Genomic DNA, 71,343 nt, shown 5'->3' on the forward strand with positions numbered 1-71,343 from the left:
GCCCATTGCTGGGTTGTCGGCTGTGTGTCCTCCCGGGTAGTCCCTCTAAAGAAGTCAGTAATCTCTCTGTGTGGACTCCCTGCCAGTCGGGCGTCTGCTCCTGATAATGGACTCTCTGAGCCTGCGGATCTCGAGGAGATAAAAACCCAAGCATCGCTGATCACAATAGTCCATGACTCGAGCCATTGGCCAAATCCCTCTCTGAAAAGGCAATGGTAGTGCCCTCGAATCTCATAATATGCTGTGCAGCGACAGATGTAGTGCTCCTCCGTCTCTGGCTCTATCCAACAAATCTGACAAATCCTGTCCCCTGGAGGTATGCCTGTAAATCTGCCTGTCTATCTCTAACTGATGTGAAGAGGTGCGGATCTGCCCAATGGCGCACCTCAATCCATGAGACAGATGGGTATCCATGTAGCTCGGTCTAAGTATAGAGCCATCCTCAGTGGTGCGGTTTCGTCTACTTGCTTTTGCGTCTTCGTGAGCACCTCCACCCACGAGGAGGTCTCCCGGGCCTTCTTTTCTTCTCCCTCTTGAAGTGTTCTCACTTGGGCCTTGATGGTGTTCAGCTCCTCCATCACGACGGGCTGAATTTCACCTTCCTCGAGCTTATGTTGAGCACGTGCTTCTTCTATCTCCTTCTTGAGATTTGCGATCTCTGCATCTTGGGCTGCTATCCGCGCTTCAAGCTTCTTGACTTTGTCAAGAAGGCTCCGGTTGACCATATTAATTGCATTGCCCGTCTCTTTCTTGTGTTGTTGGATGGCTGCCTTGATCAGGTCTTCAATGTCGATCCTCTCCATCTTGTCTTGGGCTGAAAAAGGCTGGTTTCTGGTTAAAAATTAATTAACCCTTGGCCATAGGAAGAGCTCCGTGCGTGTCTGCAGCGCTTCCCACAGAGAGAGAGGCCAGAGGGGGCTGTTGCGAAGAGAGAGAAAGATAGGCAGCAGGCGGGAGAGGGAAGCAGGCGGGGGGGAGAGAGAGAGTGGCGGGAGGGGGCTACGAGGAGAGAGAGAGATGGCCGAGTCCTTTTGGGGCGAGCAGAGAGAAGGGAAGAGCTTGTGGGGGCGTAGTGAGAGAGAGAGAGAGACAGAGAGCGTCAGCATGCGGGAGAGGGAGGCGACACAGGGTCAGCAGGCGGGGCAGGGAGGCGACATAGGTTTGAAGAGAGAGAGGGAGGCGACACAGGTTCGAAGAGAGAGAGAGAGAGAGAGAGAGAGAGAGAGAGAATTTTATGCAGACTGCTTAACAGTCACTCTGGATGCAGGGCTCTATCTCCGTGAGTATGATGCTGCATCAGACCAGCTTTTGTTTTGTTTGCAGCCACCTTACGTCCGGAGACAATGAAGGAGACGAGAATCGCAGAAAGTCAGATGTTGAAACGTACCCGCTTTTTGCCCACCAGGGCTGCTCATATGGATGTTCCGAAGGACAAATGGGGGCACGAGTAAGCCATGATTCTTTTCAAAGATTGCAAAGCATTCTCACTATGTATGAAAAGTATGTATTAAGAATCATTTCATTTGGCAGCCGGATCATATGGCTTGGAGACTTGAATTATCGCCTTAATCTTAGGGACAATGAGATACGGTTTCTGGTGGCCAGAGAGGACTGGACAGCTCTTTTCAGGAAGGATCAGGCAAGTCAATCAAAGTAGAGGGTAGCCGCTCATTCCAATTGGCACATTAAAGCTGTGCAATGTTAGTTATCTTCATTTTTTTGTGTGCTGTAGCTGAGAAAACAATCACTGAAAGGTCACATCTTTGAAGGATGGCATGAAGGCACTATATTGTTTGCTCCGACTCACAAATATGAATTTGGTTCTGATCGCTATATTGGAGAGAACACAAAATCTGGAGAAAAGTGGCGCTCTTCTGCCTGGTTAACCACCATACCACAGAAGAGTAACTATGTTTGAGTGCCAAGATTGTGTGTATGTGTTTGGTTTATTGCTATGCTAAAGACGAGTAGCTATGTTTAAATACCAAGATTGTGTGTGCATGCATTGTGTGCCCTCCAACTCACAGGGAAAACTGATTAATTTCAATAATATGCAAACCTTTAGGTGTGATCACATCTTGTGGCATGGAGAGGGATTGAGACTGCTGTCATACAAGCGTGGGGAGTCAATGCTTTCAGATCACCGGCCAGTAATTGCGGTTTTTTTGGCTGAAGTAGAATTGTTTACAGAACACACAACCAAGAAAATGATGACTTTCCAAGCATGCAAAGATGGGTGCTGAGGCCAGCCTGGACCAATTTGAGATTCCTGAAAGTGCATGTTCAAGAGGTAGCCATGCCAAGTCTATTTACTCGCTAGTTTGAACAAATAAAATTTTCATGTCTTTCTGTTATGGCAGGTCATCTCTAGACAGGAGAGCAAAGCAACATCAATGCTAATACCAAGACAAGGTGCTCTCAAAGGTATGTACTATTCACAAATCTAGTGCCCTAGTGACCATCAACCCTTGGTGTATGTTGCTTCACAAAAGGGAGCTGTGTCTGGGCCGCCAAGGTGGCCTCAACTTCTACATGTGTGTGTGTGTGTGTGTGTGTGTGTGTGTGTGTGTGTGAGAGAGAGAGAGAGAGAGAGAGAAAGAAAGTTATATTAACGTCTGCGGAAGACCCCAAGGGCCTATGAGACCAAAAGTAGTACAATGGATATACTGAGCCATGGAAAACTGAAAGAAAAAAGTAAAATGAAAACATCTGACAATACATGTGATCAATAGATGATCCTGTGTAGAGTGAGATATGTTGTGATCAGCTAATGACGATACCCACCTCGGCCAGAACCGATCTGATGGTGGAGTGAATGTTAGGCCTCTGTGATGGGAGCATGTCATGTCGGCGGAGAACCTCACGAATCTATCTCTGTGTGGTGGAGGGTCCTGATGCTCTGGGTCGGGGACGTCTGGCTCGCAGAATGGATCGAGCTCTCTCGCTAAGAACTCCTCTGGGGCGTGGAGCTGGAGTGGGTACGGGTGGTGGGCTTTGATGTCGTAGTAGAGGAACTGTTGTTGGCAGTGGATTCTGATGTGGATGTGTGTACCACAAAGAAATTTGTGATGGCTCTCTGTGAGGTGTCCTGTCAGAGCCGGGACTCTCTCAGCATGTTGCCTCAACACTACATCCCTGGGTCGTCTGAGCTCCATCAAGTACATGCCCAAGCACCTCTGATCCTCAAATTGTATCACCCGTGTGAGTGGTCCGAATCCCTCTCAGAAGAGGCAGTGGAATCGCCCCGCTGGAAAGACCCAACACTTAGTGCGAGGTTCTTGGAAATGTGCGTGGAAACACTGTCTCTCCGTATGGGCTAGGGAGGCATGCCCGCTCGCAAGTCGGTCAGTGGCAGTTGTGGCCATGCAGAACAAAGGGCTGTAAAAGTGACTCCTAGATACGCATACTTCTGCACAATCTCCACTGGGGCACCTCTGTATATGAAAGAAAATCGTGAGGTGACTGCAGAAGTTAGCCATAACCTTGGTTTTGCCCAAATTGACCGTAAGGTCTCTCCCTCTGCAAAATCTGTCCAATGCATTTAAGTGTTTCTGTAAACCCTCAGCTGAATCTGAGATCAAGACAATGTCGTCAGCATATAGCAATATGGGCACTACTGTCTGAGCCAATGGTGAACGTCTACCTCCAAAACTGCTGTCCACAAATACTGCGATCTCATCAACGTATAGGCCAAAGAGTGTAGGTGAGAGTGGGCAGCCCTGCTTAACCCCAGTAGTGCTACATATATCTCCCGAGGTCCCACTGGGTGCACGTACTCGGCCGAGTACTGCCTCATATAGTGCCATCACACCCCATACCATCTCATGTGAGAATTGGAGCTCCTGCAAGCGTCCTATGAGACAGGATCGAGGAACGGAGTCAAAGGCTTTGCGGAAATCCACAAAGCAGCAATACACGTCTCTTTGAGGACCTCGCCTCCTCTATGATAGCCCATAAAGTAAAGATATGGTCCAACGTGGATAAGTTTTTGCTGAAGCTTGCGTGGCCTGATGTTCTGTTTCTCATCCTCTCTGCCATAGAGCTCATTATGTCCTCTAGTACTGCCCCATAGATTTTGGCCATTGTGTGACCAATCATGATAGTCCTGTAGTTACTTGGGTCGGTGGGGTCTCCTGCTTTGTGGATGGGGACAATGGTGTTGGTAGTCCAGGAGGGTGGGAAGCCTTCACAGAGTGCTCTGTTAAAAAGACTGGCAAGAATGGGAGCCAATACAATGTGCCCGTGGGCAAAATGTTCTGCGCGTAGATCCTCATGATCTCTCCCATTATGCAGCTTTTTAAGAGCCCTTGTGACATCGGGGGAATCAGAGAGAGAGAGAGAGAGAGAGAGAGAGAGAGAGAGAGAGAGAGTTTCAAAAACATATAAAATAGACCATTTTATATCACCCACTGCATTGACATAATACAGGGGTTTTATTAAAAGTGAGCTCCCCTAGGGATTAAGAATCCTGTCTGTTTACAGGTGGGCATGTATGCTGAGTGGACTTTACAACCCTCCAGAATCTTAAATCCTGTTGCCCTCGATTTGTTTCAATGTTACCTTTGGATCGCTTGCCATGTGCCTTCATTACGAAGTGTCTTCATTTCCTGTCACACACTTTTGCTGAGCTGAATTCCGCAATCAGGTACATTTCTTCACAATTTTAAAACACAACTGTTTTGTTGTGCCTTTTGTTATCCCTTTACTATAAGGGGTTCTTTTTCTTCTATAATTGACATATTCAGATGACAGGAAGAGGCAAGAGAAAAGCTACAAGGATATGCAACAATCGGTTGTTGGGCATAGCTCAGAGATATTTGCTTGCTTCAGGGTATTCCCCAGTTCCAATACACACCACCTTCGCTGAGTATTGACACCACCACCACCTGGGAGATTATTGCTAGTATCCTGGCGTGGCATATTTGGAAGACTAGATGCTCACAGGCCTTCGTCGAGGGGAGTGTATTTGCAGTATCTGGAGTGACATCATTACACTCTTTTGGCCACCTGGCTCACATACAGGGATCTTCTAGAGCTGCGCAGACAAAACAGAGCAGATTTATGAGAGTGGAACCATGGTATTTGCTTCTCCTCCACTCCACTATGGGGCTTGTATGGAAGCATAGTGCCCCCAATTGGTTGAGATCTCCCTCTGTATACTTAATAGAAGGCTTTTATCTATAAAATTAAAAGCAAATACATTATTGTTGAAAAGCAAGCTTAAATCACAAGCTGTTGTCAACCATTCTTTTTAGCACAGCTGTGTGCTTTTCTAGAAATTGATATTTGTAGAATAATTTTTTGTGAGCTCTCTAGCTTATAAAACAATGTTTTTTTTTGTACCCATTGAGACTCTGAACAGATTTTTGGGTTGTTTGCCCATATCGTCAATGAATCTATGTTTGGCTATATTCAAGCTAACTGCAACTGACATAGGAGCTTTACTATAATGCCAAAAAAGGAAAGTATGTTTGTCAATTATTATATCTTGAAAATCAAAGGTTTGGTTGATCAACTTGGCTCTACTGATGAAATTGTGTAAGATGATGATTTTGTCCTTGTCTCAAAGGTCTTCATCCCAAATATAAGTCTTTCATAAATGTATTTCTATTCTCAAAGAATTTCTTGACTTCATAAAGCCTGTATCATTTCTTTTAAAGTTAGGTGTGGGCAATGCTTCAAAGCATCAAGAGAAAGCCTGTGGTAGAGGTCGATGAGGAAGAAGTACAAAAGACAGAGGCCATGGAAGGATCAACTCGCAACAAGAATGATAAAATATCAACATGGAGACCAAGGACAAAACTAATCTCAAGGTCAATCTCAAGCACCCTCTAGAGATAGGGAGAGTTATAATAGAGGAAGAGACTAATATGACTTGTTATTATTGTGGAAAATTCGGACTTGTTAAGAGTGCTATAAATGACAACAAACAAATATGTTGCACAACGACAATAAAATGATCAAAATGAGTAGTTATTTACTATGTTACGCTGAATTCTGAGTGGTAGTAATGTGAATGGTTTATTGATAGTGGTGCCTTTAATTATATGATACATCATGGGGTGAAAGCATGGTAAGGTGGAATACTTTTTAGGCTAACAAGGGGTAAAAGCATTGATTTCAAGCCTTTGAAATTGCAAAATTTTAATTTGAATTAATAAAAACTTCAAGCATGGCAAGCGTGGCAAGCATGGGCTCCCTTACTTTTGTCCTCCCTCCATTTCTGCTTCCACCCACACGTGTTTTGATTGATGTTTCACTCTCTCTCTCTCTCTCTCTCTCTCTCTCTCTCTCTCTCTCTCTCTCATGTACACGTCTGTTGTTGTGTACCAAAAGATGTGTTATGCCATGCTCTCTGTGTCCTTATTCTCAAGCTTGTAGAATTGTATGAGAAGGTTAATCTTTGAGCTCTTTGAGTCGGTGTTAAAAATCTTGTTAGGCTCTTGCTATGCTAATTTCACATCCTTAATGCCGGCAATATGACTAATCACATTATCATCGAGGTTTTGAGCAATAAGGTCCAATGCTTTGTTATTTTCAATTGGCTTAACTTCCACTTGTTCATCCTCAATTATGTGTCAAAGTACATGGTCTTTGCCATCTAAAAAAAACCATCACCTTTGAACTTTGAGATAATTTCTACATGCTCCATGGTGATGAGAAGGGGGTTTTACCTTGAGCCTTGATTTTGGTGCTCATGTAATATTTTTCTCTTTTATAAATTTTTAATAATTATATTGAGATTATGTCTAATGCAAGAGAGGACTAGACATGCAATGCAAATGATAAGCTTGATCTTCAAAAGAACTTGAAAATACTGATGAAAAATCAAAGATTAGAGTTGGATTGAAGGTGGTGATGATTAATCCATTATGTTAGCTTAATTATAAGCTTAACCTTCAAAAGAACTTTGAAATACTGATGAAAAATCAAAGATTAGAGTTGGATTGAAGGTGGTGATTAATCTATTATGTTAGCTTAATTATAAGCTCGATGATATGTAGAAATTTAGAGATGTATACCTATATATACATGTGCATTTATAAAATAAATAAACACATATTTTTAATTAATATTAAATTTTAATACGTGGGGATGCATGATGAGGTGTGTTCACTCTTAAATAAGCGTATCTTATATACAATGTCTTTTGTCTTCTCTTTTACATACATATGTGTGTGATTGTGGGTACACATACACACATATGTGTGATTATGTAATGTCTTCACATGTGCATGTGTCGTGTAAGTGTCTTGATTGTGTATGTGTTAGTGTGTATTTGTTGTGTATGTGTGTGTGTGTGTGTACATGGTGTGTATGTTTTTATTTGTGTATCCATAGCGAGTGTCTACATGTGCATGTGTGTGAGCATGTGAATATACTCATGTGTACATCTATGTGTGTGCACGTGCAGGTGCATGTGTGTGTGAGTGTGTGTATGTCCATATCTGTGCACATGTACTTATGTATGTGAGTGTATTTATGTACTTGTGTGCATGTATACACGTGTGTATGTGCAAGCTTGAGTATGTGTGCAAGTGTGCATATCTCTATGTGTTGCATGCATGTCCATGTGTGCGAGTGTATGTATATATGTTTGTATGCGTGTGTGCACGTATCATGTGCTTGTGTCTGTGTGTTGTGTGTGTGTGTGTGCATGAACATACATGTGTGTGGGTCGACATACATATAAATCTATTTATATATACATGCTTACATACCTATAGATACACATACATACATAATATATATACGTGTGTGTATATATATTCTCTCTTACACATGCACATAATATATATGTGTGTGTGTATGTATATTCTCTCTCTTATACATACACATAATATAATATTAAAAGATATGTATGTGTGCGTGTGTGAGGAGGAGGGAGGAGAGGTGGGCAATTTGCTTTCTAATGTATTATGTATGTATATATATATATATATATAAGAAACTCATTCAATGAGTATGGTTTGATAGTGACAACTAATTGTGATCCCCAAGGCATCTAGGTGTGTGGAAAAGAAACCCCCAAACACTTGTTTTCTCTTCTCCTTTCTCCTTTTCAAAAAATCTCCCTCTCCACGTGAAGGGTAGGCACTCTTCCTTTATGTTGTATAGATATGCACTGTAGTGTCAATTGCCTTAGGCTTTAGCCCAAAAAGAATTTTGTAATCCTTTGCCTTTGAGCATACTCCATGCCATCTCCATAATTTGCTATTCTTGCGCTCTGTAACGCCACAACAATCAAATCTCTCTCGACCTCGTGCTCCTTGCAATAGGCATTAGACTCACTTGATGTGAATTCTCCTCCTTGATTTGTTCAAAACTTCTCATTCTCTACTAACTATGCCATATTTTGAATTTTTCAAAAGCTGTATCCCAAAGAAAATATTTTCCTACTAAAGTCATCGATTAGTGCATCTCAAAGAAAATACTTTCCTAACAAGTAGAAAGAACCACCCAATGCAATGGTGGCATTTTAACATGGAGATTTGCACGTACAAGGTCTAGAGGAGCCTTTGCACAATTCTTACTTTCCTCTAGAAATGCATGCCGATGTCGCTTACCCATCATACAAGCTTCACACACATTTGACATCTATGAAAACGCTAGTAGATGTGCCACAATCCTAGACCTTTGCATTTATTTTAAGATTACAAAGCTCAAGTACCTAAATCTCTCATCCCATAGCTTGCTTGTCCTGACTTCGGCTCAAGCTGTAAAAGCCAACAACTCATACAAGTTACGTCAAATTCCTTTCCCAAAACAACATTGCCACTAGCATCTGTGATGATTACACCAGACTTATCAAAGAGAACCTTCAAGTTAGCTATGGCCATAAAGAGATAGCAGATTCCTCTTGATGTCTGGCATATAAAGGACATCATAAAACTTCTTAGTATCACCATTGCTAGAAACAAAAGAAATGGTCTGGGCATTTGGCGTCGTTCTTGACCACTACCAAGATGGACTCCCCCATCTGCTTTTTAGTAAAGCAGTTTTTGTCTACCCATTGGATGGTGCAATTGGTTCCACTAACCCAAATCATTCCTAGAATCTTCCACTATTCCTCTACGCATCACATAAACCTTTTCAAACAAGGGATGAGGGTGAACCAAGGAGCTCTCAACACCCTCATTTGGAGAAGAGGGTCGTGCAGTCATGTTTGCCTTGAAATTGGTATCAGAGCTCCAACATTCATCTGTGGATTAGAAGGCTAACACACTTGCGCGTAAGAGGAGTAACTGGACAGGTATAACTTGCAGTCGCGGCATAGATCCGCCCAGCAGCGCCACGCGCAGTGCCCACGTCGGCCAAGTACGCCAACAACTGCATCATGCATGGGTCCAGTAGAAGATGCCCACGCACAAGACATCCACTCTCTCTTTCTGTTCATTCACTCAGTGTTGTTGGCCGGCCAGTAGTACTACATAGCAAACGCAGCAAACATCGCACGCCACCGCCTACGCCCTTGTTCATCCAACGAAGAACTGCACAACAAACTGTTGCCGCCGTCACAGCCGGGTTGTAGGGCGACGCTACAGCTTGAAGTTCAGAGATTTTTTTTTTAAAAAAAAAAGAAAGAAATCAAATTCTTTATTACCCTTTCAAAGGTTAAAAACCTTTGAACCTTGGTTGGAGGCTGTTCCTACGATGGGTTATTCAACTCGAATTTCGAGCTTTCTTACGCAGGTGCTTGGCAACTACGCGTGCTTGAAGCGAGTTTAACTCTAGGAGGTAAAGCATACAAGTGGTGGATGAGCTTGGAGTCCAGAAATCGGCCTACTATGTGGGCTGCGTGTTTTGAAAGTGCATTCATGAAAGAATTTCTTCCTGAGAATGAGATGGATCGTAATTGGAAAGCATGGGATAGTTGTGAGATAAGAAATGTCACATTGACTCAATATATCTCCAATTATAGAGAGATCATTCTTAAGTTGAAAGGAATGAACCTTTCAAAAAAATTCGTGGATTAGAATTGGACTATAAGAATCAAGTTAAACAAAATGAGCTGAAAACTTTGGAAGAAGCAATTAAGTTTGCTCAGGTTTTCGATGACATTGTCGGGGAAAAAAAAAGTGTACACAGAATGCACATCTAGTGTGTCAGAGGGTTCCAAGCAACAAGGTCAAAATAAAAGAAAGGGACCTAACCAAAAGAATGACCAATCTAAGAAGTCTAAAGGACCACACAAATTTCTGAAGCATGAAGATTTTGAAAGAGCTAAAAAAGAAAATTTATGTTTTCATTGCTGCATGGGAAAGGGTCATAGTAAACTACAGTGTCCTAAACTTAAAGAAAATGAGAAGAATCAGGGTGATCAAAGTAAATATAAGCAAGTGCACACTATTCAAGTGCTCCCTCTAGAGACTTCTCGTAATTTTAATGAGATTCAAGTGTATCATGCTGATTTTACTCATGCGTGTTGTGTCACGTTATCGATGTGGGTGCCAACATTTGGACCACATGAGTTGGTTCGAATGTATGGTCACGTTAAAAGGGTCACAACGTACGAGTTATGATTGATGATAGTGCCACGCACAATTTCTTGAACTATACTTTAGTCAAGAAATTAAAGTTGCTGGAAAGTTCAAGTGATCATAAGTATGTGGTTTCTTTGATTAATGGCTATGATAAAGATGTATGGGATACAGTAGTTCGTGATGCCCCATTAGTCATTTAAGGTCATGAGATGCATTTGGATTTTCAAGTTATGCATATCACACGAGTAGATGTTATTCTAGGTCGTGAGTGGTTATATAACATTGGTCCATCTTTGTCTAGAAGTTATTTGTATAATTCTTTTGAGTTTGAAGTAGATGGTAAGTTGCAAGGTGAACATGGTGTACCCTCCTCACCTCTCATATGCTCTATGGAACTCAATCGCCTCGGACAAGCTAATGAACTAGAAAACATCTTTTTGTACTACACGATTCTTGACGATGTCATTTCTTTTTCCGCTTGTGAAAACATAAGTGGTTTAAAGGAGCATATTGTTTGCATGAATTCTTTTCAATAAAAGCATGTTAACAACAAAAAAGTTAATGAATCCTTAAAGCAATTGTTACAACAATTTAAAGATGTCAAATGAATTACCGAAAGGATTACCTCTTGTCCGCGATGTTGAGCATCCAATCAAAGTAATACTTGGCTCAAAGCTAGTAAGTAAGCCCCCTTAACATCTCAGTTTTAAAGAAGCACAAGAAGTAGAACAACATCTAAAGGAATACCTTAAAAGTGGATTCATTCGACCAAGCACTTCCCCTTGGGCTTCACCAATTCTATTGGTGAAGAAAAAAGATGGGTCTATGCGACTATATGTAGACTATCGTGGTTTGAACACAATCACACGATTAAGAATAAGTATCCTTTGCCACGAATAGATAAGTTGTTTGATCAACTCCAAAGGGAAAATTATTTTATGAAAATCGATTTACGATCTAGATATCATCAAGTGAGAATTAGGGAAGCAGATGTTCAAAAGACTGCTTTTCGAACTAAGTTTGGTCATTATGGGTTTTTAGTCATATCCTTAGGTTTGACTAATGCTTCTGCCACTTTCATAACACTCATTGGATAGTGTCCTGAAACCTTATTTAGGAAAATTTATCATGGTTTTCCTAGACAATATCCTGATCTATAGTTAAAGTAAAAAACATCTCGAATACTTACGGCAAGTATTTAAGTTACTCAAGAAGCATTCATTTTATGCCAAAGAAAGTAAATGTGAATTCTTGGTAAAAGAAATTTAATACTTAGGCCACATAATCTTGGAAGATGGCATCCGTATGGATCCAACAAAAGTTGAAGCCATATTGAAATGACCACATCCCACAAACTTAGAAGAATTGCAATTTTTCCTTGGTTTGTCTAGATTCTATAGAAAGTATGTTCGAGATTATGCTAAGATAGCTGTTTTGATGACGAATCAGCTCAAAGGAAAGGGAAAGACCTTCGTTTGGGGGAATTCTTATTAGCAAAGAAGTTTTGAAAAACCTAAGGTAGCTATAGCTACAGCTCCCGTTCTCCAAGTTGTCGATCTGAATCAACCCTTTGTGGGGTAGAGATGGATGCTAGTAAGATGCTGTAGGCGTAGTCCTTTTACAAGGGGGGGAACCTATTGCATTTGAAAGTAGAAAGTTGGACAGAGCTCAATAAAATTAATGAGCTTATGAAAGGGAGTTATATGCTATAATTCATGCCTTAAAGAAGTGGAGGCAATATTTATATGGTGACAAATTTGAGATAGTCTTTGATCAAGAGAGTATCAAATGGCTATCTAGTCAAAGAGAGTTGAAAGGAAGTAAAGCTCGATGGGCAGAGTTGCTCTAGGAATTTGACTTTCAACTGAGATATAGAAATCGACGTTACAATGTGGTAGCTGATTCATTGAGCCACATGCCCATGATTAACGAGTTGAGTTTTACTCAAATTAACGAGTTGAGTTTTACTCAAATTAAGAGTTATTTTTTGGAATCACTCTTAAGGGGAAGTGCGTTGATGATCCGCATTATGCCCACATGTGGAGTGTTATAGAGAAGAGGGATCCCTTGACTATAAATAAAGATAGCCCGGTTAATGAGATGTCTCAAGAGATGTCTCAAGGAGACATCTCTTGAGACACTTCCCCTAGTGATAAGTCTCGAGAGATGTCTCGAGGAGACATGTCACTTATTAAAAGTGATGAAATAACTCATTAGAAGAACTTTTCCATCGATACGGTTACTTACTTTACAAAGGTAGAGTATGTATACCTTCAAACTTAGACATTAGGCGCTGTATTTTATATGAATGTCATGATAGTCCAAGTGTTGGTCACCCTGGAATACGGAAGACATATGCACTAGTTAAGAGACAATTTTATTGGTCTAGCTTAAGTAAGGACATCCAGGACTATGTCTTAAAATGCCAAAAGTGTCAGGTTAATAAAGTAGAATGCCTAAAGGTGGGTGGTTTACTAAGTCCATTAGAGATCCCAAATGGCAAGTGGGAGAGTATCTCAATGGACTTTATAGTTGGATTACCTAAAACGAACAGAGGCCACGATTTGGTTTGGGTGGTCGTAGATAGGTTGACAAAAATGTGTTGGTTTATTCCAAAAAAAACGATAGTGACAATGCGGGAGTTAGCAAGGCTATTCATTGAAAATATCTATCGACTATATGGCTTACCTGCCGATATAGTTAGTGATAGAGATACAAAGTTTAATAGTCATTTCTAGCGTGCTCTGTTCAAGAGATTGGACACCATGCTAAGTATGAGTATGGCAGATCATCCTCAAACCGAGAGAGTCAACCAACTCTTAGAAGATATGCTATGAGCATATGTAAGCAAAAAGCAAACCAATTGGAAAGAATATTCACCCATATTTGGAATTCGCTTATAATAGTGGCAAACATTCAACAACGGGATTTAGTCCATTTATGTTGCTGTATGGTTTTCAACCACGAGCTCCAGTGGCCGTTGGACTTGAGAAAGAAAAGATACAAAAGGTTAAAGATTTTCTTCAAGATCGCCACAAGATGACGAAAATCGTGAAAGATAATGTTAAGAGAGCACAGGACCGTGCTAAACATTGTGCAGACAAAGATCATAGACAAATCATCTTTGAATAAGGTGACCAAGTGTTTTTAAAGGTTCCCGAACACTCCGAATCTTTGAAAACGGGGAGAAGTCCAAAGCTATCTCCAAGGTATTGTGGTCCATTCACAATACTTAAAAAAGTAGGTATTGTTGCTTATAAGTAAGCTCTAAAGGTCATACAGTTTTTCACGTTAAAGGACTAAAAAAGAAATTGGTGATGACTATAATCTCGTCAGTCAAGAGATCCTAGTAGAACTTAATAAATCCCCATCCTTACCACAAGAACCGTCTTGGATTTCCAAGAGAAAAGAACTCGACACTCTATACGACAAGAGTGTTTAGTCAAGTGGAAGGTAGACCAGAAGAAGGTTCTTTTGCACACTCAGAAAGAGGTTCCCAAATTTCATTTTCAAGGACAAAAACTTCTCTTAAGAGGGGAGTAATGTCATGACAATGGTAGTACTGGGAGCCTAGAAAGCTCAACCGTCCGAACAAGGCATGGGTGGGGTTTAGGGGAATATGACCGGTTACAGACTCAAGAGTGGTCGAGAACTAATAAGAGTGGCCGGGCACATGTGAAGAGCATATTGCTATTCAAAGAGTGTGAGTTCAAATATAGGAACCGTGTAGTTTTTGGCTGTGGTTGGGAGGTGAACCAAGGAGCTCTCAGCACCCTCATTTGGAGAAGAAGGTCGTGCAGTCATGCATATGTCCAAGTCTTCAACTTCCTGCTGAGAAGTGGGTGTATGCATGTTTTGTTTTGTTACCTCTTTTTGGCTTTGTCCTCATAGAATTTAGCTTCGTCTCTCGAGCTTGCTTTTTTTTTTTGGGTATAAATTTTCTCCTTTTCTTGTGTATTTAGGCTAGCATGTCTTGGGTTAGGGGTCCATCATACCTTTTTAGCTTACTCCCATGATGTATGATTCCATCTCGACACCATCAAGTGTCTTAATTTTTACTAAGCCATGTGGAGTAGATCTCTATAACTTTGAATGGTCCCATCCCTCAATATTTGAGCCTTTTTTTTGTTGGAATCAATCCCAAACATAAGGGCTAAATCTCCTTTCTTTTAAGCTCCTTTTCTTAACATTTTGGTCAAACCATATTTTTTAAAATTATGGAGCTTCTCTCTACCATATCAACCAATGTGAGGCAACTAATGTGGTTTCGTTTAATTTTTAAGGTCTGTCAATATTTTAGTCATTTCTTTCTCAGTCAATGTTTACTAATCGCAATTCTCAGGCTTGTGGCACTAAGTATTCTATAGGAAACATCACCACTAACTGTAATTCTCAAGCTTGTGGTGGCACTAAGTATTCCATAGGAAACATCACTACATCTACTCCATATGTCAAGCGGAATAGTGTGAGCTTAGAGTTAAAAACTTTGGCCCACAAACTAATCCTCCAACAATGTAATGTTGATGGCACTTGTTTGGCTTTCTTGAAGAAATGATCCATTACTCACAATCAAACGTGGTCCTCCTCTTATTAATGCACTACATGTAAAAGTGTCGTCCATGACACCATAATGTGCTCTTTTGGCAATAACACCTCTAATATCTTATGTTGTTTATTACAACTCAAAGTATAAATTGTAGTCATTTACAAGGATAAGTGAAAGAGTCATGTCAACTTGGAAGGCATGAATTTAAACTCTAATTTGTGCTCACCTTACTAGTCCACTAATTTTATAAATAACATCTCTAATATCTTATGCTATTTATTACAACTCAAAATATAAATTGCAGTAATTACAAGGATGCATTAGCATACAATTAAGGTTTTGGATTTGAGTTAAAGGTTTAGGTTTAAGGGTTTTGGATTTTGGTTTAAAGGTTGAGGGTTTATAGTTTAAGGTTTATGGTTTTGGTTTTGGTTTAAGGAATTAGGGTTTTGGGTTTTGGGTTTAGGGTTTTTGGGTTTTGAGTTTGGATTTTGGGTTAAGGGCTTAAGGATTTATGGTTTTGGGTTTTGGGTTTTGGTTTAAGGGTTTTGGGCTTTTTATGCAATCATTATTTGGGCTTACATAAATAAAGTTGTAATTCAATGCCTATAGTAGTCTTTGCTTCATCTAGTGACTCAGGCCTCGTATTACATTTGGGTAACAAAAACCATAGTAATCTATTAAAGCAAGAAAAATATATATTGATTTCATATTTATGAAAAATGAAAAATAATTCCAATATGATTCACTGAAAAGTGCACAGACACTCGACCATCCATACATTGATGTAAGTTGAGAATTGAGAGGCAAGCTCTTAACTTCAATGTTTTTTCTCCATCATGTGAGGAACTACTATCCTCCTCCATCTTTAATAGATTAGATTCAAAGATTAGTAAGGGGCTTACACCATATTTAAGGCCAACTGTATAATCATGACATAAGGCTAAATGACAGGAAAAAACGGACCTCGTATAGACCTTAGTATTAGCCTGGTTTTTTTTGAGGCTAATATTGAGGTCTATAACTTTTCTGGACTTCTTTAGAAAATTTGGCTAAGTCGTCCAAAAATAGCCTCGGTCCTCTTGTGAGAGCAATGATCTTACAACATGAAAGAGAACAAGCATTCCATACATGGCATTTTGGCATGTTTAAGAGTCAAGCACTAAAGTCAGGCTTTGGATTATTCTAACATGTTTCTTTTTGTGGTTCCATCAAATGGATCCTTCTCCTATGGATCTATGAAATATAAAAAACACTTTCTCTTGCAAGAGGGATACTTATGCCCTTCCCCCCTCCCCCTTTGCCTTTCCTCTCTCTCTCTCTCTCTCTCCTCCACTTCTTCGTGTGTGTCAACATTTTTTGGGGTTTTTAAATTTGAGAGTTAGCACCAAATGAATTACTAGAGCGAGACACATAGTGATTGTCTGGTAGTTTTTTAGAAAGAGTTAGTACTGCTAATGATTGTGAGTAGTTTCACAAGACTAGGTGTTTTTTTTTTAAATTGGACTTGAAATTGTAGGAAACTGCATATTTACATCCGGCTTGTGTATAACACACACACACACGACCACCACCTGCTCAAGGGTCAAGGGGTACACATCCACCTACAGCTAGTGAGGAGGCTCGAACCCAGTACCTTTGGGATATCGCTCGGTCTCGTTAACCGCTAGACTATAGACTATAGCCGTGGGTAAGAGTAGGTGTTTCTCTTGTACTGCTAGTGGAGTGGTCTTTTTTTAAACTATCTGTGTGCTGTTTTAGTTAACTAAACCTCAGTTTTTGTCTTTAAAAAAACCTGTACCCAAGCACACTAATTATTAAGAGAGGGTTTCCTTGCACAAAGGCAGGCCTAGCTTGAAAGCTGGGGCATAAGAGGCAATGGCTTCATTGTCATTAACGTCTGCATGGAGCTCTTTAGCCTTTCCGACCACCACCATGACAACCAAGAGGCCTTTCCTCTCTGTTGTGGCCATGACCAGCCATGGCGTCCAGACTGTACTTGTCACTGGAGCTGGCGGAAGAACAGGTAAGAAAATTTATATCCACCCAAATCAAGTTTCTTTCAACCCATGATTAGCGTAGGGCTTACAGAACAGGCGTCACTTCATATCTACTGCTACAGTTTCTCTCAACCCATGTTGGAAATATCATTAGCTGCTAAAGTCCCGTCCTTGATAGTGATAGGGCTAACAGCTATCTGATTGTAGCCAGGACATATGTCATCATGTAAGAGGGGAAGTAGGGAGAAGGGGCGGCGGGGAGGAAGGGTAAGGGGGCGTGGGGGGAAGGGGAAGGGGGCAGGGTGAGGGTGAGGGGGAGGGAGGGGGAGGGGGAGGGGGAGGGGGAGGGGGAAAGCTAATTTCTCCTTCAACTTCCCCCACACATGTGATTTAGCATAGCATCAGCTCCTCATCCCCCCTTGCACGGCCGTCACAACGCAACTTTATGCACCTGCTCTAGGGGCCCTACACCAGCAACAACAGCTGGATTGTGTGACTATTCATCGCTGCACAGCATGTAGCTGTGCTGTGCATTGGATGGACATCTAGTGGGCCTTGCAAGTGGTGGGGGTGCGGCATCATATATCAAGAGACCGTAGGAGATGCAGACGGGAGAAAGCCTGGTAAGTGTTGCTAGCTAAATTGTCAACAGGGAGTGAGCTTTGGCATAATCCATGTCTAGATTGCACAAGCATTGCAAAGAAAATCAGTGTATATTCATAGCAATATAGGTCCATCCATACACATGTGAGTCAATTTGTGCATGTGCCAACACTGATGTATTTCTTGTGAATTGTGATATTTATATACTTGTGTGTAAGTGGATTATTTGATCTCTAGTGGGCCAAGTGACTTACATCAGACCTACAATACATGTGCCGTGACTCTTGAGTCCAAGTATAGATAAGGTGAGAAAGAAACGAATGTGAGCTTGTCCTTGGCTGTCCTAGCCCTTTGTTCAGCTTCAGCACTTGGTGAATTATGAGATGAATGACCTGGTTTATGCAATCTTTTATGCTGGTCGGCTGGTTTTGCTCCAGTCGGCTGACTGAAAAATCCTCACGACTGCATCCAATAGCATTAAATGCTAGAAATATCATGCGTGTTCATACTGGGGCTGTCTGGCCCCGCTGGAGGGCTGCTGTCCAGGCCTGCGCAGGCTGCTGGGCAGCGCTTGGGTACTGGCCGACTGGCTGCTGGGCAGCCCTTTGGCCTGGCTGCCTGGCTGCCTGGCTGGGCTGGCTCAAAGGCCTTGTCGGCTGCCTGGCCAGGCCCCTTAGGCTGGCCGACAGCCTGCCCAGCCCTTCCTTGGGCTGGTGGGCAAGTCCTGGGGCCTGCATGGCCCCTTGGGGTGGCCCATAGCGTTCCCCGTGCCCATAAAACTGTTCATAGGGCTGGCCCCATTCCTACCTACAAATCGTACTTCTACACAGTCGCCTGACATCTGGTCACAGACCAAACATATAGAGCAACTAACATCATTCGAGGGAGACTCACAGTGCGGACTGGCACTGTTTCATGTGTAGGACAATGCACACCTGACCTCGGACAACTGGAATGGAATCCTGGCTGACTCATCCCGGACTGGGCTCACATGGGACCAATTTTCCATCCGAGGTCCTGCACCTTCTGTACAAATATGTCTACGTGGCATCCAAGTGCGGGATGCACGTGATATCCCCTTCTGCTTAACTTGACGGAAGCTACATAGCCTCTAAATAATCCGTCAATAATGCCGGATAGTCCTCGAAAAACTCTTTGTCAAGCCATACCGCTTCGTGGGTCCCTTGGCCCTGAAACTTCGTGAGGAACTGTCTTTGCCTTCGGCCTGAGCCATGCTTGAAACGGTGCAAAAGGATCTGTTCTGGAACCATAACTTCAGCTTCATCATCAATAATATGTGGTTCCGCCTCGTCTTTAACTTTGGAAGGGATCGGACCTGCATATCGCTTTAACCAACTGACGTGAAACACATCGTGCATAGTCCAACTCGGAGGTAGTTTCAACTTCATTGAAACCTCATTAATCTTTCTGTGGATGGGAAAAGGTCTGAAGCTCCTGAAAGACAACTTTGGGCATCGCTTGCCCACTTGCTTCAACCTTTGCTTCATAATCCGAAGATAAATCCAATCCCTTTCCGAAAACTTCATATCCCTTCGGTCTTTATTGGCCTGTCAAGTGTAGGCCTCTTGCGCTTTAGCCAACCTGTCTTTTACTGACTCTAAAATATCTTGGTAAGACTCCATTACTCTGTTCGCTTCTGGTACTGAAGACGAGGTCCTGGTCAATAGCGATTGGAATGGTCTTCCAAATGTTGCCTCATATGGAGTCCTGCCAATAGTAGTTGAAGAAAAAGAATCATTCAAAATAACTTGAACTAAAGACAAATATGATTCCCACTTACCTTGCTGATCGTGGATATAACACTTCAGCACATCAAAGGCCAACTGGTTGTAAATCTCTGTCTGGCCGTCCGTCTGTGGGTGAAATGCACTGGAAAAATTCAATTTAGTACCAAAGTTATCAAACAATGCCCTCAAAAAATGACGGGTAAACTTGGCATCTCGGTCTGACACTATGGTCCTAGGAATCCCGCCAATCGGGTACCAATATCGAATGAACAACTGGGCAACATCCTCGGCGGTCACGTTGGCCCTGCATGAAATAAGCATAACAAATTTGCTAAATCTATCAACTATAGTTAATCACTGAGTATTATGCTTACTCGGACTGGGAGGCAGATTCGTGACAAAGTCCATTGAAATATCTTGGAAAGGTCCCTCAAGAATTGGCAAGGGCTGTAACAACCCTATCTTCTTCCCACGAGGAGCTTTCACCTTTTGACAAATATCACAGTGTTGTACATATGAAAACACATCTCGCCTCATCTTTGGCCAATAATATTGCCGTTCCAATTTCTTCAAAGTCGAATTCATGCTCCTATGACCACCAGTAATGGCGTCATGGGCGTCATGGAGAAGAGCTGCCCTGAACGACTTCATGACACATAGTTGGCCTCTATAGAAAAGCCAACCATCGTGTATCAAAAAGTGGCATCGTCCTGTGGCATCCAATGCTTGTTCCCACTATGTATCGAATTCCTCGAAATCCGCGTATGTGTTCTTCATGTTGTCTAGTCCCGTACCAACAATGTCGAGTCTAGTGGTCTAAATTGAAGTCACTTGTCCCTTCCTGCTCAAAGCATCAGTCACTGGATTGGCCTTTCCTGGAAAGTACTCAATCATATCACCAAATTGCTGGAATATCTGGCTCTAGCAGTGTCGTCGATCACTCCACTGTGCACTTAGGCATTGTCTGAATCCAACGTAATGTCTGATGGTCAGTGCGAACCGGTCATAAAGAAAATGTTTCCAATGTTTCAAGGCCTGTATAACTACAAAAGGAGTTCACGATCGTAGACTGAGTAATTCTTCTCTGCGGGCAGTAACTTACGAGACATGTAAGCTACTAGATGACCATTCTGTTGTAATACACCGCCAATTGCGATGTTACTTGCATCGGTGATCACCTGAAATGGCTTGTCCCATGAGGCAAGTACTAAACAAGGTACTTTTGATAAAGCCACCTTGAGGTTCTTGAATGCCTCCAACGCTCGTGGAGTCATTTGAATCCGTTGCCTTCTTGTCTTGACACCCTTAAGCAGATCGGTGAGATCCGTCGAGAGGTCAGAAAACTTGTCAATGTGGGTGGAGTATGCCTGGTATATACCCACAAAGGATCTAATGTCATAAGCTGTCTGAGGTACTTCCCAATTGACAATCTCGGTCACCTTAGCCGGATCAAGTCGAATGCCTTCTGCACTAATTATACATCCAAGGTAATGAACCTGGAACAAATAAAATTCGGACTTCTTCTCATTGACGTAGAGCTCGTTGCTTTCTAGCAACTTAAGGACTTTTTCCACATCAATGTCATGCTGCTCAGCCGTAGCTGAAAATACCAATATGTCGTCTAGAAATATGAACACACACTTTCCAATTAATTCTCGAAAAACATGCATCATCATGCGGTTGAATGTAGGTGGGGCGTTTGTCAAGCCAAAAGGCATGACCACAAATTCATAGTGGGCCTGTTCTGTACGGAAGGCTATCTTGGAGATGCCCCCCTCCACAATCCGCACCTAGTGGTATCCACTCTTTAAATCGAGTTTCAAGAACACCTTAGCCGTGTTTAGCCTCTCGAGAATATAATCTATTCGAGGCATCGGGAATCTACTCTTGATAGTCAGCTTATTGAGTGCACGATAATCGACACACAAACGAGAAGACCCATCTTTTTTCTTGACAAACGGATCGGTGCTGCAAATGGCGATACGCTGGGGCGGATGAAGCCAGATTGCAACAATTCTTTGAGTTGGTAGTCCAACTCCGATTCCATTGCCTTGGAAAGGCGATATCGAAACTTGCTCTGGGGTTCCGAGCCTGGGAGGAGATCAATCTTGTGGTCCTCCGGTCTGGACAGGAGGGAGCTGGGGAGGGAGATTGTCCCGAAGAAAAGTCTTCTGGAACTTTTCATGGAGGGCCAAATACTTCTTGGAAGCACTGGCCACCATCTGGGCAGTCTGGATGTATATCATCGCACAATGTGCGCCTTTCCTGATTGCTCGCTTAGCCTGCAAGTGGCTTATGAGTGGAAAGTTTGGAATTCCTGGCTCACACTTAATGGTCACTGGGGCGTTTGACACATTCTGATTAATCTGGAAAGTGTGCTTGTCTCACTTGACGTCAGGAAGAAACTTGTGAAACCACTGAATGCCCAATATTATGTCTGCTCCTACAAGAGGAGCAACCATAAAATCACGCACAAACTCTATGCCTTAAATAACCAATTTAGCACCTAGAGCTTCATACTTGACGCTCGTTGTCATGCTTGTGCTAAAACCCTCAACTTCTTTGTCCACTGAAGTCAGGACGAAACGGGCACGCCGAGCGGTCTGTTGCATGACCGCGTCCTCTGTGTTGCCGCTGTCAAACAAGACAACGACTCTCTGTTTCATTTTGTTGGGATGACAGAGGATACCCCATACAGGTACTCCGATTTGTCTCATAGGCCGAGTTCGGTCTTTTGGAAGACGTTAATAAAATCTTTCTTTCTTTCTTTCTTTTTGGCCACCTATGTAGCCAAAGGTCTTGAGCAATTCGTTGCGCTCATAGTCCTGGTCATGGGTGCCCTTCTGCTTATCTTCGAGCTCCCGGCTAATGATTGCTCCAACTGAAGCATTGGGATTTGAAGAACTAGGGGCAGCCATTGGGGTCTGTGTGGGAGCTAGGCTCACCACGGAAGCTGTGGAGGCTGAGGTGGCGGTCTTTGGAGCGGTAGTCTTCTTAGGACAGTCCCGACAAGTGTGTCCTTTTGTATGACAAAAGAAACACCTACCCTTCTTCTTGTACTGAGCAATCTCCTCAGCACTCAACTTGCCACTTGTCTTGCCTGCCTCCGCTTTCTGGTTTGGAGTAAGCTTGGACGCATTGTTCGAGTTCTTGGAGCTAGAGGCTACAATGCTTTGTCCTAGGGAAGACCCCATCTGGTTCTGGCCTTCCCCACCCCCCCCCCCCCCCCCCCCCCGCCCCCCCGGGCGGTAGCCTTGGGAGTAGTCCGCTGGGAAGTCTTGGGCTTGCCGCCATTGTGCTTCATTTCAACACTCTGCGCAAGCGAGATAGCATCTTTGAAGGTGGCTGGCCTAAACATACGCACCTTCCACTGGATTTGCATGTCAAGGCCATACAAAAATTGCCCTTTCTTGTCCGTATCAGATAAGCCTAATTGCAAACATAAAGTCGAAATTCTATTGGCAAATTGAAGGACTGGTTACACGTTTTGACGCGCTTCCCTGAACTCGTCTTCGAGTCGCTCAAGGTAATGGGCCGGTAGAAACTGTTGCTTAAGGTCGCGGACAAACTCGTCCCACACATAAGCTGCCATACCTAATTTGGAGTGGGCATGAGTCCACTGGGTCCACCAAGGAATGGCCTCACCTTCCAAGTACCAATTGGCTAAGATCACTCTGTCAATATTGTTCTTTCTAACTGCGGCAAAGTAAGCTTCAAACTGATGCAACCATGAATAAAGAGTTGTGGGGTCGAGTTTACCATTATACTTACTGAAGTTCATTTTCCGGAATGATTTGAGGAAGCCGCTGGTGTCAATCTGGCATCCAAAGCTGCAAGGTAACGCTCATGTTCCACGCGTCGCATGCGTTGTTGGATCTCCAATGTACGCATCTACAACTCAAGCATCGAACTCGGTTGCAGTCATGACCCTGCGAAAGGGTCCTTGCGGAGAGGATCTGGAATCTGGGATACGGAAGGAGAGGGAGGAGGAGATGGAAAACGTGGCGCTGGAGAACGGGTGTGCTCTTCCTGAGCCAGGATCTGTGCCTTCTGCTCTTCCAACTTGGTAGTCTGGTCTACAATTGCTCGCATCATTTGTTGGAACATCTTTGTAACATTCATGCCTGATGCCCTAGCTGGGCTGCTTGGTGCACTTTGGTCCCAAGGTTCTTGGTCTCTCTCGTCGTCGAAGCTTGCCATAGCAGGAAAACGCACTTCCTTTACGGAGCGCAATATGACCATACACTGTGTGTGTGGGAGACCTCCGGAGGCTGAAAACTAACCGTCCTTCGAGGGACAGGAGTTAGTCTGAAAGGGTTAGTCCACCGGAGTCTGAAAACCAACCACACGAGCGAGAAAAAATTTCTGGTTTCTTGTTGAATCTTTACACTTGAAGTAGGCTTTGATACCACTGTAACATGCAGAAGCTTTGGGGGAGATCGGTAACTTCAATGCTCAGAAAAAACAGCACACTTGTCGCGACGATATTAACGCACAGAACCGAATGTAAATGTGCAGAAAAAGAGAGAGAGAGAGAGAGAGAGAGAGAGAGAGAGAGAGAGAGAGAGAGAGAGAGAGAGATATTAACGTCTCCTAAAGGCCGAAATGGCCCATGAGACCAAAACAAGGTACAACTGATGATGATGATGTCTCATCATAACAAATCTGAAAGAAAGAATGAAAATAGTAACATCCTAAGAGTGCTAAGAGCTGAAAGCTGAATCGGTGGCGGGCAATGATGGCTTGAATCTGCCGATGGTGAGAGAGTCGTGGACGCAATCCTTGTGGTCGTGGGCGTCTCGCTCTACAGATGGCAATGGCTCTGTCCAGGGTGAGTGCTCTGGAGAGAGAGAGAGAGGAGGACACAGTATTGGGCCCCGAATACCCTGTGTAGGGCCCCCACCACGAATGGTGTATTTGCTTTTATTAGAATGATGCAAAACTGAAATCAAAGACTGAACCTGAACCTTCTTGGCTGAGATAGATCTCTGCCTTTGACCTTCAATCCTTCACCCCTTCTACATTAGCTTGTCCTTGGTTGTCCTAGCCCTTTGTTCAGCTTCAGCACTTGGTGAATTATGAGATGAATGACCTGATTTATGCAATGGATATTTATACCCGTCTTTTATGCTGGTCGGCTGGTTTTACTCCAGTTGGCTGACTGAAAAAGCCTCACGACTGCATCCAATAGCATTAAATGCTAGAGATATCATGCCTGTTCATATTGGGGCTGTCTGGCCACTGGAGGGCTGCTGCCCAGGCCTGCGCAGGCTGCTGGGCAGCCCCTGGGCACTATCCGACTGGCTGCTGGGCAGCCCTTTGGCCTGGCCGCCTGGCTGGGCTGGCCCAAAGGCCTTGTCGGCTGGCCGACAGCCTGCCCAGCCCTTCCTTGGGCTGGTGGGCAAGTCGTGGGGCCTGCCTGGCCCCTTGGGGTGGCCCATAGCCTTCCTCGTGCCCATAAAACTGTTGTTGGGGCAGCCCTATGGGCTGGCCCCATTCCTACTGCAAATCCTACTTCTACATAGTTCCTTGACATGTGGTCATAGACCAAACATAAACAGAGCAACTGACATCATTCCAAAGGGAGACTCACAGTGCGGATTGGCACTGTTTCATGTGCAGGACAATGCACACCTGACCTCGGACGACTGGAATGGAACGCTGGTTGACTCGTCCCGAACTGTTGGGCTCACATGGGACCAGTTTTCCATCCCAGGTCCTGCACCTTGTTTACAGATATGTCTATGTGGCATCCAAGTGCGGGATGCACGTGATATGTACCGAAAAGCTGTTTTGTTCCTGCCATGAGTTGCTCAAACAGTAAGATGAGGTATTGTTTGCAGTTTTCAGCCAGCCTTGTTGCTGTGTCTAATTCTCATATTAATAAAGCAAATATTCTACAAGGGAAAGTTGGGGGTGGGGGAAGTGGTCTTTGCCATTGTGACCAACTGAGGATTATGAATGATGGGGGTCAAGAGTGGGATGCTTTTTTAATGTTCGCCTGGCAGCCGAGCCAAGGCACGGTGAGATATTTTTTATCACATGCTCGATGGGCTGCCAAATCAGGCAAGCCTCTATTGAACCTCGCATGCCTTGCCTGGGGATGTTTTGGAGGCCTAAAACTGTCCACAAACTGCTGTAATCTGATTGCCTATCTGCATGCTCTGATTTTCACTTTTTTGGGCTGTTTGTATTACTCCATTTGTGTCACATGCACCCATGCACTGAGGTGCTATGTGACACCTTGGCTTATCATCAGTGCTACATTTGTACATCATTAGAACCTTTTTAGGGATTTATTTGTTGTTCGTTGTGATCCCATTGTGAGCCCTTGCCCAGGGACATGTCAGGCATGAGCTATGTAGGTCTTTTCCAAGCCTTAGGTGTCAGCGTCTATCCCTTAACCCACTTGGAGAACAATTCATCTGAGTCATCCTAGGTCAGTTACATGTAGCAAACATGTAGAAGCATTAGGTAACATAGGGGGGCACCCGTGAGAAGGGAATGGAAGAAGTCCATGGCAATGTCTTGCACCTGAGGGGGATCCGTGACATTGGATCCATCTTGGCCGCACAATCTATGGATACCATCCCCCCGCCTATGTAGGCCTGTGATCTCAAAGAAATCTCTGGTGACCCTATGGCCCCGCCTGTGTCCGAAAGGAGGCTCTAGCATGGTATTTGTATTCCACCCTCCACTCCTCGATGGAACTAAGCTTTGTATGGGCTGCAGCCAACTGGGCCTCAATCCACGAGGTATCCGGGGTACTCTCTTGAAGCGGCTGCAAGGAGGCAAGGCTGTGGCGGATTCTCCTCTCTTGCTCTCTAGAGCCAGCCAATTTTCTCTATGCGGCCTCCTATAATAAATTGATGATCTCTCCAAGGCCCACGTCCAAAGCTCCTGCCGGCTGAATCAGTGTGGAAATCCAGACTCTCCCAATCTTCTCTATCCCACTGCAAATCTCGGAATCCTGAATGAGGTTGTTTAGGATCTGGGTACTCAAATGTCTGTCCTACCTCCAAGGGTCCATGGAGAGAATCGTTGTGCATGATGGGAGAAAGTAGTGCCTTTGAGAATGCCAATCATGCTACCTCGTCCACAAGCCCACTCATCCACGTAAAACCGGTCCAATCTGTACTACTCCTGTCGGATCACGAGAAGGACAGACTGGCGGGGCTGCGTCCAAACTCCAGTAAATGCCAAGTGTCCTACCCCCTCAAAGCCATAATCAACTCTTTCGAGGCCGAGTACTCCATCCTTGAAACTGTAACCATGCCACTTCCGAGTATGTCCTCTTCTATCGACTCTAGCATGTTGAAATCACTGCCCATGCACCAAAAGTCGTTGTGTGGGAGGGACTGACGAACCGTATTCCCGAAAGTGGCTTTGCCTGATGCGGTGTTCGGTGCGTATATGTTTAGAAAGCCCACTTTGTCCTCTCCAATCGTGATGATCACCCACTGAGTTCTCCTAGTGACAATGGTGCCTGAATCGACCACTACAGGTAAGAGTTGCTTGTTGATGGAATTGTAGGAGCCAAAAGCATGGGACCAAAAGGTGTGACTCCTATGACCCTTGGAAAGATGATGCTCCTTGAGGAATAGAATGTCAATGGGTCCGCGAACTACGGCTTTGTGAAGCTCCACTCTGAGGATCCTGCGCCTTTGCAAACATAGCAGTAGTCCCAAACCATGAGACAATCCGCATAACTAAGAGTGGTGGTGTCATGTGCACAGTGGGTATCTACCGTGTGCTATACGCATGCAAGACTAGTTTCGAGGCTTGGGGAAGCTTGGAACTAGGCAGGCTGATTGACGAGCTGAGTTAGGGATATACTAACGGGCGGGCACCCAAGTATGGACGGGCGGGCGGCCAAGTGTGGACGCCCGATGACCGGCCAAGAGCCTATAAAAGGGTGGCCAAGGTTAGTTATTGATGATAGAGAGTCTCGCGAGTTTGTGAGAGCTCTATGGTCTTGGAGCCTGGATCTAGTGCAGACGTGCACCTGCTTTATGCAGCCGAGGCCGGCAGCAATCTCGAGGCCCGCGAGGGCAGCTTCATGGCGGTATGGGACGTCGCGAGGAGGAGATTGGTTGGTACGTCAACCTAGTTAGCTCAGCTCGTGGCTCGGTGGGGACAGCCAAGACTGTGGGCTCGCCCACAGCTGTCATGGTTGGAGGTGAGTCAGGCCTGCACCCCCTTGCTTGTTTGTTTGTTCGTTTGTTTGCAGGATTCGAGTTTCGAACCAAGATCGATCATGAGGGGATCCGTGGGTATTTGACAGTGGTATCAGAGCATACCTCGTGAACGAGCAAGTCGGTAGGTAGAGAAGAAGAGGTCGAAGAACGGTATGTGTTAAAAAACTTGCTGTTTTTTCTGTGCATACGGCAGTTTTCAGTTTGGTATGTGCTTTTTCTTCATCAAAGAAACCCATGTTGTTGATGGGAGATGGTAGGTTGAATAGGGTTGAATGCTTTTGCAAGGAAGAGAGAAAGTTTGTTGTGCAGTCGCATGACTTGCAGGGAGAGAAAATAGAAAAAAGGAACGAAAAGCACGATGCTTTTTTGGCGCAAGAGAGAGAGAGCGTTGAGTAAACGATGCGCTGGCGGGTTGTTGCTGGCGAGGGGCTACTGTCGGCTGAGGGTGGCCAAGGCTTGCCAAGCCAGGCGGCTAGGCAGCCAAGCCACGTAGGCGCCTAGGCTAGGCTAGGCGGGCTGGTGCCCAGCCTAGGCCGGCGCCCAGGCCAGGCTTGCGTAGCCAGCCCAGGCTAGCCCAGGCCTACGCAGGCGCCCAGCCAGGCCCTGTAGGCGGCCCAGCGTAGGTAACACATCTGACAGGCGCAAACTCACACGCAGGCGCTCGAGCGAAGGTGTAGCCGACTACGTCAGCAGTCCACGATGGCAACCGGTAGCTAATCCAGGCGCCAGCAGATTAGGAGGGAAGCGAAAAAAAAAAACACGTTAAGGAAAGCATGTTTTTAGTGCTTTCGTTTTTGTTTTTTTTTTGGGAGTTTAATTTTTTTTAAAAAAAGGTTTAAAAGTCCTCCCCTCTCCAAGGTTTCCAAAGGTGTTTATTTTTTTTAAGAACAGCGAATATATATATCCATATATATATATATTAAAAATATATATATATATATATATAGTCATGAAAAAAAAAAAACAGAAAAGCTAAAGCAAAAGCTAAGCCTAGCTTTTCGAGTTTTTTTTGGCTTTTGGGAAACCTTTATAAACCCCTCTAGTGGGCTTCTTGCCACACATCTCTCGAGTTCTCAAGTTCTCAAGTTTTCAAGCTCTCAAGCTCTCAAGTTCCCGTGCACTTTTGTTGTGCAAAGACCAAATTTTCTCTCCACGTACCCTCTTCACGATGTCGACCCAAGAATCAGAGTTGGAGCCCCTCGTGGAACGCGAAGGCTTGCCGCTACGGAAGGCACTGATGCCGATCTTTTTGACGAGTTTGTGTCAAAATCAGATTTCCAAGAGTTCAAAGTAGCTCTCGAAGCTTCTTCGACGGAACGTCAGGCACAAATTGCAGCCCAGATGCAGGCTTTGCAGAACTCCATCACTCTATTGACCACTACCCTCTCTACTTTCTCGGGAATGGATACCTTGGCTTCAGCTTTAGGCCCCAACATTACTCCGGAACCGTTCGGGGGCGAGCAAAAGCAGCGAACCAAGGAGATCGTGGACACCTAGTGGCAAGTTCACTTTCAGTTTCATCCATATGATGATGGAAAGAAGATACAGTTAGCAGCAGGTTTCCTGTCTGGCAAAGCTTTGCTTTGGTGGAAGGAACTGAATCCAAAGCCTGTTGGGGTAAAGGCATAATGCCCACCCTTATAGTGTGTACAAGCCCATAAGTTATAGTACATAGTACACTTAGTACTTTTAATGTACTAAGTGCACTATGTGTACTAGTGCAATATACATGTGTGATAGGGGAGTCACACACTCATATCATGAGTTGACTTATCCCCACAACTCTCTCTCCCTCTCTCCCTTGTTCTCTCTGTGTATGTCTCCCACATGAATTACTCTAACCCTAATTCTCCCACAGACTAGTACTCCTTTGCCTCCATATGTGAAACTCAGTGCTATGGACAGCCCACAGTCAGATAGAGACAGGGCTAATATGGCCAAGATTCCGTATGCTTCAGCTTGTGGCAGTCTCATGTATGCCATGGTTGCTACTAGGCCGGACATTGCATTTGCAGTGGGAGTGGTTTCTAGATACATGGCCAACCCTGGCAAGAAGCATTGGGAAGCAGTGAAAGGTGTCATGAGATACCTGAAGGGCACACAGGATATGTGCATTTGCTTTGGCAAACAGGATGCATTAGTGCATGGTTACACGGATTCGGATTATGCCGGTCATCCAGATAACCGGAAGTCCACTACCGGTTATGTATTTACATTCACAGGAGTTGCTGTGTCATGGATATCCAGGATGCAGAAGTGCACTGCCTTATCTACTACAGAGGCCGAGTATATTGCAGCCACAGAGGCTTGCAAGGAGGCATTATGGCTATCTCGGTTAGTGGTTGATTTGGGTTATACAGGGGATATTCCATTGTTGCATTGTGACAGTCAGAGTGCCATCCAGTTGGCAAAGAACCCTGTCTTTCATGCAAAGATGAAGCATGTGCATGTGAAGTATCACTTCATCAGAGAGGTGATAGAGAACAAGCAAATTCAGCTTGTTAAGATTCATACGGATGACAACCCGGCTGATCTGTTAACGAAGAGTTTGCCTCCGGAGCGGTTTGCTCATTGCAGACACTTGATGGGCATTGGATGAGGCCAGTTTCAGCCTTGATATGGCCTTGTATATTATCATGTACATGTTGATTTTTTCTTTTCCTTCATTTAAGGGCACTTTGCCTTTAAGTGGGAGGTTGGTGGGGTAAAGGCATAATGCCCACCCTTATAGTGTGTACAAGCCCATAAGTTATAGTACATAGTACACTTAGTACTTTTAATGTACTAAGTGCACTATGTGTACTAGTGCAATATACATGTGTGATAGGGGAGTCAAACACTCATATCATGAGTTGACTTATCCCCACAACTCTCTCTCTCTCTCTCCCTTGTTCTCTCTGTGTATGTCTCCCACATGAATCTCTAACCCTAATTCTTCCTTCTCCCATTCAAAGCCAACGACTTGGGCACAATTCGAAGACATTTTCAAGAAAGAATTCCTCAAGAAAGAGGATGATTACGATGTTGTTGCCCGGTTTTCAGCTTTGACCATGACCTCGCAGCACCTCACTTATGAGGTCTACCTCCAGAAGTTTCGTGACTTGCAGATGAAGGCTACAAAGATGGATCCCACTACTCTATTGGGGTTTTTCGTAGCTGGTTTACCAGACTCGTACCGATTACAGGTTAAAAATAACAAATGTAAAACTTTGGACGAGGCCATTCATTCAGCTCGTATCTACGATGATACGATGGTCTCTTCCAAGTCGAAACCCGTTACTGAGCAGGGGAACAAGCATAAAAGAAAGTTCTCCGCACCTATGGCTAACACGACTGAAGGCAAGTCTTCGGACCAACCTTCGAAGAATACAAGTTCGACACCAGCGAAGAAGAAACGACTCCTTAGGGCTTTGAAGCTTAAGAAGGAAGGACGTTGTTTTATCTGCGAAGAAAAAGGACACATGCGTAATGAGTGCCCGAAGAAAAAGGGTACCAAGATAAATGCAAGACCCAAGCCAAAGGCAGCTAACCAGTTGTCCCTAAGGAACTGCCATCGGGTTTACCACCTGAACGGGCAGTAGATCATCGTATTGACTTGATCCCTGGTGCTCATCCTGTGAGTATTCCACCTTATAGGATGAGCCAAGCTGAGGAAGATGAGTTGGCTAAACAACTCGAAGATTATTTGAGGATGGGACAGATCCGTCCAAGTAAATCACCTTGGGGTGCACCTGTGTTGCTTAGGAGAAAGAAGGACAATACTTGGAGAATGTGTATAGATTACAAAAGATTGAACAAGTTGACAATTAAGAACCGTTATCCTCTCCCTAGATCAGATGACCTAATTGATCGGTTAGCAGGAGCGAAATATTTCACGAAGATAGATTTACGTACTGACTATCACCAGATACGTATTCATGAAAGGCATGTCGAAAGAACCGCCTTTCGGACTAGGTATGGCCATTACGAGTTTCTCGTATTACCTTTTGGGTTAACCAATGCTCCAGCCACTTTCCAGCAAATGATGAACGATTTTTTTCGTGAACATTTGGGAAAATTTGTGGTGGTGTTCCTGGATGATATTTTGATATATAGCCGTACTCTTGAGGATCATGTCAGACACCTCACGATTGTCTTATCTATTTTAAGACAGAATCGACTATATGCTAAATTCAGTAAATGTGAGTTCTTTATGACCGACATCATTTACTTGGGACACAAGATCACTAGAGATGGATTGAGCATTGACTATGACCGAGTTCAGAAGGTTTTGGACTGGCCTATACCACGAACAGTGAAACAACTTCGTTCTTTTCTCGGTTTTGTTGTTTTTCTTCGAAAATCTGTACGGGAGTACTCTCAGCTCACACTACCGATGACCGACTTATTGAAAGGTCGTGGACGTAAGTCCAATCAGCCTATCACTTGGAATAACGATTTGGATATGGCCTTCAGACTTTTGAAAGATAAAGTCAAGGAAGCACCTATCTTAGCATTGCCTGATCCTAGTCGGCCTTATGTTCTTGAAACTGATGCGAGTGACTATGCTATCGGGGCTGCTTTATTTCAAGATGGTAGACCGGTTGCTTTTGAAAGTAAAAAGCTAGACGACACTCAATCTCGTTGGCCAACCCTTGAGAAGGAGCTTTATGCTGTGATTCATGCTCTCAAGGTTTGGAGACATTATTTATATGGCTCCAAGTTTGTGGTATTGACTGATCATCAGTCAATCAAGTATGTGTGTGATGCGGATGATTTGAGAGGCAGGAAAGCTCGTTGGGCAGAGTTAATGCAAGATTTTGATTTTGAGATCCGTTATCGGAAAGGGTCCATGAATAATATTGCAGATGCGCTTAGTCGGATTAGAGAGGTGAATACTTTGTCGTTCACCGAGATTTCTACTGACTTATTTCAGTCATTGAGAGGGCTTTGCAGGACTGATAGTTATTTTGGTCCATTTTGGCAGAAGATCCAGGACGGGAGCTCATTGATTGACCAAGACTCGGTGACTGAGCAGTCTACCATTCAGGCTGCAGGAGATCAGTGGATGATTCGGAATGGTTTACTATTCCGTAATGACAAAATTTGTGTACCACAGATCCCGGACATTAGGTCCAAGATTCTGAGGGAGTGTCACGACGCCCCTTCTGCTGGACACCCTGGGGTACACAGGACACTATCATTGGTGAAACACACTTTTTATTGGCCGAAGATGAAAGGGTATGTAGAAAATTATGTTCTCAAGTGTCAGATTTGTCATTCAAATAAAGCTGAACGCTTTAGACAGGCTGGGTTGTTGCATCCTTTGCAAATCCCAGGTAAGAAGTGGGAAAGTATTTCCATGGATTTTATTACCGGATTGCCAAGAACACATCAAGGCCACGATTCTATTTGGGTTGTGGTAGATCGCTTGACAAGAATGGCTAGATTTTTACCGACCCGGAAGAATATTACAGCTACGCAATTAGCTCGGCAGTTTATCGAACAATTGTTTAGACTGTACGGGTTACCGCAGGACATAGTCAGTGATAGGGACTCTAAGTTTAGGAGTGATTTTTGGAAACTTGTTTTCGAGAAGTTGGAAACAACTTTGAATTTGAGTTCCTCAGATCATCCTCAATCCGATGGCCAGACTGAAAGAGTGAATCAGATTTTGGAGGATATGCTTCGAGCATATGTATCCAAAAGACAAAGTTCATGGGAGGATTATCTTCCTATGTTAGAATTTGCATATAACAGTACTAAGCATACGAGTACAGGGTTTAGTCCTTTCATGCTTATGTATGGTTTTCAACGAAGATCACCTGTTACAGTAGGATTCTCAGGAACGATGGTGTATTTGCGAGTTCCGAAAGATTCCGAGACTTTACGAACAGGTAGATCTCCGAAATTACCCCCTAGATACTGTGGACCATTTCGTGTTACACGACGGATTGGTTCAGTTGCATATGAATTGGATTTGCCTTCTCATGTGAAAGTTCATCCTGTATTTCATGTCAGTAGACTTAAGGAAGTACTGGGTGGAGCAGATCAGTTAGTTACTCCTCAAGAAATTATAGATGTCCAGGACATGACATTTGTTCCGCACGAACCTGAAAAGATTCTTGGATTTCGTGAACGAAGATTGCGTCATACGCTTATCACGGAATACAAGATCAAGTGGAAGGATCGTGTTGAGGAGGATATCCATCTCTTATGGCATAAGATGGGACAGCAATACCCTCTTGCAAATCAGCCCATACATGTGCAAAATCCTCATCCAAATGATAAGTATTACGCATATCCGATGAGTCCTCATGGTATGCAACTGTAATAGCATGAACCTGTGGTCGTCTAGATAAGGCATCTGCCACCACATTCTTTTTCCCTGGAGTGTGTAAAATCTGAAAATGAAACATTGAGAGAAAATTTGCCCATCTCATATGCTTCTCTGAGAGCTTACTTTGAGTCAAAAAATATCTCAAACTTTGATGATCAGTTTTGACCATAAAATCAGCCCCTAAAAGATAGTGTTTCCAAATAGTAAGGGCATGAATTACAGCCAACAACTCCTTCTCATAAACCTGTAAGTGAAGCTCTGCATGTTGCAAGCGTCTGCTCTCATAGGCAATGGCATGTCCTTCTTGGTTCAAAACAGCCCCTATGCAGTCCCCACTTGCATCACATTCCACGACAAAAGGTTTGTGCAAATCCGGAATAATGAGTACCGGTCCCGAGATGATTGCACTCTTCAACTTTTGAAAGGCATCTCTCTCTTCTTGTGTCCATTTAAAGATTGCTTTCTTCTTCGTTAAATCATGTAACGGAGCGGCAATGAAAGCAAAATGCTTGACGAACCTCCTGTAGTAAGCACATAAACCAAGGAAGCTCCTGACTTCATGGACTGATTTCAGCTCTGGCCATTCTTGCATGGCTTGTATCTTTGCGGGATCCATGCGCACACCATCCTTTGATACAATGTGACCAAGATAGTGAATCTCTGGGAGGAAGAATTCACTCTTTTTTGCATTTATGTAGAGCTGATTTTCCTTAAGCTCTTTAAACACAATAGCCAGGTGCTCACGATGTTGGGCTTCATTCTTTGAGAATACAATAATGTCATCAAAGAATATACCTGTGAACTTTCTATGCTTTCTGAACACCCTGTCCATCATCCTGTTGAAGGTAGCGGCGGGTGCATTTGTAAGGCCAAAATGCACCACCAAAAACTCATAAAGACCAAAGGCTGTCCTGAATGCAGTCTTGTGTACATCTTGAGGTGCCACTCTCACTTGATGATACCCACTCTTGAGGTCTATTCGGCTGAAACATGCCGAACCTTCAAGCTTGTCCAAGATGTCATCAATACGCGGAATGGGAAACCGATTCTTGATGGTTATCTTATTGAGGGCACGGTAATCAACACACATCCTGTAAGTACCATCCTTCTTTTGAACAAGAAGTACCGGCGAGCAATATGGCGAGGAACTAGGCCGAATCAAACCCTTTTCCAAAAGTTCATTCACCTGTGCCATAATCTCTTCTTGTTGACTAGCACTCACCCTGTATGGTGGCCTATTAGGTGGAGAGCTACCGGGAATTAGATCTATGCAATGATCTTCCGGCCTCTCTGGTGGCAACCTTGCTGGCAAAGCATTTGCAAAACAATCTTTGAACTCATTCAAAAAGTTAAGCTTGTCTTGATCTAATGCACTAACATCAACACTAGAATGTTCAATGGTATCACGTACAAAAACCAAGTAAGAACAAGCTGATTTCTTTATTGCCTTATTAATTTGTACATGGCTTACAAGAGGTATGGTACTTCCAGTAGTACCAGCATCTATAGAGTGCTCACGGCCTCTATGTACAAAGCTGATTTTCTTCTCTTTGTAAGCCTTAACAGGCTCTAAACGGTGATGCCAGGGCATCCCCAACAAAACATCACAACCTGTAAGAGGAGCCACTAGAAAGCTCTCATAGTCGAGGTAGTCCTGTATATGTACACGGAGCTTACCAATGACCGGAGTTACATCAACCTGTTTGCCCTCAAAGGCGGCATCTGCATTCATTTGCATTCCCATGTCTTCCACATTGAGACCTATGGCGGCAGCCATTTGTACGGATATAAAGTTATCTGTGGGAGCATCATCAAAAAGAAACAAAGCGGGCTGATCCTTCAATTTGCCCCAAGCCTTGCATATGACTCTACTCTTGGGCTCATGCCCGGTATTACCCTGCACATCGGGTACAACATTCACAAGAGGCTTTTGCACATTAGGCTCAGCATTCTTAGGATTCTGTGGGCATTTAGGATATATATGATCTTTACTGCCACACTTAAAGCATTTTCCAGCCTTCCTGTACTCTTCCAATTGCTGTTTTGAGAGCCCAAAATTGTGGCGTTTACCCCCCGGCTTCTTTTCGGAGTCATCCTTTGCATCTCGGCCATCTTTGGGAGCATTCTTAGGTGGCTGTCCACCCTTTTTCTGGTCATAACCAGCCCTGAATTTGCTCTTGTTTTGACCTGCAAATGGCTTATTTGTGGGTGCTTTTATGTGCAAGTTCTCCGCAATCATGGCTGAGTGTATAAGCTCTTGTATGGTCTTATTTGGGTACACTCCCAAGCTTTGTTGGATGATGTGATGGAGCCCCGATTCAAACTTTCTCTTCTTCTCGTCCTCTCCAATCTTCATGAAGGGAGTAACCTTGAGAAGGACTTTACAAAACTTTGCTATGTATGAAGCAACGGACTCTCCCTCATCTTGGGACAGCCAATCCCACTCCTTGTGTACATCCTTTGCAAAGTTTGGTGGTAAGAATTGATCATAAAACTGAATTTTGAAAGAAGACCAAGTTGGGGCAGCACTTCCATCAAGTATTTTTGCAAGCCACCAATCACTTGCCGTATCCTTGAGATGCATTCCCACATGCCTGAGCATAGACTTTTCCGAAAAGTCTTCATTGCAAAAAGCTATCTCAAATTGTCTAATGAAAGCAAGTGCTTTGGTAGAGTCCATCCGTCCCTGAAAGTTTTCAAACTTTACATCCTTGTCACCGGACTTGAACTCTCGAGGCTTCTTCATTCTATATGCATCCCTATGTACATCCTGTTCATCTGCATGATGATGATGCCGCGATGAAGATTCACGATCCCTCTTCGTTCTCTCTTGAGCCACACTCTCCAAATGAGTGGAAAGCTCAACACGAGAATGGACATGTCTTCTTGGAGCAAAGCGGGAATGAGTAGAGGATCCCTCATCCTTACTCTTCTCTTGACCTGCATCAAGCCTAGCACCAGGGACTCTTGTCCTTTCAGCATTTGGCACTTGCTGTGCTCTTTCTGCTTGTTGTGTATCATGTGCATCACCACGGGCAGCCATGAGGGGTGGCTTCTTGAAAGCCAAACTACCATTTGCTTGAGTGTATACATCACCCTTAACCATTAGGTATGCAAGTGCAAGCTCTCGGGGTTTCTCAACATCCATTTCCTTTGCAATTGCTTCAAAAGTGACTTCATGGACCGAAGCCTTTGCCTTCGCAGCCAACACCCTTTGTACATCCGGGTCATTTTTCAATGACCTAAGCTCTTCGGTTTCAGCCCTATAGCGTCGCACTTGACGCCTCAAAGATTCCAAATCAGAATGCATAGTGTCATGAGTACCTGCATCTCCATAGACATCATTGCCTGCAGCATCTCTTGCATCCCTTGTACCATGAAATTCACGGTCCTGTGTGTTCTCCACACTGTCAGAAATGTGGCTGTCCATGACACTCAAATCAGGTCACCACTTATGATTCCAAGCCTCAGACCGTTTTCCAATAAGGGGAAAAACTGAGCTCTGATACCAATGTAACGGGAGGCGGACGCGCGTAATGGAATCGTATAAATGTGAACAAGATTCTGAGCACTTAACACTTGAGCATTACAACCACAAAGCTGAAAATGACAGTACACCACATAAAGGGGCTGATGATAGGCTGACCCCCCCCCTTTAGGTTGTATTACCAAAAGAGTCTGCAAAGTACAAGATTACGGGTGCCTGGGGATTCACCACCAGCCTGCACCTGATTCTTCCAAATACATCATGAATGAATACATTTCAAACAAGAGAATCTGTAGGTACATCCGCCCTACACACAGGTACATCCGCCCTGCACAAGCCTCTTCACAGGTACATCCGCCCTGCACAAGAGTATCACAATCCTCACAGGTACTCCGCCCTGCACAAGATGTAAATGGATCTTTAGGCCCTGTTTCCACGCGAGAAACTGATCCAGAAACCTGTATTCTCCGCGAGCAAGTGTCCCCAATGCTTGCCCTAAGCACCTGTTACATCAGGAATCCTTGAGACACATCCATGCTCACATATTCCATTGCTGTCCGGCCTGTTTTGTGCAATAACCAGTCCAAAACAGCAACTTTCTATTGCGAGAAATCCACCTGTAAAGGATCCTACAGCCCTGTGGAGGTCCCTAGAGCTGTCCTGTATTGTCCAAGTTGACTTTGGACACCTGTAACCAGCCCAAAACTCGCAATAACCAGAAAATACAGGTCTGAAATTTACCAACCAGCCCTTTAGAAGAGTGTGGGGATCATTATCCAAGCTTGTGTGAGTCCGGGAAGCAAGCAACCAGCCCTGTAGCAACTCCCAAAGCTTCAACCAGCTCTCCAATGTGTTGAGTAATGAATAAAACAGCCCAAAAGGCCTCTTGAAGGAGGCGCCTTTCTCCAGTGCCACCTAAGGGGCTTGGTGGGTACACATACAGGCTGACAAGTGTCCCCATAAGGTGTCCAGGTAGGTGTCCAGCCCATAGTGCTCCATTTGTCCTGTTTGTATAAGTTTAGGTCCAACCAAATGGGAAATGGCCATAAGCTGTCCGGGCTTCATTAATTTTGGTCCAACCAAATGCGAACGCATTATAAGTTGTCCGGCCACTTATTAATGAGTGTGGACCTGCAAACCAATAAACCTTAGTAGTAAATGAAATAAGCTGTAAATTGAGTGTGGACGCACTTACCACCTGCAAAACCCATAAGCCCACAGTTTTAGGCCCAAGCAGGAGTGCACACACGTGTCCACAAGGTGCCCGGGCGTCCCCGGTCCCTCGGGCTTCACAAGCCAAAATAACAAGCATTGTCCAGGCAGCAAGACAATGTCACACAAAGTAAAATAAAGTTATGGCATGCATCATTTATGCATTGTGCATATGTAAACTTGGAGAACCACCTATCATCATTCTTGTACTTGAAAATATTCCGCCTACCATCATAACACACCATGTGTGCATGGCCGGAATCCACACGGGCACCGCCCGAAAGTCCACAAATGTCCTGCCATGTCCTTGGACTCATATGCATCCACTCATATGATCCATACACATGCCCAGGTATAATACATACATGCATCCGCATGTTTCTAGGCCTGACACGCATCCGCATGTCCCTAGAATATAGGGATTTGTGACAGCTACTCTATCCGGGCCCTGGAGTATACATACTTTGGGCTCCATTTGTCACAGTGAAGGTATGTATAGGAGGGGGGGGAGAGGTACTGGCATTGAAACATGAAGAAATACAAAGAGACGCACCTCGAGACCGGTGGACACCAGCTCCCCTCTAGGGTCTGCCACCCACCTCTAGCCGTGCCAATGGCTAGAAGTGAGTGAGCACGTCGGTGATACACAGATCATGCAGATGATGTGAAAGCTTTATTGCCTGCCCATGAATAGCGGTAGGCTATGCTCAATCCCATCCCTAGCGTTGCACTCAAGAGGGAAGGAAAAGATCATCACGCCACTCTTTGGGGTGGAAGGCCTAGAGTGATGCAAAACCACAGAGATACGGATGGGGCCCACGGTCTCCTCGAAGATGCTCGCTTCCTCGACAGGGAAGCAATAGAAGAAGCTATAGTCTACCGGCTGCCCCAGAACTCGGGGTGGGGGGCCCTTAAGTGGGCCCAATCTGGTGTCCACTTTACATGTTCTCTCTCTATAGCTCTATCTCCTGTATTAAAGATTAAAGGGGATAGCTTCATACTCACTAACGTAAAGGTATATAAAGTTGCATGCTACACGATCATACCGGTTGTGAGGGCAAAAGGACGGAAGGACCAGTTATATGAGAGATCAGAGTAAAACCACACAGCATGAAATATGTGAGTGCATATAGTTAAAAGGGTGTGTGCAGATATGTACAAGAGCCCTCATATGAGAGGTGACTCTGAGCAGAAAGAAGACCAGTGCTGAAGCAGAGAAGACGTTGGGGCTGAAGCATGGTCGATCACGAAGGCTCGCGTCGATGTGAGGCAAAGCACTCCGAGGTGATAGTGGCAGCGAAAAAAGGTAACGTCGATGACGAAGATGATGGTGCAGTCTTTGATGACACGGGTGCTGTGTACCTGAAGCAGAGAGGGTTGCCGTCCCGAGTGGTGCAAGCTCTGGTGACACGGGTGCTGCGTATCTGAAGCAGAGGGGGCTGTCGTCCCGATGTAGCAGAGAGGGCTGCTGTCCCAATGTGTAGCTGAGAGGGCTGTTGTCCCAAGGGCTGTGCCAAAACGCACAAGATATGCCGAAGGTAGCACGGATGTGAGCCCTGATGTATGCGTTGAAGAAGGCTGAGATAAACGCTGATATAAACCCTGATGTAAGCGCAGATGTGGGTTGATGTGAAGCGCAGCAAAACGCAGATGTCTGCTGAAGCAAAACGCTGATGTAAGCTGATGTATAAGCGCTGATATATGCTCTGATGTAGGCGCTGACATATGCTGAGGTGAAACACAGATGTGAGCAGAAGAAGGTATGATGTAAGCACCAAAAAACAGCCTAATGTTGGCTGATGTGAGCCCTGAAGTAGGCGGCTTGGACCAGCAGAGGAAAACGCAGATGTGAGCCCCTGCTTGTAGGCGGCCATATGGTACCTGATATGGCGATGAAGTGGTACATCAATGATGAGGTATAGGCAATGCTATATATAGTGAAGGGGGGGTGCTGGTTGGTCACCATAAAGGTGTAGGCCAGCAGCCAAGACAAAAACCTCAAAAATATAAAATATAAAATATCCAAAAAGTCGAACGTGCTCGCTGAAGCTCCCGCCTCCCCTCTCCCTGCTCGCGTTGCTGCACAGCGCTTGTCGCCCCCCCTGCCTGCTCGCCCCCCCCGTCTTCCCCTCGCTCCTTGCCCCCTCGCCTTCCCTGCATTGCCCGCCGCCTGTCTTTTAGCCCCCCCCCCCCGCGCCTGCTTCCGCTGCTGCGCCCCCCCCTTTTTCCGCCTGCTGCCGCCGCCTTGCTCTGCTCGCCTTCCTCTCCTCGCGCCTCCCCCCCTTGTCTTCGCGCCCCCCTCCCCTCTGCAGTGCCTCATCCCCCCCCCCCTCCGCCAGCTCGCTTCCTCCCATCCCTCTGGCGCGCAGCCCCCGCCCTCCCCCCCCCTTTTTTGGGTTTTTCTCTTTTTTCTCCTTCGCCTGCTCCCGCCCCCCCTCCTTCCTTTTTCTTGCTTCCGCCCCCCCTTGGGGTTTTGTTTTCCTTTTTCGCTCCGTATCCCGCCTCTCTGTGTGCAACTCGGTTCCAGCAGGATCTCGCCTTCGCCTCGCCTTCGCCGCAGCTTCAGACTCTGATGGAGGCTCCTCCCGCCTCGCCTCAGAGGGACTCATCCGCAGCCCCCTCGCCCGCCCCTGAGGTCACCCCCATCAGGCTTTCTCTTTCGCCAGAAGAGGAAGCGAGCCTCACCGCAGAGGTGGAACGCCTCCAGGCTCATTCCACCATCTGCCGTATAGTCGGCACGCGCCCCAGCAGAGGGGAGATCAGGGATCTTCTTCAAGCCCGCCTTCTTGCAGATGTGGGCAAGATCCTGGATGTACAGCTCCTGGGCTGGGGACATTATCAGGAGAGACCCCGACCCTCACCACAGCAGCAGGCTACTGATGGCCCGCCCACAGATTCGGCTCGGCAGGCTGCCTCCGGGGCACCTGCTCAGGCCACAGAGACCTCGGAGTGGCAGCCTGGACAGGGGCACCGCCGAGGGAGACAGCCACAGCAGCTCGCCCCTTTTCTTTTTCTCTTCTTTGCGGAGGCTGAGTATGTATTTGACAGCAGAGGAGGTTGGTTTGAGAGGACTTCAGCTCCCAGTCCGGGGGGAGGACCTGCTTGATGCTGAGTTTGCAGACGACACGGGCTTATTTTTGCATGGCCAAGAGGCCAACCTTCTTCAGGCTGAGCAGTCGCTCCAGGTTTTTAGTGCAGCTTCGGGAGCAGTGATCAATTGGCGCAAGACAGTGGCCTTTTGGATCAGTAGTGCTCCCACTCCGGCATGGAGCGCGGATCCCGGTTTTAGATGGATTCCTCCAGGCACAGCAGTGCGGTATTTGGGATGCCAAATTAGCCTAGATTTGTCACCTGAGCAGCAGATTGCCCCACTTCTTCTGAGCATTCGGAAGAAGCTATTGTATTGGAGTACAGCTCGACTATCCTTGGTTGGGAGGGTGGTGGTGGCAAATCAGGTGATGTTAGCGACCATGTGGTACATTACGTCTTGCTGGATTTTCTCGAGCTCTTGCATCAGCCAGGTACAGTGGCTGATCAGGAACTTTCTGTGGTCTGGGCGGGACGGTCAGCCAGCTCGGGCAAAGGTTGCATGGGCAGTTATTACACTTCCGCTGGCTCAGGGAGGTTTGGGCATTATAGATCCAGTCGATCAGAGTAGAGCCTTATTGGGGAAGCTTATTGTTCGGGGGTTGCTTCCAGGCACTGAGCCTTGGAAAGAGCTCCTCTTGCAGCGGCTGCAGGCTCGGGCGCCCCCAGCAGGGGGTACTTGGGCACGAGAGATTCGCTGGATCTTCATAGAGATGAGGAGGACAGGCCTCAGTAGAGGATGGGAGGACAGATTTGCTTTGAGTATCCTGAGAGCTTGGGAGCTGCTGAGACCGGGGCTCTCTCAGCGACCTCCTTCTTGTGTTGAGGAGCGGGCCAGACAGCCGCTCATCTGGAGCCCAGCGGTTCGCACGGAGCAGGGTCATATGCTGGGTTCTCGGCCTCGTCTAGCCTGGGGACCTTTAGCGGCAGGCCCAGCTCGTAGTTTTGGAGACTGGCAGGCCTTCTGCAGTCTACCAGAGGAGATCCAGGTGGAGAGGCTGAGTCACTTCAAAGGGGGGTTGATTATGAGGGATGATATTCAGGAGGCACTCACAGAGGAGTGGTTCACGCCTCTCGAGCCAGTGGCCCCACGGTGGATGGGAGCCTTTACACAGTTGGAGATCCTGATTGCTGTCAGAGCTTGCACTGAGGATGGCAGTTGCCTCTACTATGAGATTCAGGATGAGGGCAGAGTCCAGAGAGTGGAGGTGGAGTCGCCTTTGGTTGCAGAGTGCACCTTTCATAGGATTCGGGTAGTGGCCGCCGCTTCTCGGAAGTGGCATATTGACCCCGACCCTGCTGATGTGCTCCCGGATTGGCGCATATGGGCATATGCAGCGCGCCCCTTGGCCCGGCTACAGTGGGACCCCGGGGAGTACGAGTGGCATGATCCTTATGCATCCCTTGAGGCCACAGAGATCACCTTTTTCCAGTATACTGTTCGGCTGGGGCGGCATATTTTGACGGCGAGGAGGACGGTCTCTCCAGCGGCCGGCAGCGGGGCATTGGCGACTACAGGGACTCTCACAGGAGTTCCTGGAGGATTTTTGGGCTCGGCTCTGGGCTAGTCGACAGGCCCGCAGGATCTCGACTTTTCAGTGGTGGCTGGTCGCCCACAGGGGCTCAGCAGTTGGCACTTGGCTTGTTTACAGCGGTCTTCCGGCGGCCTGCGTCCGATGCGGCCACCCTATGGAGACACAGAGACATTGCCTTTGGGATTGCCCTCAGGCACAACAGATTTGGCTGCGGATGCTGCGTATTCTGGCCCCCCTCTCTCCAGAGGGTATGTTTACGTGGGGTGCCGCTGCTTGGTCGACTTCGTCAGGGCCTGCTATGGGCTATGAGATGGAGCAGGGCAGTCAGGCCATCAGATTTATTAGGGGCCAGCCTCGCCTGGTTCTAGCACCGGATTTCTCGTCCGCCAGTTGGACACAGGAGAGGGATTTACGATGGGAGCTCCTCAGCAGCCTCACCATCTGGTTCACCTGGAGGGCCCGGTGCTTTACGGCCTTTGAGGGGAGATTGGAGCCACCAGCAGAGACTGTACGGGGGATTTGGCAGGAGTTGATCCACACCCTGCGAGGACAGTACGACCGCATCCGGGGAGACTCGGATGAGGCGATCTTACGACGCCAGGCCTTTCACACCACTTGGCGCTGTGGCCCTTTCTACACCTTACACACGGGATCCCCCCGTTGGCACTACAGGCCACCTGTTTGGCTCTTCCCCCCCCTATTGTATGATTTAGCCTCTCAGTTCTTTGTACTGATGCTTGTATTTTGCAGCACCTAGGGAGAGTCTCCCGGGCTGCCATGCTGTATTCACTGCTCTGTCTCTCTTATGAGCAGGAGAGATCTTTTGTAGCCCTTCGGGCGTTTTTTTATATAACTAATGAAAGGATCTTTTCTCGGAAAAAAAATAAAATATCCAAAAAGTCCCTTTTTAGGGCTGGAAAAAGTGTTGTTTCTTCACACCCCCTCTCAGGCCAAAAAGGGGACCATGAGAGAAGATGAAAGAAGTTGAAGTATGCCAGGGTCCCACACAAACACAACGGCAGAAGGAATGTATCCCCCTCTGGAAACAAAACTGATAAAATCAAAGGGGGCGATCGTGATGGCAAAGGTGGTGTGGATGAGGTGATGTGCATGGGTTGATCGTCTCCCAAAGTATGATCTTGAACAGGATTCTCCACTAAGTAAGAAATCCCATTCCCTATGTGGTCCAGATCAGAGTTTGGAGAAGCATCTTCTGGTGAGAAGAATCGGTCCTCTGGGAGTGCGGGCAGACGATCCATGTTGTGTGCTCTCGAGGTCTTCAATCCCTTTGCTCACGATTGCTCTAATACCATGTGAGGGCAAAAGGACGGAAGGACCAGATATACGAGAGATCAGAGTAAAACCACATAGCATGAAATATGTGAGTGAATATATTTAAAAGGGTGAGTGCAGATATGTACAAGAGCCCTCATATGAGAGGTGACTCTGAGCAGAAAGAAGACCAATGTTGAAGTAGAGAAGACGCCGGAGCTGAAGCACGGTTGATGACGAAGGCTCGTGTCGATGTGAGGCAAAGCACTCCGAGGCGATAGTGGCAGCAGAAAAAGGTAACATCGATGACGAAGATGGTGGTGCAGTCTTTGATGACACGGGTGCTGCGTACTTGAAGCAAAGGGGGCTGCCATCCCGAGTGGTGCAAGCTCTGGTGACACGGGTGCTGCGTACCTGAAGCAGAGAGGGCTGTCGTCCTGATGTAGCAGAGGGGGCTGCTGTCCCGATGTGTAGCAGAGAGGGCTGCTGTCCCAAGGGCTGTGCCAAAACGCACAAGATATGCTGAAGGTAGCACGGATGTGAACCCTGATGTATGCGCTGAAGAAGGCTGAGATAAACGCTGATATAAAACCCTGACGTAAGCCTGATGTAAGCGTAGATGTGAGCTGATGTAAAGCGCTGATGTAAGCTGCAGCAAAACGCAGATGTCTGCTGAAGCAAAACGCTGATGTAAGCTGATGTATAAACACTGATATATGCTCTGATGTAGGCGCTGACATATGCTGAGGTGAAACGCAGATGTGAGCAGAATTGCATCATTTGAATTAATAGAGCGCAAGCCTTGAGCTTCTTTTACTGTCACTAAAGTTGTTGCTTTGTATCAGTCCTCAGATGCATGTGTGATGGCTTCATGAGGGATATGCACGGGCTAGACAAAGAGTTAGTTAGGGTGCTTTAGAGAATCAGCCCATTTTATGAGCCCTTATCTAAAAAAGGACAAAAGAGGCTATGAATTGATGATATTAACACAAGCATAATCATATAATTAATTAGCACTTACTAAGTGCTGCTAATCAGCTTTTAGTCTATCCTCATCATTAATGCCAAACCTGTTGTGTCCTTTAGGGGACATAATAATGCCAGAGGCCATAAAATGCAAACATAAAATCTTTCTTGCTATGCATATGCCATAAGATAATGGGTGGAGCCCGGAACAGAACTGCATTCTTTCAGTCTTTAAATTCATTAAGCATGTTGTATGCATTGCCTGAGCTGCATCAGAACATATAAGATCTTAAACATTGCTGCTTGTTTGTTCTTTTTGTGGACTATCTTATGAACTGTTGATTTCTCGTCTTGCTGAATGGAAATAATCTTCAGTTGTCTGAAAATGGACGGTTGATGAAGAAGCGCAACTTTTGCAGGCCAGATTGTGTACACAAAACTTAAGCAAAGGATAGACCAATTCATAGCAAAAGGACTAGTGAGGTCTGAGGAAAGCAAGGCCAAGATCGGAGGTGCTGATGATGTATACATTGCAGATATCACTAAACCCGAAAGCCTCTCTCTAGCTTTTGCTGGCATTGATGCCCTTGTCATCGTGACAAGTGCGGTGCCAAAGATGAAGCCTGGTTTCGATCCAAGCAAAGGTGGACGCCCTGAGTTTTACTTCGAAGATGGAGAGTTTCCGGAACAGGTATGTGTGACATGGCCACTGGTTGCTGGTGGCCATCACACCGGTGGCCTGGTGTTGGGCTGCTAACCCACCCGTGTGACCCCACATTCTGGCCACCAGCACAATAAATGGGTGCATTTGTACTGCACGTGAACAGCTGCAAAACTGAAGCCTGGCAAAATAAACCATGTATTTGTAGTAAAGGGCTGAAGTGATGGTACTAAAAAGGGCCACAACACATGCACGCACACACGTGCAGTACCCATCCACCCGTGCCCACACATGCCTGCCTGTGCCCAGGCACCCATGCAGGTGTATGTGGAAGTACTGCTATTACACAAGTTGTGCTGAGTTTAAATGCAATGCATTTAAACTTGATCATATTGAGCTCTGAGCTCACTAGGTTTGGATCCTAAACCATGTGGTGTGCAGGTAGATTGGCATGGGCAGAAGAATCAAATAGATGCTGGTGAGTATTAAGTAAATGTTATGCCTAGAAAGCTGGAGCTGCATTAGCTAGCCACAGTTGTGTTTTCTAAAAGCTCATGTACTGGTTGACCATGTAGCAACACTTTGATAAATTGTTTGCTCTTTGCAGCCAAAGCAGTGGGAGCGAAGCGAATTGTTTTAGTCGGGTCTATGGGCGGGACCAATATCAACAACCCCCTCAACTCCTTGGGCAATGGTAATATACTGGTAAGTTACCTTTTCTTTGAGCTCACCTACATTCTGGCCAATTCATCATGTTTAATTTTTATTTCTCCTTTTCTAATGAGCATGCCACTGGGTTGGGGATCTTTTTTTTACTCAAGTTTGGTCCTTAGTGGAAGTAAAGGCTGGCTTCTATGCCATTTTGTCTTGGCCAAACTTACATTTGCAGATAGTCTGGATTCCATAGTTGCCAAAACTTGGTATGTGTTTTTTTTTTTCCGAGAAAAGATCCTTTCATTAGTTAAAAAACCGCCCACTGGGCTACAAAAAACCTCTCCTGCTCATAAGAAGGCAGAGCAGAGATCCAATCAAGGCAGCTAGGGAGACTCCCTAGGTGCAAAAAGGGTACAAAGATAAGTACAAATAACTGAGAGCTATATCATACAATAGGAGGGGGGAAAAGCCAAACAGGTGGCCTGTAATGCCAGCGGGGGGCTCCCGCGTGTAGTGTATAGAAGGGGCCGCTGCACCAAGTGGCGTGGAAGGCCTGGCACCGCAAGATCGCCGCATCCGAGTCGCCCGGATGCGGTCATACTGTCCGTGCAGGGTGTGGATCAGCTCCTGCCAAATCCCCCGAACAGTCTCTGCTGGTGGCTCCAATCTCCCCTCAAAGGCCCTGAAACACCGGGCTCTCCAGGTGAACCAAATGGTGAGGCTACTGAGGAGCTCCCATCGTAGATCCCTCTCCTGTGTCCAGACGGCGGACGAGAAGTCCGGTGAAGGAACAAGGCGAGGCTGGCCCCTAATGAATCTGATGGCCTGGCTGTCCTGCTCTGTCTCGTATCCCAGAGCAGGCCCTGACGATGTCGACCAAGCAGCGGCACCCCACGTATACATGCCCTCTGGAGAGAGGGGGGCCAAAATGCGCAGCATCCTCAGCCAAATCTGCTGCGCCTGTGCACAGTCCCATAGGCAGTGTCTCTGTGTCTCCAAAGGGTAGCCACATCGGACACAGGCCGCCGGAAGACCACTGTAGACAAGCCAGGTGCCAACTGCAGAGCCCCTGTGGGCAACCAGCCACTGAAAAGTCGAGATCCTGCGTGCCTGTCGACTAGCCCAAAGCTTGGCCCAAAAATCCTCTAGGAACTCCTGTGAGAGTCCCTGTAGCCGCCAATGCTCCGCTGCGACTGGAGAGACCATCCTCCTCGCAGTCACAATATGCCTCCCCAACCGAACAGTGTACTGGAAAAAGGTAGTCTCTGTGGCCTCGGGGGACGCATAAGGATCATGCCACTCGTACTCGTCAGGGTCCCACTGGAGCCAGGCCAAAGGGCGCACATCATATGCCCAAATGCGCCAATCAGAGTCCACATCTGCAGGGTCTGGATCAATATGCCACTTCCGGGAAGCGGCGGCCACTACCCGTATCCTTTGAAAGATGCACTCTGCAACCAAAGGCGACTCTGCCTCCACTCTCTGAAGTCTGCCCTCATCCTGGATCTCATAGTAGAGGCATCTACCATCCTCAGTGCAAGCTCTGACAGCAATCAGGATCTCCAACTGTGTAAAGGCTCCCATCCACCGTGGGGCCGCTGGCTCGAAAGGCGTGAACCACTCCTCAGTGAGTGCCTCCTGAATGTCATCCCGCATAATCAGCCCCCCTTTGAAGTGACTCAGCCTCTCCACGTGGACCTCCTCTGGGAGACTACAAAAGGCCTGCCAGTCTCCAAAACTGCGTGCTGGGCCTGCCGCCAATGGTCCCCAGGCTAGACGAGTCCGAGAACCCAGCATATGACCCTGCTCAGTGCGTACTGCGGGGCTCCATATGAGCGGCTGTCTGGCCCGCTCCTCATCACAAGTAGGTGGTCTCTGAGAAAGCCCCGGTCTCAGCAGCTGCCAAGCTCGCAGGATGCTCAAGGCAAATCTGTCCTCCCATTCTCTATTGAGGCCTGTCCTCCTCATCTCTATGAAGATCCATCGTATCTCTGGTGCCCAAGTGCCCCCTGCTGGAGGAGCCCTAGCCTGCAGTCGCTGAAAAAGAAGCTCCTTCCAAGCCTCAGCGCCCGGAAGCAGCCCCCGAACAATAAGCTTCCCCAATAAGGCTCTACTCTGATCAACTAGATCTATAATGCCCAAGCCCCCCTGGGCTAGCGGAAGAGTAATAACTGCCCAAGCAACCTTAGCCCGGGCTGGCTGACCGTCCCGCCCAGACCAAAGAAAGTTCCGGATCAGCCTCTGTACCTGGTTGATGCAAGAGCTCGAGAAGATCCAACAAGACGTGTGTACTACATGGTCGCTAAATGCACCTGATTTGTCACCACCACCCTCCCAGCCAAGGATAGCGGAGCTGTACTCCAATACAAAAGCTTCTTTCGAATACTCAGAAGAAGCGGGGCGATCTGCTGCTCAGGTGACAAATCAAGTCCAATCTGGCATCCCAAATACCACACTGCTGTGCCAGGAGGAATCCATCTAAAACCCGGGTCTGGGATCCATGCTGGAGTGGGAGCGCTACTGATCCAAAAGGCCACTGTCTTGCGCCAATTGATCAATGCTCCTGAAGCTGCCCCAAAAACCTGTAGCGACTGCTCTGCCCTCTGAAGATTGGCCTCTTGGCCATGCAAAAATAATCCCGTGTCATCAGCAAACTCAGAATCGAGCAGGTCCTCTCCCCGGACTGGGAGCTGGAGTCCTCTCAAACCAACCTCCTTTGCTGTCAGATACATACTCATAGCCTCAGCAAAGAAGAGAAAAAGAAACGAGGCGAGAGGGCACCCCTGACGGACTGATCTGGTCAACTCAAAACTCGGCCCCCGTCCTCCTGCCATCAGCACCTGGCTACGAGCTGTGGAATATAGAGCCGCCACCCCTCGAATCCAGAGTGGCTCAAAACCCAGGCGAAGCATAGTGCCCTCTAGGAAACCCCAATCGACTCTATCGTATGCCTTCTCAAAGTCGAGAAGCATAACGACCAGGTCCTCGCCGAGAAATCTAGCTCGGGCCGTCGCCTCCCAGAAGGTGAAAATGTTGCCAAGGATACTGCGCTCCTTGACGAATCTTGTCTGGGTAGCATGAATCAACTCCCCAAGGAAGGGTTGGATCCTCAAACTCAAGGCCTTGGCCAGGACCTTGTAGACAGTATTGAGGATCGTAATAGGTCTCCACTGCCGAATATCATCAGACACTCCCTCCCCCTTGGGGATAAGAAAGATCAAGCCCTCTGAAAAGCTCTGTGGCATCACCCTAGTGTCCAAAACATACTGAAAGCCCTTGCGGAGGCCTGGCCCCAAAATGTCCCAATAGCGCATAAAAAAGGCTGGCGTCAAACCGTCCTCCCCAGGGCAACTATGGCGCGGAAGGACCCTCAAAGCCTCAACCAGCTCATCCTCTGAAAGAGGCTCACCCAGAACTGTGCGCATACGACCTGTGACCCTCCTCTGTACATGGGCCCACACAGTCTGTCTGCAAGCATCACGTGCCTCCGTGGCTGGCTCCGCTGAGAGCAGGTCTCTATAGAACTCAGTGGCAATGGCTCTAATCTCCCCGGGCTCAGTGGCTAACGAGCCGTCCTGTCTCCTGAGCTGGCGTACACCTGCTCGAGCATGGCAGGGTCCGGTAATCTCAAAGAAGTCCCTAGTCACTCTATCACCAAGCTGCATCCACTGTGAGGCCTGGCGATGATAGTAGAACTCATGTCTCTGCTCCTCTGCCTCTCTAACCTCCTGGCGTGCCTGGCTCAGCTGGGACGCCACCCACTCACATGTAGGCTGCTGCTCTTGAAGGCGCTGGAGCGAAGCAAGGCTACGCCTCAAGCGGCACTCCCGCTCTCGTGTCTCTCCCAGCCGTGTCAAGGCTACAGCGTGCAAAAAAGAGCTGAGCTCAATGAGTCCCTGGGCACGCTGGCCTGTTGCATCCAGGTCAGAGCTCTGGCTATCATGCCAAATCCTCTCAATGTCCTCAGAAAGACTGGAATCTGTAAGTATCCTCTCTGGGATCCTCAATTGCAAGTTGGTCTCTCGAGTCCCCTCCTCAAGTGTCAAAATAACTGGCGCATGGTCGGAAAAAGAAGTGCCAGTGAGAATGCCAACGGAGCCCCCACGCTCCCCGAACCTGTCACCCACATAGAAGCGATCAATCCGTGATAGATTAGTCCCTCCCTGCCGGCGATCCGACCGAGAAAAACTAAGACTGTCCTGAGAGCGGGAGAAAGCCTCATGCTGCCATGCATCAGTAATCCGTAGTGTCATGCAAAATCGCTCCCAAGCTGCAAGCTCCGTGCCGTGCACGGTAACATGACTGCCTCCCACCCTATCGGCCGGGTCCTCAAAGCATGTTGAAGTCTCCTCCAACACACCAATGTGCGGCCTCGGGCAATGCATCTGTAACAAGGGTCCAGAACTCTGCTCTGGCACTAGCATGGTTAGCGCATAGACATTAAGCACGCCAAAGAGCTCATCATGCATCCTCACAATAACATACTGTGCTCTACCCGGCACAATGACCCTGTGATCCACAATGGCCTGCCGCCATGCATCTGCAATGACCATACATACTCCTCCTTGCCCACCCAAGGGGCCAAACCCTGCAGACCAAAATGTGTCCCATCTGCCAGGCATCACGGATCCATATCTCCGAATCCTGCTCTCACTCAAATGGTGCTCCTGCATCATTAGAATATCAATACTGCCCCCAACCAGGCATCTCTGAAGCTCTTGCCTCAAGCATCCACGATAGCGTACATAGTGTGCGCCGCCAAGGCCCTGTACATTCCATGAGATGATCCTCATGGATGACCTGCTGAGGTGGAGGCTGTCTCAACCATATGGCGGGCCTTCGCAAGCGGCTTGGATGGAGAATAGTCCCCATCCGAGCGGCTACGAATCTGCCCACCCGGTGTGCTGCAAGAATCTCGGATCAGGCGCCAGTGGCTGTGTCCCATGGCGACTGCCTCCCGCTCAGAGAGAGCAACCTCGTGTATACATACATATCCAGGGTCGCGTGCTAGGTCTGCCACTATGCGAACCACTAAGTGGCGAACCCCGAAGGCATCCGCACTCCCGGAATCAATGAAGTGAGCCAGCTCCTAGAGTCGGCCTATCACGTCTGTCACCTCCAGATCGCTCACATGGTGAGAAAACTCAACTGCCTGAGTCTTCAGTATGCTAAGAGCGAGATTCAGAGTCCACTCCCGGTCACTAGTGCCACAAAGAGGGAAGGAGAAGGCCACCGTTGAATCAAGTGCCTTCTCCCCTCGGGCCGGAGGTATCACCACATGCACTCTGATGGGTGCTGGCTCATGGGGGCCCTCCGCTCCAAAAAGCCGTGTGAAGGAGTAGTCAAAAGCCTCCGAGCGTTGTCTAGCGTCGAGCACTCAGCCGACTGCGGGATAGAGGATATCCGTGAAGCCCGAATCGGCATGGTAGGTCTCCTCTGCGGAGCTCGAGCAAGGTCGGTGCTCAGTGCCCGCCGGACAGCAGGTGAGCGCCAGGGTCTCCCGGGGAGCTGAGGCGAGCGGAGGGGGAGGGGGGGGGAGAAGGGGGTGGGGAAGGAGCCGCTGACAAAACCGGAGTGGGAATGGGAGGAGGCGAAGGCGGAAGCGAGGCGGGAGGGGGGGCGGGGGAGGGGGGGGTGGGGGCGAAGGAGGGGGTGCTGGCATCTCCAGATCCTCAGTCTGCGCTGGGGTCTCCTCCTGGAGGGGAGCAAAGCTGTTCCTCACTGGAACCCAGTGATGCTGAGACTGTGACTGCTGCTGCATCGGCCTCTGGGCCTGTTGCTGTGGCTGTCTCCCTCTACGGCTCCCTTGTCCAGGCTGCCAATCCGAGGTCTCCGTGGGCTGAGCAGGTGTCCCGGAGGCTGCCTGCCGAGCCACATCTGTGGGCGGGCCATCGCGGGCCTGCTGCTGTGGTGAAGGTTGAGGTCTCCTGCGAGGGCAGGCCTTGGTCAAGTGACCGACCTGCCTGCATATAAAGCATTGGTTCGGGAGCCGCGAGAACTCCACTCTCTGATCAATCCATCCCTTATCCTAGGTAGATGAATGACCTTCGGAAGGGAGGAGATGTCAGGAACCAAAACCCTGACCGAAGGCAGGCCAGCTGCTCTAGCCACCACTGAAGCTGTTGTGGGGCTAGTCTCAAGCACCGAGCCCACCAATGCCCCTATCCTAGAAAGGAGCGGAAGGTACTCGTGGCGGAGTCCAGGGAAGCAAACTGTGACATGAAAAAGGCGCTCTCCCTGCTCGGCCGCTGCTGGGTCGAAGCCATGCTGCCAAGGTCTGAAGAAGGCCTGAGCTCCCCTGATGTCCAGGGGACTCATGGCTAGGACCTGGGCCGCGCTCTGGGCTGTCTCGAACTCGATCTGGTAGTGTCCGCGGCCCAATAGCTGAACGTCCAGGATCTTGCCCACATCTGCGAGAAGGCGGGCCTGGAGAAGATCCCGGATCTCCCCTCTGCTGGGGCGAGTGCCGACTATACGGCAGATGGTGGAATGTGCTTGGAGGCGTTCCACCTTTGCGGCGAGGCTGGCTTCCTCTTCTGGCGAAAGAGAAAGTCTGATGGGGGTATCCTCAGGGGTGGGCGAGGGGGCTGCGGAAGAGTCCCTCTGAGGTGGGGCGGGAGGAGCCTCCATCAGTGTCTGAAGCTTTGTCGAAGGCGAAGCGTAAACGGAAAGCCCTGCAGGAACCGAGCTGCACAAACAGCGGAGCGGGGAACGGCGGAGGAGGGGGAGAACAAAGGGGGGCGGAAAGAAAGTGAGGGGAGGGGATTACAAACAAAGACGGCAGAGGGGGGGGGGGGGGCTGGCGCGAATGAGCACAGGCGGGGGGACTTGTGAACTTGGTATGTGTTTACCTCTGGGAGGAGCTGTTTCTAACCCAGTTGACACTTTTGTTTCTCAGCTTTGCCAGCCAACCAACCCCTTAACAGCCCTGTCGAGAATAAGGCCGGAAAAGGTTGGTTGGCAAGGTTGGAAAGGCCATATTGCCACATCACAATATGCTTGGCCTTTCAAAAATAATGTCTTAACTAGGTGTCAATGGAAATCTCGAGGACTGTTGTAAACGCAGCTGTGTCATTGCCCTTGTGGTGCACCTGCAGCCAACCGTCTCATTGTAACCATCTTGATTGTGCACACACATGTGAGCCTGTCTATGGAACACAACTAACCCGAAGATGTGGATGCCACTACATGGAGGAAGCTGAACTAAGGTTTTGATCTCGGTCTTTGATGCCAGGTGTGGAAACGAAAGGCAGAACAGTATCTAGCAGACTCTGGCATACCCTACACAATTATCAGGTTATTGCAGCATCCTCCATTTTCCCCTTAGTCTAATTGTATGTACAGCACTTGTTTGCACCCTGTCTCTGCAACTTTGATTCAATGAAGGGCTACAGTTAAAGACTTCAATGGTGATGCAAGATGGGTTTTTGATGACATTAATCCTACTGTCTAAGGAATGAGAGTAAAATCACTCTGCACTAGTTGTGAGATGGTTTTTGAATTGTGATAGGGCTGGAGGCTTGCAAGACAAAGAAGGTGGTGTGAGGGAGATTCTGGTCGGGAAAGATGATGAGCTGCTTGCCACTGATACCAGGAATATAAGTCGGACGGATGTTGCGGAAGTTTGTGTTCAGGTTCCCTCCCTTGATCTTTGATGTGCTTTCATGGAAACCTTGGGAGGGTTCCTTAACCCATATTTAGCGTTGGAGGGTTTCCTTAAACCATGTCTAGCATTTTAATCTTATCTGCATGCTTCTCTTGCATTACTTTGGATGAACTGGACTGCTCATTGCATGAGGGCATGCCCCATTACTTAACCAATTAGCTGTTTGTGGCAGGCATTACTTATAGAGGAAGCCAAAAACAAGGCTTTTGATCTGGCTTCCAAACCTGAGGGTGAAGGAACACCCACCACAGATTTCAAGCAGCTTTTCAGCCAAAGTACAACAACTTTCTAAGTGATCCTCATCTAGTTTTGGCCTCTTTGTTGGCTTGAGATTCAAAGCCAAATGCAGATACCCAGCATTCTTTTTGTAGCCTTCAAAATAAGGGAGTTGTATAGAGTTACAGAGATGAAGGTGTGCTGCCAAATTTAATGCAAATGCCATTTTTGAGTTATCTGAAGGGTGTGGCTGTTACAAACTCTGTCTACAAGGACATTCAATGTGCTACTGTTCTTCCTACTGAGGCAAAGCCATATCAAGGAGGTAGCCTTCATCTTCCTTTTGATTGTACTTGAATTTTGATAAAATTTAGTAAATGAATGTAAAATTAAATTTGTTTTATTTTTAACAGTTAATTGGACTCATGCAAGGATTAGCTGTCTAATTGGTCTTTTATGTGACTAAAATCAATGAAAAGGCAGAAGTTGGACTTCAAAGTCCACAGTTCACCACTTGCATCATTCTTTTGACATCACAGTAGAAGTTGATTTAAGAGTAAATCAACTAACTAATCAAAACTTCTCCTCGTTCCTCCCACAAAGCATTAATTTGAGAGAAAATTGTGAAAAAATTGCTTAGAAATGTTTGCTAAGTGTCTAATCCAAGAAGTTGCTCATAATTTATACTATTCACTCCCTATTAGGGGTCTTATTAGTGGATAATTGGGCGCCTAATTTCACAATTATTTACGTCTTTCAAAGTCTTAGAGTACATTTATAGATAATTGGGCGCCTTGCAAAGGTTTTTTTCTCAAGGTTAATTAATTATAAGGGGAGGAAAAGGCTTAGGAGCATTGTGATGTAAGCAATGATGTTGAGGCACATAGGTGATGGAATTACGAGTATCAAGGGGAGATGGAGACTAGAGGAAGAATCATGGAAGTCTTTGTATTTTGCCTATTTAAGAGCTTGGATCTAATGGTAGCCATGTGAGCTTGATTAGTAATATCTTAGACCCTTGTTTATCATTGTTTTTAAATTATAACTAGTGTCATTATTATTTATCTAATGGAAGCTCGAGTGGTAGTTGCTCCGGCCTCTTTAAGGGAGATTGTGGGTTTGAACCTACCCAATGACATTCATTTTAATAAATATTCTTGCAACAAAAAAAAAGGGTAGTCTTCGAGCACCCACTAGTTCTTCTCCATTTGTCCATCCACTCATCCTTAATCCACTAATCAGCCTTCAACAACTCATCTTTAAATCCACCAATCAACCTTCAATAGCTACACATCTCAATTGGCAGTGGGTCATGAGTTTACACACGTGCCACTCTTCACGACTATAGAATAAATCGATCTTTTTGCTCTTATTATTCATATCGCCCTAAGGTTTGTGACCTTGTGCATGAGGATATTTTAGTCCCTACTAAAGTCGAAAATGTTCAAAGAGTAGTCTCTTTAAGAAAAAATAATAATCAAAACTCAAGCCTTGATTCATAAATGAAACCTCACATCACTCTAACCTCCCAAAACTCCATGCTTAAGATGAGTGGTCTACTGAGAGCTGGTCATTTGCTAGGATTGAAGGCTTGGTGGGTTTGAGGAAGTGTGGTTTGATACAGTCGACTATATCGTCATTTCCAACAATTAGTTTAGCGGGGGTTCGCATCAAAGTTCCTAAGCCTTTCTTGAGCATGTTCGAAAATGATTTTTTGATTATTTCTAGGCTCACGTCTGTAGGATCACGGTTGCAGGTTCTTGGCTCTAGACTCATATATGTAGGCTCACGTCTACAGGCTCACAAATATAGGGTCACGTCTATAGACTCATGCCCAGGTTCACGTGCTTCTATACAAGCTTACACGTCCAGGTTCACATCTACAATTTCATATGTTTAGGCTGCATCACGTAAGATCACATCTTTTTTTGTATGAACTTGGTTCTCACGTACTTCCCTTTTATGAAATATGCCTAGAAATGAGAACGAAACACTGACGTAAGTGGAGGAACATCGGAACACTTGGAAATAGGGGTTGCTAACAATCCTCTAAGCTCTGGATTCATCAACTGGCTCTATAAATAACACTACAAATTTTATGAAGAAGGTATTAAACCACCATATTTTTGGGCAAAGCTCTAGTGAAGGAGTGAGAGTCGGACCAAGAACCTCAAGGTTTGCTCCCACAAGAAACAATCAAACCACGTTAGACGCCACAATGTTTCAAACATTTGGTGTTGATCTTGCTGAGCTTAGTTTATCTCCCAGTTGACCATGACCAACAAGAAGTCCAACAATCAAACAAATGGCAATTAGGGACATGTCTCTTTCTGTGTACCATTAGGGGCACATGTTCCTCAATACACCTAATAGCAAATGTACACAATGCAAGTAAAAGTCCTGCTCCTTAAAAGAGCTCATTATAGAAGTGCCGTTATTATGGAACCAAGTTCCAGTTCTTCTTTGTTTATAGGAGGAATGTGGAACACAAGGAATGATGAAGAGCCATTGTCAGGGACTACCTTAACACAAAAGGAATCCACGTGAGCATTCTTAGAACGTGCCCTCAACGTAGTGAGCATGCAGCCTCAAAGCCAAATTGGCAAAGGACAAGTTCCATTAACCCCATAGGGCTAGAGATCTCATATGCTAAAAAAGTGGGTTTCGCACAACCACCTTCTTACGTAGGGCTAGAGATCTCATATGCTAAAAAAGTGGGTTTTGCACAACCACCTTCTTACGTAGGGCTAGAGATCTCATATGCTAAAAAAGTGGGTTTCCCACAACCACCTTCTTACGTTCCACCACCACGAGAATACGCAAAAGACATGCTAAGGATGATGTTTGAAATGGGAAGGGGGGTTGTAACAAACGTAGCACACCAAGAGGCTCAGAGTTGGGCAAAACCAAGCCACTCCACATCTCAAGGATGATGACCAAATTTGATGAAATTGGAGATCCCATTCAGTACCTAGAGAAGTTTGATCGAATTTGCGAGGCCATGGGATGGATGCAAGTGGTTTAGATCACTAAACCCACTTAAAAAGGCTAGCTATGAGGTATCAAGACACACTTTTATTGTGGGATTCTCTCCTAGTGGAGCTAGCCACTCTCCCAATGGAGCTAGATAGCGTCATATTTTACAGATATATAAGCAAGGGGAAGGAGAAATAATGCAAGATTACATTTCTAGATCTTAGTATCTCCATATGAGATGCAATACTTATAGAAGACGAGGTGATTTGTCACTCATTGCGATCGACACAGTATTGGTCTTAAGAGCAAGAGGCTTTACGACAAGCTCTACCAGTCTAGGCACTACATCTTTGATGAGTGCTGCTGCTAGGCAATAGACCTGGTAGATAATTTGCAAGGCAAGGTTGTAGAAGTCATCCAAGAGATAGGGGATGTATCATCCAAAGCCTCATTGGCCAAGGGTGCCCAACTAGCACTAGCTAGAGTCCTAGTCAAAGACATGATCATGGACAAGTTGGTAGAGAATCTGCTCAATCGTACGCCATTGGAACCATGACATAGCTCATTATTAGTACCAAGGAAACCCAACCTGAGATCGAGCTACCCCAGGAGGGTGGAGCTTCTCTTGTGTGCAACGACAATACGGAGACTAATCTCTCACATACTCCATTGATGACACTTCCTACGAGGATTGAGGAATCCGAGCATTCACGAGGTAATTGACATACTGTGACGTCCATTGTAGGCAAAGCTATGCTATATTATTGGTTGCTTGGTTAAGCTCTTGGTGATGGTTTAGCAATTCCCTATGATATTGGTAGTGCACTTGCACCTTTTTCGTGGCATTAGGGACACCCATAATTGGTGTTGCTGTCGAGGAACAACTTCACCGCTTAGCCACCACCATTGCGTCTTGAATGCATGTGTGTTGTTTCAGTTTTAAACATAGTAACGACGTTATGCTAACAAGGAAAGATTAGAGTAGGAAAACCAATTCTGTTTGTAGATTGTTATGCATTTTATGCTTGTTTTTGCATTCTGTATGATTCTTGCAATTGTTACTTTGCTTCTTGTTACCCTCAATCCCCTAATTCTTCCACCATTTTTGTACTTTCTATGATTTCTACATTTTTTGGTTTTTCTGTGAAGTTTTTTAATTTTTAATTTTTGAAAGTAGGAATTGGGTCTCAAAATTAATTTGATTTGGGTAGTTAGACCCCAAAATTGAAATATGGGCATAGGGTAAACCATAGTTTAGACCTGTTACATGGCTAATGTTGGACTCTTGCAAACATTCAGATTTGAGTGGGTGGATTAAAGAGAAATTAATTTCTACGTGAACTTGGTTTTTGCCATTAGGCTTAATCCAATGACTAATCCCATTGAATTCGATCCATTAGTTATGGAGGTGTCCCTTGGGTTGGGTAACGCAGTAAATGGACCTAGCTGTACTCTCACCAAACATGGCATTAGGACTAAAAACATTTAAAAAAGGGCCACATTTTAATCACTTGTACTGGATTTAGATTAAGCTTTGAACCAATAGAAATATGACATTCAACCATAAATATGACATTGGGTGTCATATCCACTTTTTACTAACTTCACTAGTTTTGGCTATTTTAGTGGATTATCACCACTTTAATGTGATACAGTGCGGCTATTTCAACGTCACTTTAGTGGGTTCCAACTTCAAGGGCCTGTCCTCACGTGCCAAATGTCAGTACTTCAAATAGTAAAAATTTGAAATTTAGGTTTCTCCCAAAAGGAGTAAATGCATTTGAATTCCCTAATCTACCATGATTGTACCTCTTTCTAGTCGTCTTTTTGTATCATCCTCTCCTCTATTTATCATCTAACAATGTCGAGACAATAGTCTAACCCAAGGCGCACTCCTAATGCCATTTCATCATGTATTCTTCATAATGTTAAAGAAGATTAGGGTGTGTGGAATGGCATAAACTTCAAATTAAATGATTGCGTGACTATGCAACCATCATGCAAAGGTCCTCATAGGATAAAAAGGCAAAGAAGAGGCTTAGTACAATACCATCATGCAAAGGTCCTCATAGGATAAAAAGGCAAAGAAGAGGCTTAGTACAATACCATTCAAAGGGACGTATCTTGGAATTCAAGATAGCAAAAGATGGATGGAAGGCAAAGGTGCAACATGTGTACATGACAAGAGAGATGCACATGCATCCTTCTACTCCAGCATCTGCATTGCAAGCTCATTGTAAGATATTTTCTTGCTAATTTTACTTATGTTCTTTATGATTCTATGGCTTATTCACATGTGTTGTGTATGTGATAGATGCATATCCATCAACAAGCATTGAGTGGCAACCTATGGAGTCATTCATCGAGACTTTCGAAGCCATGCATGTTGATCTGGGAAAAGTATTATTTTATGATCAACCATCTGCGTTTTTCATTGATAAACAAATATTTTTATACAACTCTAAGTATATTGTCCCTACAAGACCAGAAGCTTATGGAAGATGGAGAGTTTGGCTATACAAAGCCTAACTTCATTAGATTGGGACTTTCCAGACAAAGGTACTCTAGTAGCATTTAAATCCAAGATTGTCTTGGATAGTCAGAAGTCTATGAAAGCAGGAAGGATTTCTAAGAGGATTAGGCTATCATGGTTTATACCTCTTCATTTATTTGTGGGATGTTTTCGAGAAGCAAACATGAAGAGGACAAAAGCAATGTGGCTATCTACACATATGTTTGAGTCTGACTTGGATATTGCAGTTGGAGCAGAATGGAAAGCAAATGAAGGTATCCATAGGGGTGATATTATAAAATGTAATGCTTGCATTGAATATGTGGTGATGGCATACATCTCTTGACAACCCCTGTACATTAGCTTAGAGTATAAATGATAGAAAAAGAGTAGAGTGACTTGGCATTAGGAACTCAATGGAGTCTTCTTGGGCCCTTTAATTTGGACGTTTAGTGAAATGCTTAAAATGCTAATCCATCTTTGACCAAGCCTAGAAGCCTAGTCCTAAAAGCATATATTTGATTTTTCACAAAAACAAAAAAAATAAAAAAAAGGAGATATTCTTAGATCTGGCCACCTAGGTGACTTTAAAGCTTTGTAATGGGCTGTCAGTCAGTAATCATAGCCTGCAGTAACCTTTTCAAACTCCAAACATTCCAAAAATTCGTCACTTTCTTCCCCCCTTTTTTGTGTGTACACCAGATCTCTTTCTCTCTCTAAATCTTCTCTCTAAAACGCCCTGCACTCCTTCTCCATGGAAAAAAGCGTCTTTCTCTACTCCAAAAGCCATAGCTAACAGATCTGTACTCCTAAATGAGCCTTCTCTCTCCAAACCCACAGTAGTAGCCATGGCTTGCAGGGAAGAAGCTTACCATGAGCATTCTCTCTACAGTACTTGGTCCTCTCTCCATAGCTAGCAGGTCTGTACTCCTAAGTGAGCCTTCTCTCTCCAAACCCACAGTAGTAGCCATGGCTTGCAAGGAAGAAGCTTACCAGGAGCATTCTTTCTACAATACTTGGTTCTCTCTCCAAACCCACAGTAGTAGCACAGAAGAACCTTTTCATGAAGTATTCTCTCTCTATATTGCTTAGCAGCCATAGCTTGCACTAAAGAAGCTTCCCATGATGCATTGTCTCCTTTGCATTTTCGTCTCACCATTGCCAACCCTCTCTATGTTTCTTTGGCTCCCTTTCTGGCTTCTTTCTCTATCCACAATGCAGCTCTAGAGAAGCAACCCTCATCTCCATTCTTCCCATTATTTTTTGATACCATATCCTGCTCCTTCCACTCCTATTCAACCCAAGCTTACAAGCCTACTTTCTTGTAGATGGCACTACAAGACATCACCAATAAGCCTTCTAAGATCCGCCTTCAGGTTGATTTGGAGACAGAATACGCAACCCTACGCAGTAGGCATGTTGCACCCAATATTTCATACGATCAGCTTCGAATGCAAGGAGCAAAGGCCATTGATCTTTGGATTGATGGAAATCTTTATCCACCAGATCCAATATCTGGTGCCCCTCCACCATTCAAAAGCATTACAAGTTTTCTTATGTTTGTTGGTGATGGTTTCAATGGGCTTCTTGGCTATTGTAGGAGATTACACATGTTGTGGCTAGATGAGGCAGCTGAAAAGAGGCAAACACAATTTGTCTTCGACCAGCTTCAAGCGGCATCGACTAAGCAGATCAATGGTTTGATGCAGAGGATTAAAGAGCTCTCAGAGGAGCTTGAGGTGCAGAAGAATAATCTAGCGGATCGTGTGCGCACAATAAATCAATTTACCGATAATTATGTTCGTCTTCAACACTCCACTCGTAATCTTCGGCGTCGTGTTCACCATTTCACTCATCTTCCCATGGGATATCACGCAAGGCAAAGAAAACGTAAAGCTGTTGGGTTGCTTTCAAAGACAGCAGGCGCATGCAAGAGGCGTAAACAAACAACCAGGTAAAAATTTTTGTAGGAATTATAGCAGCTTTGAGAAGCAATTAATGAATAAAGCATCTCTCATGGTTGACCATTGTGATTGTAGGGCTTGTGCAACAGCTATACTAGGATGTAACAACGCTGAGGACAATGTTAATGCCTCCCTTCTTCAGCATGTCCTTCAGGAGAAGGATATTATGGAAATGATAACAGGTTCTGGTAATGATAAGCTGCGGGAGACCCTTCGTCAACATTTCTTGAAGGAAATCAAAGAAATTGTCACCCCCAAAGAGATGCTTGATATATGTGACTCAGCAGGTATTAGCCAGAAAGGTTACAGAGCAATGTACAGGTCAATCACTTTAGGGTTGCGAGCAAAGGGAGTTACGCAATCCTTGCTTCCAACACTTTATAGCTTACAGATGGCAAAGAAGTGTGCTAATGGTGATATTGCATCCATGTTCGAGGGTGGGTACAAGTGGGTGGAGGATATTATGCCAATGCCAACAATCAAACCCTTTGAATACAATGCATATAACAATGTCTACATTGACATGGAAGTGCTACAAAAAGCAATGATTCAGTACTATGGCCTCACACTTGAAGAGACAGGTGGAAATGCCGTGTTTGTCTTGAAGCTGGATGAATGTCAAGTGGTTAAAGGTCAAAGATTGGAGCGTGTTAGTTTAACCTTGATGAGCCGAGCACTTAGAGGAAGGCCTTTAGAGATCCAAGAGTTGGATGCAACTGAAGACAGCAACAATAGGGGTCAAGGGCATAAGCAAGACTACTACGGCATTCAATCAGAGAAGAACATCTGGTGGCAAGCAGCATGGGTCCTCCCAAAAGAGAACCATGATACCTTGAGGTGGTATTTTGAACGGTCTGGCATTCAACATGTCGTCTCTTGTCAGGTCAATGGTCAGAAGCTTGATGTTCCCGGAATAGGCTGCTTTAACGTTGAATGGCACTTGGGTGGCGATCTAAAAACCTTAAAGTGTATGTTGGGTTGTAAAACAGGTGCGAATACTATATTCTCATGTGTTTACTGTTGTCATTCCAAGACAGCAGTAGACTCAAGAGTAAAAGGGAAACAACCTAGCAAAGGCAAAAGTCAAAAACAGGTGGGTGCAAAAAAAGCAATCGTTTTTTATGCTGAACAGAGGAAAGGATCAAAGGTATGGCATAATGGCATATTAAGTTGTGACCAGAGCAAGCCACCTAGTCGTGACCAGGAGGACAATGCTTGGAACCCAATCTTGGAAATTCCACTATGTCAAGTGCATGTGTGCACATTACATGCAAGACTGAGGATTTTGGATAAGCTATTGATGCTCCACATAAACTATGTCTGGAACATGGAGCCCGAAGATCGACGAGAAGAGTCAATACGTGCACTAGAGGGTGTACTTTCCTCTATGGGATTACATGCTGGAGCAGTGGTCTTGACAAAGGACAGAAAATCAAACCCTACACAAGACAACCCTAATAAAATTTGCATGGGTGGATCAAAGGCAAGACACTTGCTATCAAACCACTTGGGTTCTCATAGCCACACTGACTTTGAAATTTGGAAGAAGATATGTGATGTCACAACATATCGAGGAAATGATGCCAGGCTTGGCCTAAAACGTGCACATGTATGGGAGGTGTGTAATAAAATGGTCGATCTTCTAGAGCGACCTCACCTGGATGACCATGGTATTGAGGCACTTAAACAAGCCACTTGTAGATTCACAGACGAAATGGTCGAGGCATGGGGAGAAACACACATTACTCACTACATGGTAATGTTGTATTTATTGTGTCCTTGTAGTATGTTCTTCATACTGTTTGTTGACTTTTTGTAATTTTCTATGCAGCATATATTGTATGCACATGGGCCATACTTTCTCGATAGATATGGCTCTTTAGCACTTTGGAGCAATCAAGGCATGGAGAAATCACATTACCAAGCAAAGGCCGTGTATTTTAAGGGCACTCGCCATGGTGGTGGCAAAGTCAAGAGTAATGCACTCCATGAAATGTTCAACTGGTTCTATCGCGTTCTGGTTGGCAAAAAAAGGCAGAAAAGTCGCGGTAATTTGTCTCTTAGGCGTCAAATAATGAAAACTGTTAATGCAAGAAGAACTGAAGGATACAACAGATCAAATGCTAGGGAGAGACTACGGCAGTGGGTAGCAAGCAAGCGTCGGTGTGGTTCCTCATGGGCTTAAACTCTCTGATTATAATCTTTTTGTGTTTTTAAATTTTCTAAAAGTTTTAAAAAATTATATTTATAGACATATTTAAGTCATTTTTCATTTATAGAAACCACATTTCAATTTCTTCTTTGTGCTCTACTCTCTCTTGCCCTCCCACTATCTCTTGCACTCGTAAATACCTAGGCCATGCCAGAAGAACAGGAGCAAGACTTGCGGTTTTTCGATCAACTCGGCCCACTACCTGCTACAGCAAAAAGGACAAGTCTACCTATCGTAACAGAGCAAGAGGCAAAGGAGATGAGAGAAGAAGAGCGCAGGAAGGAGGCCGAAGAAGCACAACGCAGGAAGGAAGCTGAAGAAGCAGGGCCTAGTAGAGAAGCAGAAGAAGAGCGGCGTCGAAAAGAAGCCGAGGAAGGTCAGGGGCAGCCACCGGAGATTGTTATTGAGGCCGACACCCTAGAACAGCTAGAGGTTATCTTACAGAACAGGGAGGTCGAGCTCTTGTCCTACGGCATCACGAAAGATACCATTGACAAAGAGTTTGCTCTTGTGAGGGCAGCTTGGGAGACAGAAATGCAAAAGAGACAGCAGCCCAAAGAGGACGCAAGGAGGGCAAGCCAAGCACAGCCACAGGCAGCCACAACATCCAGGCGGCCAGTCAAGAAGTGTGGTAAAAGAATGGAGGGCAAGTTTCGGGACCAACAAGAAGAGGAAGAGCGTGCACAAAAGAAAAAGAAGTTCAGGTCTGAACGACCACCGTGGGAGAATCAAAGACCACCACCGCCTCCACCAGTTACAAAGAAGAAGAGAAAATGGAGGCCAGGGACAGTCGCGCTACGAGAGATTAGGAAATATTAGAAAAGCACAGATCTTCTCATCCCCAAGGCACCATTCTCTCGACTGGTGAGAGAAACAATGGAAAAATATTCTGACAGGGTTGACCGCATACAGAGCACAGCTCTTGAAGCTCTTCAAGAAGCTGCTGAAGATATTGTAGTTTCTGTTTTTGAAGACTCAGTGCTGGCTATGGTACATGCAAAGAGAGTTACTTTGAAGCCTGTAGATATGTCCCTAGCTCTACGTCTACGTTTAGAGCGTAGCCTTCTACCTCAATAGGCTAACCCATTTTGTAATTCTCCCTACAAAATTTTGTAATGTTCCCAGATTCCTTTGTAGCTTTTTCAGACATTAATGAAAACTTTGTGAGTTGTGTTACATTCTTTGTTGAGTCCATTTTTTTTGTATGCTCAGTGCCAATGAACATTTCATTTAAAAATTATAAAAGCACTACACACAGGAAATAACACACACAAACACACACACACACACACACATATATATATATACACACACAAACATATATACACACATATATATACATATATAAATATATATACATATGCACACATATATATATATATATATGTACACACACACACATATATATGAATATTTATATATACAAAAAATGTAGATCCTATAAAGTCAACTAGAGAAACTTACAGAGTGCCTTATGAGCCTCAAGGCAAAAAAAATGAAAAAAAATAAAAAAAAAATGCCATGTGCGCTACGGCGCGTTAATCTCTAGTTTGACCAGGTCAAAATGGAGATTTACGCGCCGTAGCGCACATGGCATTTTTTTATTTACTTTTTGATATCTATGGTCTGGTGAGGCTCATATGACCATTATAAATGCACCAAGAGACCCTTATAGAGTGCCTTATGAGCCTCAAGGCCAAAAAAATAAAAAAAATAAAAAAAATTTTCCATGTGCGCTACGGCGCGTTAATCGGCACTTTGACCAGGTCAAAATGTCGATTTACGCGCCATAGCGCACATGGTATTTTTTTAATTTTTTTTTGATATCACATGGTCTGGTGAGGCTCGTAAGACCCTTTAGGTGCCCTAACAGCCCTAAAATCTTATATATTTATATAAAATATTATATATATGTATATATATATCTGATAATAGCCTTAAAATCTTATAATATCTTATGTCTTATATATATATATATCCTATACATCTTTTATATATATATATGTATATATATATCATTCAATAGCCCCAGAGTCTTATATATATATAGGTACACACACACACACACATATATATATATGTATATATATACATATATGTACATATATATATACATATATGTGAGTGTGTTTACATCTATAAATACAATATTTTTTCATACCGCTCTAACCCAATCTTGATTACTTTTTTTAATCACGATCACAATTAAAAAAAATCCTAAACAATTTTTTCTATGAACACATGAACAAAATCTTAAAATTGCCAGGAAAAATCACAACTTACAATGCACAACAAAAAAATTTTATTAAACTTGGAAGAGAAGTTTGCATTACATCTTTTTAATAAGCTCTTGGAAGAGCTCAGGAGAGAGAGTTCTAGAGGCTGGTTTCTGGCCTAAGCTTTGGAATACATCACTCGGCTCATTGATTCCTTGAGCCTGAGAAAGGGCACAATGGCCTAAAACTGAGCCAGGATGGTTGCCCGTGAAGCAATACAAGGCAGCTTCCCTAGCTACCAAAATACATTTATTTATGTTCGAGGCTAAGGGGTTCTCCGACAAGACTGCACTAAGTGCTTTACATTTTAGGAGCTCGGCATAGGCGATCTCTGCATATTCTAAATGAAAAACCCGCACTATGTCGTCCCTGAGGGCAGGTATGTAGTGCCAAAGGGATGCATCTCGACCCTCTGACTTTGGCCGCGTTCCTCCTACGCGCATAGCAAACTTGTCCACTTCAAAAGCAGTCTGTCAACATGTCAATATAGAAGTTAGGAAGCGTGAAATGATACAAAAAATAATTTGCTTTACAACTAAGAATTAAGGACATACCTCAGTTGCATCGTCACTTGCAACTAGTTGCTCATTCGTCAGGTTTATGCTTCCTTGGTCTTGAGCATCGCCAGCAACCAAGGGCATGTGTGGTTCAAAGGCAGCTACGCTCTCATAGAATTGCACTTCTTGCTTTATTTCAACGAGCGCTTTGGCCACTACAACTTCCAAGGTACTGCTACCAATATCATATGCAAGCGCTTTTGTGAGGTTGTCATCTTCAAAAGAAATTTTCACTTTTCCTTTGTCTTGACCCCCAGCATTCACGACAATAATAGAAAGTGCCTCATCCTCACGAAACTCGAGTGTCTTGGCAATGTCATCCAAAAACAAAAACTCTTTCCCATCAATAATGATTGGATGCAAAGACATGATAACAAGGTCTGGGACCTCCTCGAGTACTTCATCGCCCTCTAGAACTAGGTCCGGAACCTCCTCCGGGACATTATCTTGTAGAGCCACCAATGCCATTGAGGCCTCCCATTGTTCTGTAACATTCTCTTCCTCAGCATGGGCCTCTTGGACCTGCTCCATTAGCTTTACTTTGCCCTTTTCTTTTTCCTTGCCACTTTCTTTCGCCACACCCTCTTGTAACAAAAGGACCAAAACCATGTCCCAGCTTAGGAAAGAAGTGCCGATGTTGCCCATCTGTAGTTCCAGGAGTAAGTCTTCCTCCTCATTTCTGTAGTCCTTTTCTGTGAGGGATTTTAAAAACCTGGATAGGCGAAATCTAAAATTCTTGTCTTCCCTGAATATGTACCTGATGAGGTCAACTGGAACCCATAAGCCCTCATCACCCTCAAACATGATGGAGTACGTGCTGATGTGTTCATCCATATACTGAATGACATCTGTAAAAGCATCCGCGTGTAGATGCATTGTTGCACGTACATCAATTGCTCCCTCAAACATAGGGACGATCTCATCAACCCTATGAAGTAACTCAAGCTTTCCTAGCTGTGCAATAAGTGCATCAAGTAGAGGTGCCATGCTATGAGTGATTGGAGGAAATAGAGAGTGTGCGATACAGAAAGGTGTGCGAAATTGAGAGCAAGTGTTAGGAGAGAACGATAATTGTCAATTGATGTAAATGAGTAAAGTATCGTTTATAAATGGGTGACCTTGTTATAAAATTTTTAAAAACTTTTAAAATTTGTAAGTACCAAAAAATTTTTAAAAAATGGTATGCGAAAGCAAGAACGTATCCTTCCATCGCAAGGTCATTTCCAATTTACTAGTGGCTCACGCCACAGATGCTTCTGTGACCAACCTTACACTATCACAAAAAAATAAAACTGCACAAGACAATTGAAAAACCTTAATAAGACAGTGAGGCAAAAAAATTGAAATTGTATTTACTTCAATTCAAGATTACATATCCAGTGGTTATCTGATAGCTACACAGCCAGGGAAAGTAATTTCTCTACAAAGAAAAGATCGTTCCTGCCTTTTGCGCACTACTCTACCATTGATTATCAAAGCAAAATCACCACTGAGTGAGAATCGAAGAACTAAGTAGTCACGTAAGTTGGCAAGGGACCAGTCATCATTCACAGTAACATCTTCTACATCCCCACCTTGCATGGATATATGTAGCACACCCTGTTCTGTAGAGGTTGTGTCGGAGTCTAACGCCTCCCATTCTCCATTTGTAAGCTTCCATCGCCTGTAAGGAAACGCAATGGACAACTGTTGCTTGGCAATATGATAGCGCATCACAACCTTCTCAACAATTACTCCGCATCTGATGGTGTCTCCATTGTGTTGAACAACTTTTTTATCCCATGCAGGTGATAAGAAACAAGTCAGAGCTCTCTCCCCCTTTGCAATCCATAAAGTTGGGGTACGATGTGTGTCACTTGTACGGAACAGGTACACAAAGAGGTGTAGAGGTATGAAGCAGGTTATGGTTGCTTTGTGAGATCCATATGTGCACTTCATAGCATTTTGCACCTTGCTTTCGATCTGCAAACAAGCCATGGCCACTGAAGCATTGTCTGGAATTGGCCATTCAATAGATGTGAGAGTTGGCGTAGGTTTTGGAACTAATTTTCCAGTACCATTTGCTGTCGTGGGAACCACATATGTATCCTCATAGAAGAAGATGTTTCGTGCAAGAAGTTGTGCAGCTGGACACCCTCCAAAGATTAAACTACCAAGCTCCACATGGTATGCTTCAAAGGTTCCTGAAATTGCCTCCATAGGCTCCCATTCACTATAGTTTGAGGGAAAAATATCTACGCACAGGAACCCAAGAACAATCAAAGCAGTGCTCAGTATACCATTATTAGCACACAATTGATTTAAAAACAAGAATATAAAGTGGTGAAATAACTTACAATTTGCAGGAAATCGTTGACGTTGGTCATGGTCTGCTAGTTTCAGCTCTGTTGCCTTGTAAACATGTTGGACCTTGGCTAGCTTTTTTCCATCACGATTTTGTTTGAGCTCCAATATCCGCCCTTTCCAATGGTGACTTTGTATATCAACGTATCGCTTTGACACCTTGTGGCTTCCTCTTGTACTAGGCTGCATCGTAATCCAGTTCCACTTCTCGTACTGTTTGATGTTCCAGTGCCCATCCTCATCTTGACCACTGCTACAAGAGAGAGATTGAATACTGATCGGAGGCCTTCGAGCTCTAGAAGAAGACATCAGATGTATATATTAGAGAGATTATAAACCTTGATGGCAAAGAAAAATAGAATGGTGAGAAAAAAACTTAGACTAGGGAGATGTAAAAAAGAGAAGGAGTTGTAGAGCAAGTTCCAAGGGCTTGGCTGTGCTATTACTGCACTTTGAAAGAGGATATTGGAGGGGATGAGAGGAGACAATGAGTAAGATTATGAGAGCCAAAGCATTTGCAACTCAAGCTTCCATAGCTTGGCTCCACTGTTACACTCTGTAAAAGGAGGTTGGACAAGGTAGAAGGATGTAAGTGAGGATCAAACTTCCCTAGCTTCTGAGAGGAGGTTGCAGATCAAGCTTCCATAGCTAAGCTCTGCTGTTCCACTCTGTAAAAGGAGGTTGGACAAGGAAGATGGATGAAGTAAGGAAATGTAAGTGAGGATCAAACTTCTATAGCCTCTGAGAGGAGGTTGCAGATCAAGCTTCCATAGCTAAGCTCTGCTGTTACACTCTGTAAAAGGAGGTTGGACAAGGAAGAAGGATGAAGGAAGGAAATGTAAGTGAGGATCAAGCTTCCATAGCTTCTAAGAGGAGGTTGCAGATCAGAGGATCAAGCTTCCATAGCTTCTAAGAGGAGGTTGTAGATCAAGCTTCCATAGCTATAGATCTGGGTTTCTGAGTGAAGAGAGAGGTAGATCAAGAGGTAGATAGCTAAAAGAAGTAGTCTAGAGAGTGAAAAACGCCTTGCTATGAGAAAGGGGGAAGAGAGAGCGTTTTGGAGGGAACGTGGGAGAGAGGGATAGTGGAAAGTGAAGGGGAATGTGCATTGAATGCATGGGAACTCGTTTTTGGGCCTCTATCACTTTGGAGGCCTTAGTTAATGATGGCTGCAGGCTGCTGACAGGCTGCAGCTATCCTTTTCTATATAAAATAGGGGAAAAATGCATATACGTTTTGGATTTTTGAGTTTTAGTTGATTTTGAAAATTTAAAAAGAGCCTATTTAGCCTATTATTCTAAGTTTGACCACTACCTTCTAGGCTCTTACAAACCATTGGTGTCAGTCCACATGTAATCTCCCTATTTGTCTATTTCTTAATCACCTCCATTAGGCAATGGCAAATTAAAGGGCCCAAAAAGACTCCATTGAGTTCCTAATGGATGCCATTGGATTCAGAGGAAAAATTAGTGCAGTATGACCTAACAATCAACTTGAGTGATGATGACAATAGAGTTGTCCCTATAAATACAAAATGGACAATGAGGGATGTGCGTACGTCCTTGGAATTTCTATTAGATGCTATACTATCAGACTAAAAATTTAAGGTAGATGGTATTATGGTGGGAGGAAGATCTGAAAATACTTTTAGTTGCATGAGATGTTTGTCCCCTGTAATCCTTAGGTTTTCTTAATACAATATAATTTTGCATCCATCTACCCGTCTTATCGGTTCATTTTGTAAAATAGCTATTCAACATTATTAAGAAGATGAATAATATAAAATGAGAAACAATATATTTATTACAATGGTAGTATCTATACAAATTGGTTCATTACAATGTATGAG

At 45.2% G+C, this 71,343-nt stretch overlaps 3 protein-coding genes across 11 annotated transcripts in view; 2 read left to right on the forward strand and 1 right to left on the reverse strand.

Annotated features, from left to right (window-relative positions):
• LOC147607437 (type I inositol polyphosphate 5-phosphatase 2-like) overlaps positions 1-5,459 on the forward strand; it is a 43,528-nt gene extending 38,069 nt beyond the window's left edge. For 4 of the 8 annotated variants that reach the window (XR_015264708.1, XR_015264707.1, XR_015264706.1 and 1 more), the window contains 6 exons: positions 1,268-1,447; positions 1,531-1,639; positions 1,733-1,881; positions 2,066-2,424; positions 4,483-4,645; positions 4,753-5,459. Coding sequence is in view for 2 of the 8 variants with exons in the window: in XM_086790489.1 (XP_086646615.1) it covers positions 1,344-1,447; positions 1,531-1,639; positions 1,733-1,904; positions 2,066-2,100 (420 nt within the window). In the remaining 6 variants the exon portion in view is untranslated. Of the gene's footprint in view, positions 1-1,267; positions 1,448-1,530; positions 1,640-1,732; positions 1,934-2,065; positions 2,425-4,482; positions 4,646-4,752 lie in introns of those variants that run through there. The other 4 variants (XR_015264709.1, XR_015264711.1, XM_086790489.1 and 1 more) reach the window with 4 other exon arrangements.
• Positions 5,460-16,828: 11,369 nt separating this feature from the next.
• Positions 16,829-55,171, forward strand: LOC147607439 (uncharacterized protein At5g02240-like). Of its 2 annotated transcripts, XR_015264736.1 has the most exons (8): positions 16,829-17,056; positions 45,877-46,148; positions 46,560-46,596; positions 46,726-46,823; positions 54,007-54,068; positions 54,283-54,406; positions 54,611-54,785; positions 54,816-55,171. XR_015264736.1 is itself a non-coding variant. In XM_086790569.1 (7 exons), the coding sequence occupies exons 1-7, from the start codon at positions 16,909-16,911 to the stop codon at positions 54,728-54,730; spliced, it is 861 nt and encodes a 286-aa protein (XP_086646695.1). In that variant the 5' UTR covers positions 16,830-16,908; the 3' UTR covers positions 54,731-55,171. The 2 variants fall into 2 exon arrangements, 1 of the variants encoding a protein (XP_086646695.1); XM_086790569.1 differs by having other exon boundaries at positions 16,830-17,056; positions 54,611-55,171.
• A 1,903-nt stretch (positions 55,172-57,074) lies between these two features.
• On the reverse strand, positions 57,075-69,845 carry LOC147607440 (uncharacterized). Its single transcript, XM_086790750.1, has 5 exons — positions 69,488-69,845; positions 68,689-69,385; positions 67,149-67,323; positions 66,948-67,064; positions 57,075-57,176 (listed from the first exon to the last, which is right to left on the reverse strand). The coding sequence occupies exons 1-5, from the start codon at positions 69,801-69,803 to the stop codon at positions 57,075-57,077; spliced, it is 1,407 nt and encodes a 468-aa protein (XP_086646876.1). The 5' UTR covers positions 69,804-69,845.
• Positions 69,846-71,343: the final 1,498 nt, after the last annotated feature.

The sequence above is a fragment of the Cibotium barometz genome, chromosome 55 (genome assembly GCF_041138505.1).
Source record: "Cibotium barometz isolate CiBa-2024 chromosome 55, ASM4113850v1, whole genome shotgun sequence".
Lineage (NCBI taxonomy): Eukaryota > Viridiplantae > Streptophyta > Polypodiopsida > Cyatheales > Cibotiaceae > Cibotium > Cibotium barometz.

Bases quoted from the DNA above. Each gene is read 5' to 3' on its own strand.
- LOC147607440 (XM_086790750.1), bottom strand. From the start codon at position 69,803: ATGTCTTCTTCTAGAGCTCGAAGGCCTCCGATCAGTATTCAATCTCTC. The intron at 69,386-69,487 runs GTAAGTTATTTC...TCCTGTGCGTAG, and splicing joins TCAACGATTTCCTGCAAATT to ATATTTTTCCCTCAAACTAT. The intron at 67,065-67,148 runs GTATGTCCTTAA...ACATGTTGACAG, and splicing joins CAAGTGACGATGCAACTGAG to ACTGCTTTTGAAGTGGACAA.
- LOC147607439 (XM_086790569.1), top strand. From the start codon at position 16,909: ATGGCTTCATTGTCATTAACGTCTGCATGGAGCTCTTTAGCCTTTCCG. The intron at 46,149-46,559 runs GTATGTGTGACA...TGTGGTGTGCAG, and splicing joins ATGGAGAGTTTCCGGAACAG to GTAGATTGGCATGGGCAGAA. The intron at 46,597-46,725 runs GTGAGTATTAAG...TGCTCTTTGCAG, and splicing joins GAAGAATCAAATAGATGCTG to CCAAAGCAGTGGGAGCGAAG.